Below are 71908 nucleotides of genomic sequence, written 5' to 3' on the forward strand. Positions count from 1 at the left end.
GGCAGTTTAGCAGCATACAAGTTGTGTATTGACAGTGATTTTCTCTCTGAAATGTTCTGTCCAATAGATGAACGGCATGTAGGACCGTGTGTCATTTGTTTACAATTTGTTTACCACGTGTCATTTGTTTACTATTGCAATTTCTCCTGGGTTGGGCCCTTTTTTGAGTTAGATTGACTGGACTAATGCTGCACTGTGCAGTCAGTGTGCACAGAATGTAATGTATGGATGGCAGGATAAACCAGCTGCAGATTGGAGAAGTTTAATACCGTTAATTCAATTTAAATTTCATTGGAATTTAATCTATACATTGTGTGCACTCTGTGTGAAGCCCATTTGACCCGCAAAGTTGATGTGACAGTCTCATTACAGTCAATATCATATTTGTTGTTGTTTCTGTCTTTAAAAATGTATAATAAAAATGGTTTTGCTTAAGAATCGTGAGAGACAATCGTGATCTCAATTCTAAGCAAGAAAATCAAGATTCTCATTTTATCCAGAATCGTGCAGCCCTAGTATAGTGTTGTAGACCGCTGTGTCTATTTTATGTTTATGTTATTCCCATGTAAGAAAGACATGGTACTGAGACAGTGCACCTGGCCTGTGCACCGGTGCGTTCAGCCCCACCGCCGATAGACAGCAACAGCCTGTGGCTGCCTGTGTGGTGGTGTCGCTGTGGTGCTGAACTGCACACTGTCCTCTGTGCTGAAACATTTGAATGTGACTGGCAACCTGTTTTCTTTTTTTGTTCTTCAGAACAAGCTTATCAGACAAAGTGGCTCTGGCTTCACTGTATGTTTTCTTAGACACTGGCTTGCTTGGCTCAATAAGTGACAATTTGTGTTTATGGATAGGATAGGATAGGATATATCAGCTATTTTACAGTTGTGAATTTTAAAATGAGTTTATCAGAAGGGCCCCTCGAGAATGCTCCGCCCCCTCTGTGCTGAGAGTCTAGCTCCACCCCTGGTTTAACCATTCGGTAACATGGGCCATTGTGTTGGTTAAGATGGAGGCAACGGTAACGGAAAAGGTGGTATTGTTCAGATGGAAAGTCAATTGCTCTGCAACCCATCTCTCTGCTATCTTCGATACTGCTGGTAGGATACTGATAGGCCTGTAGTTGCAGGTGGTGAGAGGATTGCCAGATTTAAAAAATGGTGTAGCCGTCTTCCAAGCACTTGGGAAGACTCCCTGGGAGAAGGACTGGTTTAATATCTTTGTGAGGGGAGAGGCTAATGATGTGCTAAGATCTTTGAGCATGGCAGTATCCATCTCATACACATTCATTATAATGAATGACATGAGAGAAAGAAGACAACTGAGCAATACAATATTTCTTCAAATATTTATTCAAGTCTTGTATTAATAGATTTGACACATCTGAATTTTCTATCATTTGTTTTCAAAACAGTTCAAGTCCAGTCAATTTGGAAGGGATAGATAGGCAAATTTTTTTACAGGATTGAGATCCAGAGTCTGACCTGGGCCCGTAGTTGCAAACATCTTAGCATTACTCCAAGGAATCTCATTAAATGTATGAGTGTGAACAAATTCACTCACTGCTCAGAGTAGGAGCTAAAAGTTAGTTATCCAATGTCTCTCCCCAACTCTGAGTAATGAGTTGGAGTTGGTCTTAAGAATTTGTCTGAGCATGTTTTTACAATATGAGAAGAACCGTGTAGTGAATGTATGTTTGTTGTTGTATGTTTTTTTTCTTTTGTGACAAGGCATTTGCAGACAAAACAAGACAACATTAAATAACAAACCAATTTTATGACTGTCAACATTGTGTAGTTTTGTTTGTTTTCCAAGTTTAGATATGTCTTGTTTTTGCTATAATGTAGACATCATAAATATAATAATAATACTGTCAGTCAACTCTGGCACTGTTTTTATTATGGTTTAATAATACTCCCAAACACATAGGCCCATGAAAGGTTGGTGTTCTGCAAGATAACTCGCCAATTACTTTGAGAGAACACTGAGAACAGTTGTGTCACTTTACCATTTTTACTTTAAATCAATCCATTTTCGGGTTCTAGCCTTTATAAACAAAACATGTTAATATAGCCGCATGCGGCAATGAATGGGGTCCAAGCACAATGTGCTAAATTGTCCAAAGATGAGAGACCATGTGGGCTTGCAGAGAATAGTGCCCTCATGTGACCAAGTGTCTCAAGACTTGGGGAGTCTCCTATCCTTGGACACCGTGACATTCATTTTATGGGAATATAAGCACCTTTTCACACTCATTAGATATGCTGTGTGCAAAATTTGTAGAAGAAGCAAAAAAAGTGTTTTGGACAAAATTCAAAATGGCAGAAAATCTAGTCAGGAAAGTAAGGAAAATTGAATTTTGTTTGTACGACGTACGGTTCAGAAGTTATACGCTAAAACGTAAAGTTGCTTTTTATAGTGCCACCATGAGGCCAATTGACTTGGTTTTTGTTGCCTGAGTAGTGGCTGAGACTTTGGACCTATCTGCCAAGTTGGTTGCTGTGGATCTTGAGGTTTCTGAGATCCAGATACTTTTAGGGCAGAAGCAGAAGAATAATAATCCGACCAAAAACAATAGGGTTCCAGCACTTCGTGCTTGGACCCCTAATTATGTGGTATGTGTTCATGGAAACAGAAAGAAACCATTTTAGTGCAAAAAGACACATTCTGCCGGTCTGATGAAAAGCGCTAAATCTGCGGATGATATGGGCAATGGCGATTTTAGGGGGTGGCCTGGGGTGGCCACAGCCACCTCTGAAATCTTATTGGCCATCCCAATGGCCACCCCAGATCTGATAGGTCGTTGGTCAAATTCATCAACTCAATAAGGCAGGACAAGCACTGGTCAATCATTGGGGCTAGTTTTCCAACTACTATAGCACTTTTGACCATGAGCCAGAAAAAAGCAGGTCTCAAAGTCTCAAAAACAAAAGTACTGGAACCTGACTGGGACACACAAGTTGCAGCTGTATCCACATGCTGGCCATCAGGACTCAGGACTCCGGTGACGACGAATCATGGCCAAAAGCTGACATCTAATCGATTGAAGGTGAAAGCAGAATAAGAGGTATGGTCATTTCATGTTTTTATGTTCATTTTTTTATGTAGACTTTCTGTCTGAATGCATGAAAACTTAGCAGCCGCTAAACTACACGGTAGTAGCTTGCTAGCCTGACTGCAAACCAACCAGCAGTTTGCATACCGTTATCTGGACACTGCCATGAAATATGAAATGTGTTTTCTTAATTGAAGGCTGAAGGTGTCTTCAAGATATTTGCAGATGTTTGTGTTCAGATAGCTAGCTAGCTATATTGCTTTATATTGAATTTGTTGATTAAAGGAAATGCATTAGGCCTACATTTCCCCCAGGGATATTAAGATATTAAGAGAATAGCCAGAATGAAAAGAAGCCGAGATATACAGAAGTTTTTCATTAAAAAGAAAAAAAAAAAGATTCAGAGCCAGCCACAGCCACTGCCAGCAGTGAGAAAGAAGCCCAGTCACTGTACTCTCACATTTAATGTTAATAAGCAGGGATAGATCACCAACCTGTTTTCACCTATTCAAAACAGCACAACAAAGCATAGCATAACACAAAGCAAAAGATTTGAGTCCAGCCTACTGATCTCTCAGTAACAGATTTTATCTGTCTTCAGATACTTCACCCAGGGATGACCAGCCACACCCAGAAAAGGAGGTTACTTGTGAGGAGCGTAATCCAGCAGTGTCTGCAGCTCCACCTGCACATCATGGTATGTCAAGTTCTGCTACTTCCAGTAGCAGACACCATAGAAAACATCTCCGGGCATATTCCACCCGGTTCCGCTACAGTAGAGTGAGTGATGGTAGAAGCGACGAATCCGCATTTGATATGAAAATTTGAATATTTGTATATCAAAAGCGGGTTGGGCACAAAATCTGATAATTTGCATATCAAATGTGGATCGGTCGAGAAAAAAAAACGCTTTTATAAGTTAAATATCTTAAAAATTGTTAGAGATATCAAAAAGTTGAATACAAGGACAGATTTCCAAAAGGAGCTGAACAATTTACAGTTTGAATGAAGTTTCTAGCTTAAAGTATGTGGAATTAGTTAAGTTCAAGTAATGCTAATGACAAGATGGCGGAGAAAACGAAACTTAACTCTGCGAATAGTCACATATCAACAGCACTAATTGGTTGAAAAAACGTATAAAGAGTATGAAAAAGTTGAATGCACACCTCTGATTTCAGTATGAACTGAACAGTTTAAAGTTTGAATGAAGTTTGTAGATGAAAGTATGAAGGAGTAGATAGGTGGCAAAGTTTCGGAGAGAATAATGATAATGCTAATTATTGGTCAGAAAAGACTATGGCTGTCCACTTAAAGTTCTGCCTGGTGGGTGCAGCAGGTCCTGGGTCACATGAGGAGAAATTGTCCCTCACCAAAGAAGACTATCAGAGCCCAAGCTTTCACAGCCTCCCCTGAAACCCCAGAACCTACTGTGCTTCACCTTAAAGCTCAAGTTCAAGAAATGCTGCCACACACAGTACCAGGTTGGTGATGCTGTGTGGTACCTAATCAAAGGCAAACAGAAAGTCAAGAACAAGGTCAGAAAGTTCCTCCCATCTTAAGAAGGACCATACTTCGTCCTGGGACATTTGGATGATCTGGTGTATCGCATCCAGAAAGGCCCAAAGACCAAGGTGAAAGTGGTTCACCATGATCAGCTGAAGCCCTATCGCTGTCGCGACCCACTGGACAACGCCTGGGCCATGGAGCAGGCTCGGAGCTGGACACCTATGGAGGTGTCACCCCCAGCCTTGGGTGTGGATCCTACAGACCCTATCCTGGGTCTATCCCAACTGTTCTCCAACACTGATGCTGAGGAAGCCTCCAGCTGCGCCTCATCAGATCCAGCAGTGGACCTTCCTGCAGCTGCTGCTTCACTCCCGTCCACCTCTCCTCATCTGGACTCTGCTGCTCCTGGAGGCTCTCAGGTTAGTGGGGGTAGTGTGGCAGAGCAACATCATCAGAGCCGCCAGTGAAGATTACCCGCCAGGTATGGTGAGTGGGTGGTTCACTGAGTTCGACAGTTATGGACAGTTTCCAGAGTTTAAAGGACCATTTTCAGGGTTAAAAATGAGGTCAACGGTTTTGTACTGTTTTGCTACTGTTCAAGCTAATTGTTAATTTTATATGTTCATCTATACAGAAAAAAAAAAAAACTTGAGTAGTGGTTTAATTACCATATGCACTGTGACCAAAAGCTGTATTTGTGATATTTTTCTGTTAAAGGTAACATTTTGAGTAATACAGGGAAGTTTAGTTTATAATGCTCCTGATCACCAATTTAGAGCTCAGAATAAGTCATAGCCTGTACAATGGGTGTTATTAATGCCTTTTTCAGGGTTTGTTATGCTCCACTCTAATATGTGCACACTGAAAAAAATGGACTGCTACATGATTGCATCTGCACTGAGAAGCTGTACCTTTTGTTATTGCCCCACTTGCAAAGGACTTGAAGTATAGTGGTTATACTTAATCCTCTCAAATGGACTGAATGCAAATGAGCACTGTATACCTGTATGCATGTAAAAAGGGAAAAGAAGACACATGTTGATGTATGTTACTTTGCTGGAGTGGAATTGTTAAAAATTGCCATCCAGAGTGGGGGTAGTGTTATAGGAGCAGCATAGCCCCTTTATGAGAATAGGGCGGTGCGGAGTGTTTTTACGTAGCGAGTGTGGTGGAGCGAGAGAGAGAGAGCGAGCGCTGTGTGACGTGAATGCATGGGAGCGGAAGGGAAAAGTGCAGCGGAGAAGTTAGCAAGTTGTAGCAGGTAGCAAATAAATGTATGGCGAAAGTTACGGTTGTCATAAAATAAATACTGCAGTGTCTCAAGGCCAAGGTGGTGACCCTGTGTGCTGTCTTTTGCAACTGCTGTGAGAGTGAAGGGGAGTTGGTCCCGAAGCAAGGTAGACTTTGGCCCTGGAGGACAAAAGAGATTCCCCTGTGCTTCCCGACTACGGTCTGGAGGCTGAACAGGAAAGACCAACAATAAGTTAGACTAAAAACAAAGCAAGTGTTGCTTACAGCAAGCCCACTAACTAATCAGCAGGAAACCATTGATGAAGGATGAAGAACAGAGTTTAATTACTGCATTTACAAATGCCTTTGTTAATCACTTAGTTAACATGAAGACATTTATTCATGCCTTAGTTAAGCATTTGTTCACCATTAATTAATGCATTAACTCATGTTAGTTAATACAACTTTTTTATAAAGTGTTACTGAATAAATAACAGACAAAAGGGAAATATTTGTGGTAACATTTATTGTATGCAATCGACAATGTCATCATATTTTATGACTTATTGTGATGCTTTAATAAGATAATTTATTCAGCTACTTCTTTTCCCTGTGAAAAATAAACATATTTTTAGTAAAACCCAAAGAACATTTTTCAGTAATTTCAACATTTCTATTCAATGAATTAACATGCACTGATGAAAAACGTGTGTTTACCTTGCCAGAGTCACGGCTCTTAGCTCTCAGCTTGTTGACCTGAGACTCGGCAATATCAGCTCGCTCTTCAGCCTCCTCCAACTCGTGCTGAATCTTCCTGCACTTTGTCAGGTGAGTGTTGGCCTGCTCCTCCTGTGAAACCATCATAAATTCTCATTGCAAATCCTAAGACTAGAGTAAAAATTGTGAAAACGTTTGCAAATAGATGAAGCATTTTTACATGATTTCAACTTACCGCTTCCTCAGCCTGCCTCTTGTAGGCCTTCACCTTCAGTTGAAGCTTGTCTACCAGAGCCTGCAGCCGGGTGCCATTCTTCTTGTCCTCTTCAGTCTAATGTAAGTATGAAGACAAACATGAATGACCATTAATAATTGACATATCTTTTAATATGGTCATTTAGTCAATAGGAACACTGTTACAAAAGTAAGCTTGGTATACCTGGTATGTGAGTTCCTTCACTCTCCTCTCATATTTACGGACACCTTTAACAGCGTCTGCTCCACGTCTCTGTTCAACGTCAACCTCTGCCTCCAGCTCACGCACCTTCAGAAATTAATTATAAACTATGAGACTTATTTTGCATATTTTGTAATGTCATTTACTGTAATCTGTGTAACAGTTATCTTACCCTGGACTCCAGTTTCTGGAGCTGTTTCTTGCCACCCTTCATGGCCAAGTTCTCAGCCTCATCCAGGCGGTGCTGCAGGTCCTTGACTGTGATCTCCAGGTTCTTCTTCATCCTCTCCAGATGAGAGCTAGTGTCCTGTTCTTTCTTCAGCTCTTCAGCCATCATAGCAGCCTAGAAAAAGGATTATTTATGTTCATTTTGCATGCCATACAAAATTCATGTTCTTCCAGATGTATGGATGAGATCTGGGTGACTATGAAATAAAATTTAAACCCACATCAGTGATGGCTTTCTTGGCCTTCTCCTCTGCATTCCTTGCTTCCTGAACACTGTCATCTACTTCACCCTGGACTTGGACCAGGTCAGCCTCCAGCTTCTTCTTTGTGTTCATAAGGCTTGTATTCTAGGAAGAGGAAGGAAAAATACAGTTTAGCAATGACTATAATGATGTGCATGTATTATTTAAAAATGTATTGATTATAGAATTAGTGTAGAAATTATTTTGTTTACTTGAGAGTGCAGCAATCCAACACGCTCACTAGCATCCACCAGCTCTTGCTCAGCCACTTTACGGCCTCTCTCTGTCTGTTCCAGACCAACCCTCAGCTCTTCAATTTCAGCCACCATGAGACCATTCCTACGCTCGACCATAGCGGCTTGCTCCTTGAGGTCTTCCTGTGCTCTGAGAGCATCATCAAGGTGCAACTGGGCATCCTAATGTGAAGATTGTGTTGTAGAAACAGAAAAAGATCAGAATGTTGCTGCACATAGAATGGCATGTACAGTTGTCATGTGATGTACCTTCAGTTGTCCCTGGACATTCCTCAGCTGCTTCTGGGCCTCAGAAGCCTGGCGGTTAGCGTGACTCAGTTGAATCTCCATCTCGTTCAGATCTCCCTCCATCTTCTTCTTGATTCTCAGGGCATCGTTCCTGCTCCTGACCTCAGAGTCAAGAGTGCTCTGCATGGAGTCAATCACCCTCTGGCTGTTCCTCTTGATCTGCTCCATTTCCTCATCTTTCTCTGCCAGCTTTCTGTCAACCTCACCTTTGATCTGGTTGAGCTCCAGCTGGACACGCAGAATCTTGGACTCCTCATGTTCCAGAGTTCCCTAAAATGTAAAAATATTAAAACATAGCCTGTGTTGTCTTCTGAATGTAATATTGGGCATGTCTCTATTGTTCAATAAGATATGTAAATTTCATGGACAAAGGATAACTTATACATTAGCAATTCTAATGTTAAGCTTTCCAGTTGAAATTTCACCTCAGCCTCCTCAAGAGCTGACTGGATCTCTGACTTCTCTGTCTCCACCTGCTTCTTGGACTTCTCCAGCTCATGGATGCTTTTTCCAGTCTCACCAATCTGTTCAGTCAGGTCTGAGATTTCCTCTGCAGAAGGTTATATATGTTTAATATTGCTAAGTCGAAGAATGAAGGCTATGTGTCTCATTCTAACTGATATATACATATTAACAATCATGAACATATTTCAATATTTCAATTACTATTTTCAATTTCAATTTCTATTGCTAACATTATCAGATGAGAACTCACGTTGCAGGTTCTTGTTCTCCCGCTTCAGGGTCTCCAGCTGATCTAGAGCTTCCTCATAAGAGTTTTTCATCTTGAACAGCTCAGTGCTGAGAGAACGAGCCTCTTTCTGAGCTCCCTCAAGCTCTGCCTGACCCTCCTCGTATTTCTGCTTCCATTCTGCCAGCACCTGCATAGTAATTTAAAATGAGCAATGTTACCCAATTTTGGAATGGTTATACTTTGACAATTCCGGTGGTTATGACAAGGTAATCAGTGTCAACACACCTTATCAAAGTTCCTCTGCTTCTTGTCAAGGTTGGCAGCCAAAGCATTGGCTCTCTCCACATCAATCATGAGGTCCTCCACCTCGCCCTGGAGCCTCTGTTTGGTTTTCTCCAGAGACGCACACTTGGAGTTCACAGCCTCAATCTGTTCCTCAGCTTCCTGAAGGCGCTGGGCAAGCTTTTTCCTGTTAAGCATTTGCCAAATGTAATCATTCATGTATAATATTCTAACAAGTATTTTGTAGAGACAGTGTAGGAAAAACAAAATCTTCATTGACTCACTTTGACTCTTCAAGCTCCTCAGTGCGCTGGATAGCATCAGTTTCATACTTGCTCCTCCATTGGGCCACTTCACTGTTTGCCTTGGACATTCCACGTTGCAGCTCTGCCTTGGCCTCCTGCTCCTCCTCAAACTGCTCCCTCAGAAGATCACAGTCATGGCGGGCTGATTGCACACCGTGGGCAAGGGCATTCTTGGCCTTTTTATAAAAGATTATAAAAATAAAAAACAGTGAATGTATGAACATACAATCCTTAAAAAATCTTGAAATCTCTGACCATTTTCCTCACCTTAACTTCCTCCTCAATTTGTCTCTTTAGCTCCTCAATCTGCTGTGTGAAGGCTTGCTTGCCTCTGGTCAGCTGGGAGACAAGGGCTTCTTTCTCCTCAAGCTGACGACCAAACTCACCTAGATGGAAATGGATTCTTTTGTTTTAGTTGAAATATATACATTTCCAACTGACCCAGCATTAAAGTAAAAGAAATGGCTTCTAATTATTGATTGAGTCTAATTATGGATTGAGTTCAAAAGTACATTGGTATTTTTTATGAACAAGTCAATGAAAGTAAGACTTGCCATTCTCTGTCATCAGTCTTGCTCTCTGACCGCTGATGTCATTTATCTGGCGAACATTCTCATCATTCTTAGCCTTAAGTTCACTGAACTGGTCCTCAAGGGTACGGCACATCTTCTCGAGATTTCCCTGTTTATCAACATTAGACAGGTTCAGTAATTCTTCCACTAATGCAAGTTTTTTCTCAAGTCTGAATATACTGTACATATGTATATAAAATAACATTATTACCTTGGATTTTGCCACAGCTTCCATGTTGCTAGACAGGTCATCAATCTCCATCTTGTATTCACTCTTCTCCTTCTCCAGCTTCTGCTTGACACGCTGCAGGTTGTCGATCTGTTCTCCCAGCTCTGCAACACTGTCAGCCTGCTTCTTGCGGAGAGCAGCAGCAGTGGCTTCATGTTGTAAGGTGGACTCCTCAAGGTCACGACGCAGCTTCTGGAACTCAGCTTCACGCTTCTTGTTCATCTCAATCTGAGCAGCAGTGGCTCCACCGGCCTCCTCAAGTCTCTCACTGATCTCTTCAAGTTCCCTGGAGAGGTCAGCTCTCTGCTTCTCAACCTTGGCGCGAGCAGCACGCTCAGCCTCGATCTCTTCCTCCAGTTCCTCAATACGAGCCTTGAAAGTTAAGAAATATTGTTAAATGAATGTATGCAACTGACACATTGCATAAAAACTCAATGATAAGTTTGACATAGATTTGAAATCAAACATTACACGCCTGGAGCTCTTTAATCTTCTTCTGTAGCTGAGCACTCAAGGATTGTTCATCTTCAATCTTACTGAGATGCTGGCTTATCTCAAAGTCCCTCCTGTTGAGTAAATGACATCATCATAAGATACTGGTGGCAATAACATATTTTGTGCATACAGTTTTCAAATTCTGTCCACATTACTTCTTGATTTTCTCGTCAGACTGCTGCTTGTCATTCTCAAGATCCATGATGGATTCCTGGGCCAGTTTCAGATCACCCTCAAGCTTCCTCTTTGCTCTCTCAAGGTCCATGCGGAGCTTCTTCTCTTGCTCCAGAGAACCTTCAAGCTGCAAAATACCATGTGTTTATAATTACAAAGGGTTAACAGCAAGCATATATTCTTATTAAATAGCAAATAGCATGTTCATGAACTCACATCATCCACTTGTTGCTCAAGCTTGGTCTTGGCCTTGGTCAGAGTGTTGCCTTTGTCTTCCTCTGCCTGCAGGTCATCAAGAGTCTGCTGATGTGCCTCTTGGAGGGCTTTCTTCTCCTTTGTCAGCTTAGCAATGCTCTCATCTTGAGAGGCCATCTCTTCAGTCAGGTTCTTCACCTGAATATGTAAAAACACATTGTCATAACTGGGTAATTATTCAAATATTGCATGATATATTAGACAGAGACCCTTGAACCTATCCATGAACCTTGTTCTCAGTGGCATGCTTCTCCTTCTCCACTTTGGCTAAGGTAAGCTCCAGGTCATCAATGTCCTTCTTGAGCTCAGAGCATTCATCCTCCAGTTTCCTCTTCTTGGCAGTTAGCTCAGCATTGGATTCCTCCTCATCCTCCAGTCTCTCAGTTGTCTCTTTGAGTTTTGCCTCCATCTGGATCTTACTCTTGATAAGTCCCTCACATCTCTCCTCAGCATCTGACAGATTCTCTCCTTCCTAGTTAGAGCAAAAGTGAAAAGGGGGAAACATTTCAACATTTGCTCTGGAAAAGATGTGAGAAATCAACAAAGCTTTTTGTTGACATTTACTCACAGATGCCACTTGCAGCTGCAGATCATTCTTCTCCTGCAGAAGAGACACCATCTTCTCCTCCAGTTCCTTCTTCTTAGCCTGGGCCGTGGCCAGGTCTGTTTTCATCTTCTCATAGTTTTCCTTCATGTTCTGCAGCTCCTTTTCAGTTTCAGCACTCTTCAGAAGGGGCTTAATCTTGTAGTACACCTTCATCCATGGCCAGTGTTTCACATTCATGAATGAGCGGATGTTGTACTGGATGCTGTAAATGGCTTCCCTATGGAAGGAAATCACTGTTATGTACAAAGTCATTTTGGCACTGCATTCAGCCTAAATATATGGTTAGAATTTCCACTTGCCTCCTTTCCATCATCTTCACAAACTCCTTCCTCATGACATAGGCACGGCAGAGAGCCTGAGTCATGGTGACCAGAATAGCAAGCTTCTCATCTCGCATCTCCTCAAGGGTACCTAGTAGACCAGCTTTGAAGAACACCTGACGAGAACATAAAAATATTATGACAATTGATTTTCATCCATGAAATGGAGTTTAGTTTTTTTTTGTTTTTTTTTACCTTGGTGTGTCCAAATTTATACTCCTCATGATTCACATCAATTGACCCAAGCAGCTTCTCAGAGGCCTTCTTGTTGTCAATGAATTGTCCCTCAGGGATGACGCTGGCATTCAGTACTTTGTACCTATTGCAAAACAGTTAATGGTCACATTCGAGACCTTCTTTTCAAAGTTAGGAAAACTCTGTGGTAAATTAGGTAATACCTCTGCTTGAAGTCAGCATAGAGGATTCTGCTGGGGAAACCTTTTCTGCAGATTCTGATACCCTCCAGCACACCGTTACACCTCAGCTGGTGGATAACCAGGAAGTTTTCCATCAGACCTGTGAAGAGGTTGTTACTTCATAATTATTATGACAAAGTAAAAGACCCACTACCGCCAAGCTGTGTTAAATGACTGCAAACTGTATGGACAATATTAAGAACATTGGTTAGCTGTCAGTGTACCTGGAGTCTTTGACTCGTTGGGAATCAGGCAACGTACAAAGTGAGGATGAGTGCTCCTCAAGTTGGTCATAAGCTTGCCCAAGTTCTCCTGTAGATACAAGATAAAACCAAATATTCTTCATGAAAAACATAAAATAAGAAAAATTTTGCATTTATTTGAGTTTAATTACAAACAGGCACTTTAGGCTGTTCTTAAATTTTACCCTGAACTGTGAGGACACAGTCTGCATGGAACCACCCTTCTTCTTGCCTCCCTTCTTGCCAGCCTCTGTTGATTTTGATTTATTAATATCATGAGTTGATAGGTTCAGTGTTGTTTACTTATTATCAAGCTGGAAAGTTATCATTCAACTGATGTTTTTGAGTAGGCATATTGTTTATCTTGAAAACAAAAACATTAATTAATTCCCATAATCCTAATTAGCGTTATAAAGTGATACTGTACCTTCAACGACAGGGGGATACAGGACAGGCAACAGTTTAACACCAGACTTCTGGTACAGCTGAACAACAGAGTCGTTCAGGGGATCCTTGTTCTTGTCCAGCCAGCCATTGATATTGTAGTCCACAGTTCCAGCATAGTGCACCAGAGAGAAATGGGCCTCAGCCTTGCCTTTGGTTGGCTTGGGCTTCTCAAATGCTTTGGTTTTACCGAGGTGCTGGTCATACAGCTTGTTCTTGAAGGTAGTGTCTGAGGCCTTTGGGAACATGCACTCCTCTTCAAGGATGGAGAAGATGCCCATGGGCTGTATAAAAAGTGCAAAGAGATACATCATGAAGAGGCACTGTTGTAGCATATCATGAATTCTAACATAAAGTCACAACATTATTGTGTACCTTTTCAATGAGCTCAATGCAGGCAGCCAAGTCCATGCCAAAGTCAATGAACTCCCAGATGATACCCTCCTTCTTGTACTCCTCTTGCTCCAGGACAAACATGTGGTGGTTGAAGAACTGTTGCAGTTTCTCATTGGTGAAGTTGATACACAACTGCTCCATGCTGTTGAACTGTTGGTGGAAATAGGATTAACCTAATATATCACAAACTTTGTTACAAAATGATCTAGTCAATACATTACCTTGAATGCATACTTACATCAAAGATTTCAAAACCAGCAATGTCCAGCACACCAATGAAGTATTGCCTTGGCTGCTTGGTGTCCAGCATTTGGTTGATGCGGATGACCATCCACAAGAACATTCTTTCATAGATAGACTTAGCCAGGGCGCTCACTGAGTTGTTGACCTGAAGAAAAGTTTCATTTGAATCAATATCATTAGAATCCACAGTGTCACAAGGACGGTCCTGATTTAATAAAGTAGAGATCCATCAATTGAAATCCATGCAGGAACAGCTAACAGAGGACATTCAGATGCAAACTACAAATGTAATTCGTGAAATTCCTCGATTACAATAGACATACTTTCTACATACTTTAGCTTCATGAGGAACTGGGAAACTTCTCTCCACTGAATTTTGGAGCAATTTGTTTAGTGAATCATGGGAGTTATATTTGTGTTTCTTCTTGTTTATGCATTGTTAAAGTACCTAAAACTGGACTCAAGTACAATTCCTGATCAAAAATATTGATCTACACTCCTCCGCTGTCTTTCGTAACTGTTCATAGAGGGACAAATAAAGGACTCCTTTGTGGTATTCACATTCATTTACCTGAAATGGAAGCTTAAACGTATTCATGCACTGGCTTGTGACTTAATAATGAGATGCGTATGAAATTAACAGAATAATCTGCTAACCTGTGGCACAGTCTGTCCCTTGGTGACATACTCATTTCCGACCTTCACTCTGGGGAAGCACAGAGCCTTCAGCATGTCAGCCGAGTTCAGGCCCAACAAGTAAGCAATCTTGTCAGCCTCTGAAAATGTCACAAAAATACATTTACTAGATATATGACTGATTTGTAAAATGTGACATAATAGAAAATGCATATTTGATTCGTTTAATGCCGGAGGTTTTTTAATTCATCCATGAAGTTAATCCTTACCCTCTGTGCCATCTGGCTCAGCCTGCTCTTCACGCTGCTTCTGCTTGAACTTCATGTTACCATGGTGGAGCACAGCACCGGTAAACTTGTAGATGCCCATCTTCTCCTCATTGACGAAGCCCAGAATGTCAATAGCAGTCTGTATTCAATAGAGATATTGACACTGAGTAAAAGTCATTATGGAAAATACATTTTACTGAGTAATTGTGATGGAATATTGAATGTATAATAGATTCAGAAAATGAAAATGAGAGTGAACATCACTGACATCAGTGGCAACCAACTCTTCTTTGTCATCAATGCTGGCCACAGTAATCTGACCCATACTGCACATGGGGAAGTCATAGGGGTTGGTGGTGATGAGCGTCATTTCTGGAGATCAAAAAAGGTTTAAAGTAATGACTGGTTATGGACCATGTGAACAACGTGGGTTGTTTTAACATTGTATCACAATGTTTAGCTCACCAATCAGCTCAGGTTTGTGGTTGGTCATCATCTGGTAGAAGATGTGGTAGCCTCTCTCATCAGGAAGCTGGAACGTCACTCTAGACTTCTCCAGCAGATCTATAAGCATTGTTCATGATTCAAAATCTACACCACTGATAATGCCAGTCATTTCATTTAATATGTGAAGTTGATACTTACATGTCTCAATATCAGCACTAGCCAGTTTACCAGTTGTGCCAAAATGGATTCTGATGAATTTACCCTGTTTGGAATAGCGTATTGTTTAACATCTCTCTGCATAGACAATATATAATTGAAGATATTTCTCACAGTGTGAAATCCCTCCATACTTACAAAACGAGAGGAGTTGTCATTCCTCACAGTCTTGGCATTACCATAGGCTTCCAGCAAGGGATTGGCTGCAATAATCTGGTCCTCAAGTGACCCCTAAAATCCATTTTTTTTTTTTTTTAATATTCATTTCATTACTACATTTCTATTTTGTGTTCATTTTTCAGAAATGTTTTCAATGTTTTTAGAAAATACTCATGATAATTTACCTGCATCTTTCCTGATGTTTGCTCCTTCTTCTTTTCTCCACCACCCACTGAGATTGTTGCAAAGTACTGGATGACACGCTTGGTGTTCACAGTCTTTCCAGCACCAGATTCTCCACTGGGGATGGATATGTAGATTCAGAGAAATTAACTCAATTCATTTGATGCCATTGGGCTTACAGAGGTGCAATAGATGTAAAACTTACGTGATCAAGACAGACTGGTTCTCCCTATCTGCAAAAGGAAAAATGAAGAAATGTATTTCTTATCTATGTAACATAAGTTATTGAGTTTATTGATAGTTTATACATTTTCTTGACAAGAACATACCAGTAGCCATGAACTGGTAGGCATTGTCAGAGACAGAGAAGATGTGGGGTGGAGCCTCCATGCGCTTTTTGCCTCTGTAAGCACCTACAACCTGAGCATCGTACACTGGGAGCCACTTGTAGGGATTCACAGTTGCACAGAACAGCCCAGAGTAGGTCTGAAGGGGATGAGAGAGATATGACCACTCACAGTATGTTGTATATGAGTCCATGTGCAATATTATACTTTACTCCATAGGCAGAAGAGCTTACGTAGATCATCCATGCTGCATAACGCTCTTTGAGGTTATACAGCACAGCGGCTTCATTGAGATGGGTCATCATGGCCATGTCCTCAATTTTGTCATACTTGGGAGGGTTCATAGGGGTGACATCATCCTCCTTAACCGTCCTCTCCTGAAATATTGAAACACAATTTCAGCTTGTGTTGAAATTCCAACGGTAAGTTTCACTGCTGTGAGTTTCATGAAACTTCAACCTACCTCTTGGGTGGTAAGGACTTTGACGGTGACTTTGCCACCCTCTTTCTTCAGGATTGTACATTTAAGGTACAGCTCCTTAACATCAGCCACATAGGCAGCGGTTTTGGCATCAAAGGGTGTGCTTTGAGCCTCAAGCCTCTCCTTCTCTGGCTTACGGAGATAAATGGCGGCCTTGCCATAAACGGCCATCTCCGCGTCAGTACTCATGTTGGCGGCTTTCTGTAGATTGACAAACAGAAATTAACTTTCCTCTTATCTGATGTGCATTGTTTGCTTTGGAGACTGAACACTGTATGATCCAAGGATTCTTTATATTCTGTAGTTTAAATAGAGAAAAGGTAACTCTCACCTTTTTCTACCACCCAATCACAGAAGAACTTTTCACAACCCCTAAATGAACAAAGAGTTTTTTGTGATGCTTATGAGTCATTCATTGAGTTTCAGGTAGTGATACAGGTAGTATAGAGATAACAGATTAGTATATTATAACCAAATGCAGATTAGTGTAATATTATAGTATATTTACGTTTGCTAAATTTTAATTATAGTCACACAACCAGATTTTTTACCCTTGACTCCTTACTTATTTGGAATATCCTTTCTTCACATTGATGACCTTATCCTATTTCACATCATCATGCCATTATCTGAATAAACATTAAACTGTTAAGTAATCACTTTTATCTAGCACTAAGCATCTCTAATACAACTTCTTTGTTATTAATGACAGCTGAAACATCAGTCGCACTTACCAGCAGTTCGTAGTCTCTGAAATCCCCTGCAGTCTGTCCATCTCATCATGAGCCTCCTTATATTGAGGCTCATTCTGCAGGCTAAGCAGAAACTAAATATGGTGATGTCTTCAAAAGGCTCTAATGGATTTTGATTTGAATTTGACTCTTCATTGGCCCACATCTTGTAGTGCAAAATAATTTGCCATCTAACTGTCTCATGTAATACAAGATGAGAAATCATTTTCTGTCCATATATTTCATGTAATATAAGTGAACTCTTAACTGACACGGTAACATATGTGAACCAGTTGAGCCTAAAATCTAACAGATTCAACATAGGAAACAATCCTACATGTATAATGTTTGCACTGATTACAATACATCAGATTTACCAACATCTCTTAACTCAATTTAAGATTTTATACTGCATAGAATTTTTGCAAGTATTGCAAATAAATATTTAAATTTGACCATACTATTTCATTGTAATTTGTTTCCATACATATTGTGGTATGAATTAATTTGATTTGACAAATAAAAAAAACAATCTATAAATAAATCAGGTCAAGCTTTAACACTTGTGCTTGCAACATTGCAACCGTAACTGGCAAGCCTTTTTTGGTATGCTTAGTGGTTATAAACTTTTAGGAGTTCATGCCAGAGGATAAGATTCAATAGAGAAGCAGCAACAGTACAGTGGGTGTTCTGTTGCATGTATTTATAATTTGTTTGGTTAATTTTCCATTAGAACATGTTTTGATTTTATCAACCTATTTTATCTTCTAATGAAAATAATATTATTTTTCTTCATCATCATTAACGAGGGTAAGTTAACTAAATTTTATAGCAAAACTCAAGCCTGGTGTGCTACAGTTTAAGCATAATGAGGTCTAATGAGGTATTTAATGTGTGAATGTTACATTTATGAAGGCAAACCTATACTGTAGTATGGTCTCAACTGATTTCTTCACTTACACACCATGATATTAAATCCTTTCTATTTTCCATCCATTTTCCATTTTTAAATTGTTGATTTACCATTTTTACTTTAAAACAATCCATTTTCGGGTTCTAGCCTTTCTAAACACGTTATTATGTGGTATGTGTTCATGGAAACAGAAAGGAAGCTGAATTGTAGGGAAGAGGAGAGACTTTTTCTTTGCAATACAAATCTGTAATTAAGGGCAAGTTTAGTCCCACTCTGACTAGTCATCATAAGAAGAACATGTGGAGAGCCATCTCTGATATGATAAACAGCACCTTTCATTTTGCAGTAAAAAACTCCTGAGTGTGAGAAATGTAAGTACACCATTCTGGCAAAATGCAGAGTGGAGATAAAAAGAAAACAGAAAAAACAGGTAAGCTTAACTTCAGTTACGCTTGCTGTAAAGAAGGTTATTTTTGTCATCTAATGGGTATTCTCTGTTGGTGGCCCGCCACGTAAACCCCTTAGTGCTATGGGAGACTGTGTGTTTAACTACCTGGAACACTCAAATGTGATCATTGCATGAATTGGGGAGGGCAAAGATGCTGCACTATTAAAGGTCACAGAGCAGCATAATAGCTAGGCTTTAACGCTTTTGGTGAATTTTGTTTTGTTTTTGACAAGAGGTTAGGAATCACACAACCGACTGGGAGGAGATCTTGGGGTAGACCCAGGAAACGCTGGAGGGATTAGATCTTCCAGCATGCCTGGGAGTGCTTCGGGATCCCTCAGGGAGAGCTGGAGGAAGCTGCTGGGTAAAAGGATGTCCGGGCTGCTCTGCTCGCCCAGTTGCCACCACGACCCTGAGCTGGATAAGTGGCTAGAAAATGGATGGATGGATGGAAATGATAATTCTTGATGGACAAATTAAAACCGAAAACAAGCCCTTGTTTCAGCACATCTCCAGACACACACACTTGAGAGGACCTCCCTCTCGTCCTGCAGGATGTCCCATCCAGCAGCAGCTCTCTGGGTGGTCTGGGTCTTACAAACCCTGAGGAGGACACGGCTCAGCTGCAAGAAGAGAAAATTTAATTGAAGATAAAGTGTTTCATTTGCAGGAGGTATATTACACTCTTAAAATAAAAAAACGTAAAAAATAAACCTCAGATTAATTTGTTGCATGAAAGCAGCTTGATTTTGAATAATCTGGAACAGATTCAGTGGAACCATTTTAGTGCAAAAAGACACATTCTGCCGCTCTGATGAAAAGTGCTAAATCTGCGGATGATATGGGCAATGGCGATTTTAGGGGGTGGCCTGGGGTGACCACAGCCACCTCGGAAATCTTATTGGCCATCCCAATGGCCACCCCAGATCTGATAGGTCATTGGTCAAATTCATCAACTCAGTAAGGCGGGACAAGCACTGGTCAATCATTGGGGCTAGTTTTCCAACTACTATAGCACTTTTGACCATGAGCCAGAAAAAAGCAGGTCTCAAAAACAATAGTATGGGCATCTTCCCTGACTTTAGTATTATTATCGTTATTAGGGGTGGTGGTGGTGGTGGCGGTAGTAATAACAGCAGTAGTATTATTTTTGTCAGGGGGTGTCAAAGGTAGTATTAGTATTAGCGTTTCTTTTCTTTTTAAAATTAATTAATTAATTAATTAATTAATCAATTTAGTTGGTTTATTAATTGATTAATTAATTGGTTGATTAATTAATTAGTTATCTATTTATTTATTTTTGTATTATTACTTATTATTAATCTATCTCCCATCCACCTTATAGACCTCTTCCTAGTCCGACAATGTGGGACACTTAAAACTTAGATGTAAACTAGTTGTGTACTCAAAGTTTACTACTCTTACACTTAAAGTGTACTTAAAAGTGTACTTTCATAAACTAAAAAGTGGGCGAGAAGTATATAACTAGTAGACTAACAGTATACCTATAAGTTCACTTGTAGTATAGTTCACAGTATAGTTGCAGTACAAAATAAAACTTAGATGTAAACTAGTGGTGTACTCGTTTTACTACTAAGTTTACTACTCTTACACTTAAAGTGTACTTAAAAGTATACTTTCTTAAACTAAAAAGTGGACTAGTATTACGTAACTAGTCAACTAGCAGTATGTATATATAAGTTTACTTGCAGTATACTTAAAAGTATACTTTCATAAACTAGAAAGTGGGCTAGAAGTATATAACTAGTACGTATAAGTTCACTTATAGTATAGTTCACAGTATAGTTGCAGTACAAAATAAAACTTAGATGTAAGCTAGTTGTGTACTCAAAGTTTACTACTCTTACACTTAAAGTGTACTTAAAAGTATACTTTTATAAACTAAAAAGTGGGCCAATTTAGTCCCAAGAAGTATTGACGTAAGTATATAACTAGTACACTATATACATACATATACACTACATATACACTATATACATATATATATATTCTGGTAATGGATTATAAATGCAGCCAGTATGAATCAATCTGTTACTCTCACACCTTGGAAGAATTGTCAATAAAATCAGCCAAATGTTTATCTGTTTCTTTGTGGGTTAATAACACTGTGTACATAAAAGATCAGGTTCAGTTCCACCCATGTACTATTTACTCTAAACTATTCCACCCCAAAGCTGACTTGTAAACTTGAACATGTAAGTTTATAAGAAAGTATGTAAAACATATGCTGGAGTACTACCTCAAAGAAGCTAATATGTGTGAAAAATGTATTTAATAGGCTACTCTATCAAAAGTGTTGGACAAGCCAAGTACACTTAAACTTTCTGTATAAGGCAAGAATACTTAATTATACTTTTCTTAAGTATATCTCAATCAAAAGATTAAGTACAAGTATAAGCCAAATATACTTAGACTTTTATGTATATTTTTTCAGTATAAGCCAAGTATACTTAGACTTTTCTGTATACTTTTCAGTATAATCCAAATATACTCAAGTATACTTTTGTTAAGTATATCTCTGATAAGTACATAAAAAGTAAACTGAAAGCATACTCTCTTATTTTTTAGTTTAAAAGAAGTATACTAATAGCACACTTGAATAAACTTCTTTTTTGTAAGGGCAGGCATATTCCACCCGGTTCTGCTACAGTAGAGTGAGTGATGGTAGAAGCGACAAATCCGTATTTGATATGAAAATCTGAATATTTGCATATCAAAAGCGGGTTGGGCACAAAATCAGATAATTTGCATATCAAATGTGGATCGGTCGGAAAAAAAACGGCTTTATAAGTTAAATATCTTAAAAATTGTAAGAGATATCAAAAAGTTGAATACAAGGACAGATTTCCAAAAGGAGCTGAACAATTTACAAGTTTCTAGCTGAAAATATGTGGAATTAGTTAAGTTCAAAAACCGTAATGCTAATGACAAGATGGCAGAGAAAACGAAACTTAACTCTGCGAATAGTCACATATCAACAGCACTAATTGGTTGAAAAAAAAGTATAAAGGGTATGAAAAAGTTGAATGCACACCTCTGATTTCAGTATGGACTGAACAGTTTAAAGTTTGAATGAAGTTTATAGATGAAAGTATGAAGGAGTAGATAGGTGGCAAAATTTTGGAGAGAATAATGATAAGTTAGACTAAGAACAACGCAAGTGTTGCTTACAGCAAGCCCACTAACTAATCAGCAGGAAACCATTGATGAAGGATGAAGAACAGAGTTTAATTACTGCATTTACAAATGCATTTGTTAGTCAGTTAACATGAAGACATTTATTCATGCCTTAGTTCACCATTTGTTCACCATTAATTAATGCATTAACTCATGTTAGTTAATACAACTTTTTTATAAAGTGTTACTGAATAATAACAGACAAAAGGGAAATATTTGTGGTAACATTTATTGTATGCAATCAACAATGTCATCATATTTTATGACTTCTTGTGATGCTTTAATAAGAGAATTTATTCAGCTGCTTCTTTTCCCTGTGAAATAAACAAATTTTTCAGTAATTTCAACATTTCTATTCAATGAATTAACATGCACTGATGAAAAACGTGTGTTTACCTTGCCAGAGTCACGGCTCTTAGCTCTCAGCTTGTTGACCTGAGACTCGGCAATATCAGCTCGCTCTTCAGCCTCCTCCAACTCGTGCTGAATCTTCCTGCACTTTGTCAGGTGAGTGTTGGCCTGCTCCTCCTGTGAAACCATCATAAATTCTCATTGCAAATCCTAAGACTAGAGTAAAAATTGTGAAAACGTTTGCAAATAGATGAAGTATTTTTACATGATTTCAACTTACCGCTTCCTCAGCCTGCCTCTTGTAGGCCTTCACCTTCAGTTGCAGCTTGTCTACCAGAGCCTGCAGCCGGGTGCCATTCTTCTTGTCCTCTTCAGTCTAATGTAAGTATGAAGACAAACATGAATGACCATTAATAATTGACATATCTTTTAATATGGTCATTTAGTCAATAGGAACACTGTTACAAAAGTAAGCTTGGTATACCTGGTATGTGAGTTCCTTCACTCTCCTCTCATATTTACGGACACCTTTAACAGCGTCTGCTCCACGTCTCTGTTCAGCTTCAACCTCTGCCTCCAGCTCACGCACCTTCAGAAATTAATTATAAACTATGAGACTTATTTTGCATATTTTGTAATGTCATTTACTGTAATCTGTGTAACAGTTATCTTACCCTGGACTCCAGTTTCTGGAGCTGTTTCTTGCCACCCTTCATGGCCAAGTTCTCAGCCTCATCCAGGCGGTGCTGCAGGTCCTTGACTGTGATCTCCAGGTTCTTCTTCATCCTCTCCAGATGACTGCTAGTGTCCTGTTCTTTCTTCAGCTCTTCAGCCATCATAGCAGCCTAGAAAAAGGATTATTTATGTTCATTTTGCATGCCATACAAAATTCATGTTCTTCCAGATGTATGGATGAGATCTGGGTGACTATGAAATAAAATGTAAACCCACATCAGTGATGGCTTTCTTGGCCTTCTCCTCTGCATTCCTTGCTTCCTGAACACTGTCATCTACTTCACCCTGGACTTGGACCAGGTCAGCCTCCAGCTTCTTCTTTGTGTTCATAAGGCTTGTATTCTAGGAAGAGGAAGGAAAAATACAGTTTAGCAATGACTATAATGATGTGCACATATTATTTAAAAATGTATTGATTATAGAATTAGTGTAGAAATTATTTTGTTTACTTGAGAGTGCAGCAATCCAACACGCTCACTAGCATCCACCAGCTCTTGCTCAGCCACTTTACGGCCTCTCTCTGTCTGTTCCAGAGCAGCCCTCAGCTCTTCAGTTTCAGCCACCATGAGACCATTCCTACGCTCGACCATAGCGGCTTGCTCCTTGAGGTCTTCCTGCGCTCTGAGAGCATCATCAAGGTGCAACTGGGCATCCTAATGTGAAGATTGTGTTGTAGAAACAGAAAAAGTTCAGAATGTTGCTGCACATAGAATGGCATGTACAGTTGTCATGTGATGTACCTTCAGTTGTCCCTGGACATTCCTCAGCTGCTTCTGGGCCTCAGCAGCCTGGCGGTTAGCGTGACTCAGCTGAATCTCCATCTCGTTCAGATCTCCCTCCATCTTCTTCTTGATTCTCAGGGCATCGTTCCTGCTCCTGACCTCAGAGTCAAGAGTGCTCTGCATGGAGTCAATCACCCTCTGGCTGTTCCTCTTGATCTGCTCCATTTCCTCATCTTTCTCTGCCAGCTTTCTGTCAACCTCACCTTTGATCTGGTTGAGCTCCAGCTGGACACGCAGAATCTTGGACTCCTCATGTTCCAGAGTTCCCTAAAATGTAACAAATATTAAAACATAGCCCGTGTTGTCTTCTGAATGTAATATTGGGCATGTCTCTATTGTTCAATAAGATATGTAAATTTCATGGACAAAGGATAACTTATACATTAGCAATTCTAATGTTAAGCTTTCCAGTTGAAATTTCACCTCAGCCTCCTCAAGAGCTGACTGGATCTCTGACTTCTCTGTCTCCACCTGCTTCTTGGACTTCTCCAGCTCATGGATGCTTTTTCCAGTCTCACCAATCTGTTCAGTCAGGTCTGAGATTTCCTCTGCAGAAGGTTATATATGTTTAATATTGCTAAATCGAAGAATGAAGGCTATGTGTCTCATTCTAACTGATATATACATATTAACAATCATGAACATATTTCAATATTTCAATTACTATTTTCAATTTCAATTACTATTGCTAACATTATCAGATAAGAACTCACGTTGCAGGTTCTTGTTCTCCCGCTTCAGGGTCTCCAGCTGATCCAGAGCTTCCTCATAAGAGTTTTTCATCTTGAACAGCTCAGTGCTGAGAGAACGAGCCTCTTTCTGAGCTCCCTCAAGCTCTGCCTGACCCTCCTCGTATTTCTGCTTCCATTCTGCCAGCACCTGCATAGTAATTTAAAATGAGCAATGTTACCCAATTTTGGAATGGTTATACTTTGACAATTCCGGTGGCTGTGACAAGGTAATCAGTGTCAACACACCTTATCAAAGTTCCTCTGCTTCTTGTCAAGGTTGGCAGCCAAAGCATTGGCTCTCTCCACATCAATCATGAGGTCCTCCACCTCGCCCTGGAGCCTCTGTTTGGTTTTCTCCAGAGACGCACACTTGGAGTTCACAGCTTCAATCTGTTCCTCAGCTTCCTGAAGGCGCTGGGCAAGCTTTTTCCTGTTAAGCATTTGCCAAATGTAATCATTCATGTATAATATTCTAACAAGTATTTTGTAGAGACAGTGAAGGAAAAACAAAATCTTCATTGACTCACTTTGACTCTTCAAGCTCCTCAGTGCGCTGGATAGCATCAGTTTCATACTTGCTCCTCCATTGGGCCACTTCACTGTTTGCCTTGGACATTCCACGTTGCAGCTCTGCCTTGGCCTCCTGCTCCTCCTCAAACTGTTCCCTCAGAAGGTCACAGTCATGGCGGGCTGATTGCACACCGTGGGCAAGGGCGTTCTTGGCCTGCAAAAGATTATTAAAATAAAAAACAGTGAATGTATGAACATACAATCCTTAAAAAATCTTGAAATCTCTGACCATTTTCCTCACCTTAACTTCCTCCTCAATTTGTCTCTTCAGCTCCTCAATCTGTTGTGTGAAGGCTTGCTTGCCTCTGGTCAGCTGGGAGACAAGGGCTTCTTTCTCCTCAAGCTGACGACCAAACTCACCTAGATGGAAATGGATTCTTTTGTTTTAGTTTAAATATATACATTTCCAACTGACCCAGCATTGAAGTAAAAAAAAAATGGCTACTAATTATAGATTGAGTCTAATTATGGATTGAGTTCAAAAGTACATTGGTATATTTTATGAACAAGTCAATGAAAGTAAGACTTGCCATTCTCTGTCATCAGTCTTGCTCTCTGACCGCTGATGTCATTTATCTGGCGAACATTCTCATCATTCTTAGCCTTAAGTTCACTGAACTGGTCCTCAAGGGTGCGGCACATCTTCTCGAGATTTCCCTGTTTATCAACATTAGACAGGTTCAATAATTCTCCCACTAATACTATGTTTTTTCTCAAGTGTGTATATAAAGTACATATGTTTATAAAATAACGTTATACCTTGGCTTTTGCCACAGCTTCCATATTGCTAGACAGGTCATCAATCTCCATCTTGTATTCACTCTTCTCCTTCTCCAGCTTCTGCTTGACACGCTGCAGGTTGTCGATCTGTTCTCCCAGCTCTGCAACACTGTCAGCCTGCTTCTTGCGGAGAGCAGCAGCAGTGGCTTCATGCTGTAAGGTGGACTCCTCAAGGTCACGACGCAGCTTCTGGAACTCAGCTTCACGCTTCTTGTTCATCTCAATCTGAGCAGCAGTGGCTCCACCGGCCTCCTCAAGTCTCTCACTGATCTCTTCAAGTTCCCTGGAGAGGTCAGTTCTCTGCTTCTCAACCTTGGCGCGAGCAGCACGCTCAGCTTCGATCTCTTCCTCCAGTTCCTCAATACGAGCCTTGAAAGTTAAGAAATATTGTTAAATGAAGGTATGCAACTGACACATTGCATAAAAACTCAATGATAAGTTTGACATAGATTTGAAATCAAACATTACACACCTGGAGCTCTTTAATCTTCTTCTGTAGCTGAGCACCCAAGGATTGTTCATCTTCAATCTTACTGAGATACTGGCTTATCTCAAAGTCCTTCCTGTTGGGTAAATGACATCATCATAAGATACTGGTGGCAATAACATATTTTGTGCATACAGTTTTCAAATTCTGTCCACATTACTTCTTGATTTTCTCATCAGACTGCTGCTTGTCATTCTCAAGATCCATGATGGATTCCTGGGTCAGTTTCAGATCGCCCTCGAGCTTCCTCTTTGCTCTCTCAAGGTCCATGCGGAGCTTCTTCTCTTGCTCCAGAGAACCTTCAAGCTGAAAAATACCATGTGTTTATAATTACAAAGGGTTAACAGCAAGCATATATTCTTATTAAATAGCAAATAGCATGTTCATGAACTCACATCATCCACTTGTTGCTCAAGCTTGGTCTTGGCCTTGGTCAGAGTGTTGACTTTGTCTTCCTCTGCCTGCAGGTCATCAAGAGTCTGCTGATGTGCCTCTTGGAGGGCTTTCTTCTCCTTTGTCAGCTTAGCAATGCTCTCATCTTGAGAAGCCATCTCTTCAGTCAGGTTCTTCACCTGAATATGTAAAAACACATTGTCATAACTGGGTAATTATTCAAATATTGGATGATATATTGGACAGAGTGAATATCCTTGAACCTTGTTCTCAGTGGCATGCTTCTCCTTCTCCACTTTGGCTAAGGTAAGCTCCAGGTCATCAATGTCCTTCTTGAGCTCAGAGCATTCATCCTCCAGTTTCCTCTTCTTGGCAGTTAGCTCAGCATTGGATTCCTCCTCATCCTCCAGTCTCTCAGTTGTCTCTTTGAGTTTTGCCTCCATCTGGATCTTACTCTTGATAAGTCCCTCACATCTCTCCTCAGCATCTGACAGATTCTCTCCTTCCTAGTTAGAGCAAAAGTGAAAAGGGGGAAACATTTCAACATTTGCTCTGGAAAAGATGTGAGAAATCAACAAAGCTTTCTGTTGACATTTACTCACAGATGCCACTTGCAGCTGCAGATCATTCTTCTCCTGCAGAAGAGACACCATCTTCTCCTCCAGTTCCTTCTTCTTAGCCTGGGCTGTGGCCAGGTCTGTTTTCATCTTCTCATAGTTTTCCTTCATGTTCTGTAGCTCCTTCTCAGTTTCAGCACTCTTCAGAAGGGGTTTAATCTTGTAGTACACCTTCATCCATGGCCAGTGTTTCACATTCATGAATGAGCGGATGTTGTACTGGATGCTGTAAATGGCTTCCCTATGGAAGGAAATCACTGTTATGTACAAAGTCATTTTGGCACTGCATTCAGCCTAAATATATGGTTAGAATTTCCACTTGCCTCCTTTCCATCATCTTCACAAACTCCTTCCTCATGACATAGGCACGGCAGAGAGCCTGAGTCATGGTGACCAGAATAGCAAGCTTCTCATCTCGCATCTCCTCAAGGGTACCTAGTAGACCAGCTTTGAAGAACACCTGACGAGAACATAAAAATATTATGACAATTGATTTTCATCCATGAAACGGAGTTTAGTTTTTTAGTTTTTTTTTACCTTGGTGTGTCCAAATTTATACTCCTCATGATTCACATCAATTGACCCAAGCAGCTTCTCAGAGGCCTTCTTGTTGTCAATGAATTGTCCCTCAGGGATGACGCTGGCATTCAGTACTTTGTACCTATTGCAAAACAGTTAATGGTCACATTCGAGACCTTCTTTTCAAAGTTAGGAAAACTCTGTGGTAAATTAGGTAATACCTCTGCTTGAAGTCACCATAGAGGATTCTGCTAGGGAAACCTTTTCTGCAGATTCTGATACCCTCCAGCACACCGTTACACCTCAGCTGGTGGATAACCAGGAAGTTTTCCATCAGACCTGTGAAGAGGTTGTTACTTCATAATTATTATGACAAAGTAAAAGACCCACTACCGCCAAGCTGTGTTAAATGACTGCAAACTGTATGGACAATATTAAGAACATTAGTTAGCTGTCAGTGTACCTGGAGTCTTTGACTCATTGGGAATCAGGCAACGTACAAAGTGAGGATGAGTGCTCCTCAAGTTGGTCATAAGCTTGCCCAAGTTCTCCTGTAGATACAAGATAAACCCAAATATTCTTCATGAAAAACATAAAATAAGAAAAATTTTGCATTTATTTGAGTTTAATTACAAACAGGCACTTTAGGCTGTTCTTAAATTTTACCCTGAACTGTGAGGACACAGTCTGCATGGAACCACCCTTCTTCTTGCCTCCCTTCTTGCCACCGCCAGTCTCTGTTGATTTTGATTTATTAATATCATGAGTTGATAGGTTCAGTGTTGTTTACTTATGATCAAGCTTGAAAGTTATCATTCAACTGACTTTTTTGAGTAGGCATATTGTTTATCTTAAAAACAAAAACATTAATTAATTCCCATAATCCTAATTAGCGTTATAAAGTGATACTGTACCTTCAACGACAGGGGGATACAGGACAGGCAACAGTTTAACACCAGACTTCTGGTACAGCTGAACAACAGAGTCGTTCAGGGGATCCTTGTTCTTGTCCAGCCAGCCACAGATATTGTAGTCCACAGTTCCAGCATAGTGCACCAGAGAGAAATGGGCCTCAGCCTTGCCTTTGGCTGGCTTGGGCTTCTCAAATGCTTTGGTTTTACCGAGGTGCTGGTCATACAGCTTGTTCTTGAAGGTAGTGTCTGAGGCCTTTGGGAACATGCACTCCTCTTCAAGGATGGAGAAGATGCCCATGGGCTGTATAAAAAGTGCAAAGAGATACATCATGAAGAGGCACTGTTGTAGCATATCATGAATTCTAACATAAAGTCACAACATTATTGTGTACCTTTTCAATGAGCTCAATGCAGGCAGCCAAGTCCATGCCAAAGTCAATGAACTCCCAGATGATACCCTCCTTCTTGTACTCCTCTTGCTCCAGGACAAACATGTGGTGGTTGAAGAACTGTTGCAGTTTCTCATTGGTGAAGTTGATACACAACTGCTCCATGCTGTTGAACTGTCGGTGGAAATAGGATTAACCTAATATATCACAAACTTTGTTACAAAATGATCTAGTCCATTACCATGAATGCATACTTACATCAAAGATTTCAAAGCCAGCAATGTCCAGCACACCAATGAAGTATTGCCTTGGCTGCTTGGTGTCCAGCATTTGGTTGATGCGGATGACCATCCACAAGAACATTCTTTCATAGATAGACTTAGCCAGGGCGCTCACTGAGTTGTTGACCTGAAGAAAAGTTTCATTTGAATCAATATCATTAGAATCCACAGTGTCACAAGGACGGTCGTGATTTAATAAAGTAGAGATCCATCAATTGAAATCCATCAACACATGCAGGAACAGCTAACAGAGGACATTCAGATGCAAACTATAAATGTAATTAGTGAAATTTCTCGATTACAATAGAAATACTTTCTACATACTTTAGCTTCATGAGGAACTGGGAAACTTCTCTCCACTGAATTTTGGAGCAATTTGTTTAGTGAATCATGGGAGTTATATTTGTGTTTCTTCTTGTTTATGCATTGTTAAAGTACCTAAAACTGGGCTCAAGTACAATTCCTGATCAAAAATATTGATCTACACTCCTCCGCTGTCTTTCGTAACTGTTCATAGAGGGACAAATAAAGGACTCCTTCGTGGTATTCACAAGCATTTACCTGAAATTGAAGCTTAAACGTATTCATGCACTGGCTTGTGACTTAATAATGAGATGCGTATGAAATTAACAGAATAATCTGCTAACCTGTGGCACAGTCTGTCCCTTGGTGACATACTCATTTCCGACCTTCACTCTGGGGAAGCACAGAGCCTTCAGCATGTCAGCCGAGTTCAGGCCCAACAAGTAAGAAATCTTGTCAGCCTCTGAAAATGTCACAAAAATACATTTACTAGATATATGACTGATTTGTAAAACTTTATGATTCAATGGTTGGCTCAATTTTATTTTATGCTGCAGGTGTGTGGGGTTTTGAGGATGCCCCTGACTGTAATGCGATCCAGAGTCGAGCCATGAGGTGCTTTCTCGGGGTGCATAAATATACTGCAAAGGGGGCTATTGAAGGGGACATGGGATGGGAGTCATGTCTTGTGAAGCAGAGATGTGAAATAGTTCGGCTATGGAATCGCCTTGTCCAGTTGCCAGTGGAAAGGCTGACCAAAAAGATCTTTAATTGGGACAGAGCATACAGTTATCCTTGGTCAAGAGAAGTTTCTGCAATATTTTCTCTTTCTGATTTACATTTAATCTTCAGGAACAATTTGCAGTGTAATATAAATATAGTCAAACAAAAACTGTTAAAGATCCATAAGGAACGATGGAAGGAGGAGATTTGGAAGAAGCCAAAGCTCAGAAACTACGTTCAGATTAAAGAAGATTACTTCACAGAACCTTATAGAACATTTAATTTAAAGAGAGGGCAGAGGTCCTTATGTGCTCAGTTAAGAACTGGTACCTTACCACTGGCAATTGAGGTAGGCAGAGATAAAGGTATTCCTGAAGAGCTGCGTTTATGTGTTTTCTGTGATCTTGGTGTTGTTGAGGATGAATTTCATTTTATGTTTCACTGTCCTATGTACAGCAATTTGAGGAATCATCTATTTGAAAAAATTCAGTTGAAGAACCCTGATTTGTTTTGGTTGTCTGAAGGTGATATGTTGAGTTGGCTCTTTAATGAGGAGATTTTTGTTTTAGCAAGATTTATAGAAAATGCATGGCAGCTAAGACAGCGAACACTGTATCCAACATAGTTAATTTCTGTCATGGAAATTGAATGTTTATGAAGTGTTCTCTTTTTGAATTTGTGGAACTGTATATTATGATGTGTCATATTGCCATCCTGACTGTTGTTGTTGTCTAGTGTCTTGTGCCCATATGGGCTGGGCACCATAAATGGTGCAGGACACTCAAATAAACATATCAATCAATCAATCAATCAATCATGTAAAATGTGACATAATAGAAAACGCATATTTGATTCGTTTAACGCCAGAGGTTTTTTAACTCATCCATGAAGTTAATCCTCACCCTCTGTGCCATCTGGCTCAGCCTGCTCTTCACGCTGCTTCTGCTTGAACTTCATGTTACCATGGTGGAGCACAGCACCGGTAAACTTGTAGATGCCCATCTTCTCCTCATTGGTGAAGCCCAGAATGTCAATAGCAGTCTGTATTCAATAGAGAGTAAAAGTCACTATGGAAAATACATTTTACTGAGTAATTGTGATGGAATATTGAATGTATAATAGATTCAGAAAATGAAAATGAGAGTGAACATCACTGACATCAGTGGCAACCAACTCTTCTTTGTCATCAATGCTGGCCACAGTAATCTGACCCTGACTGCACATGGGGAAGTCATAGGGGTTGGTGGTGATGAGCGTCATTTCTGGAGATCAAAAAAGGTTTAAAGTAATGACTGGTTATGGACCATGTGAACAACGTGGGTTGTTTTAACATTGTATCACAATGTTTAGCTCACCAATCAGCTCAGGTTTGTGGTTGGTCATCATCTGGTAGAAGATGTGGTAGCCTCTCTCATCAGGAAGCTGGAACGTCACTCTAGACTTCTCCAGCAGATCTATAAGCATTGTTCATGATTCAAAATCTACACCACTGATAATGCCAGTCATTCCATTTAATATGTGAAGTTGATACTTACATGTCTCAATATCAGCACTAGCCAGTTTACCAGTTGTGCCAAAATGGATTCTGATGAATTTACCCTGTTTGGAATAGCGTATTGTTTAACATCCCTCTGCATAGGCAGTATATAATTGAAGATATTTCTCACAGTTTGAAATCCCTCCATACTTACAAAACGAGAGGAATTGTCATTCCTCACAGTCTTGGCATTACCATAGGCTTCTAGCAAGGGATTGGCTGCAATAATCTGGTCCTCAAGTGACCCCTGAAATCCATTTTTTTTTTTTTTAATATTCATTTCATTAGTACATTTCTATTTTGTGTTCATTTTTCAGAAATGTTTTCAATGTTTTTAGAAAATACTCATGATAATTTACCTGCATCTTTCCTGATGTTTGCTCCTTCTTCTTTTCTCCACCACCCACTGAGATTGTTGCAAAGTACTGGATGACACGCTTGGTGTTCACAGTCTTTCCAGCACCAGATTCTCCACTGGGGATGGATATGTAGATTCAGAGAAATTAACTCAATTCATTTGATGCTACTGGTCTTACAGAGGTGCAATAGATGTAAAACTTACGTGATCAAGACAGACTGGTTCTCCCTATCTGCAAAAGGAAAAATGAAGAAATATATTTCTTATCTATGTAACATAAATTATTGAGTTTATTGATAGTTTATACATTTTCTTGACAAGAACATACCAGTAGCCATGAACTGGTAGGCATTGTCAGAGACAGAGAAGATGTGGGGTGGAGCCTCCATGCGCTTTTTGCCTCTGTAAGCAGCTACAACCTGAGCATCGTACACTGGGAGCCACTTGTAGGGATTCACAGTTGCGCAGAACAGCCCAGAGTAGGTCTGAAGGGGATGAGAGAGATATGACCACTCACAGTATGTTGTATATGAGTCCATGTGCAATATTATACTTTACTCCATAGGCAGAAGAGCTTACGTAGATCATCCATGCTGCATAACGCTCTTTGAGGTTATACAGCACAGCGGCTTCATTGAGATGGGTCATCATGGCCATGTCCTCAATTTTGTCATACTTGGGAGGGTTCATAGGGGTGACATCATCCTCCTTAACCGTCCTCTCCTGAAATATTGAAACACAATTTCAGCTTGTCTTGAAATTCCAACAGTAAGTTTCACTGCTGTGAGTTTCATGAAACTTCAACCTACCTCTTGGGTGGTAAGGACTTTGACGGTGACTTTGCCACCCTCTTTCTTCAGGATTGTACATTTAAGGTACAGCTCCTTAACATCAGCCACATATGCAGCGGATTTGGCATCAAAGGGTGCGCTTTGAGCCTCAATCCTCTCCTTCTCTGGCTTACGGAGATAAATGGCGGCCTTGCCATAAACGGCCATCTCCGCGTCAGTACTCATGTTGGCGGCTTTCTGTAGATTGACAAACATAAATTAACTTTCCTCTTATCTGATGTGCATTGTTTGTTTTGAAGACTGTATGATACATGGATTCTTTATATTCTGTAGTTTAAATAGAGAAAAGGTAACTCTCACCTTTTTCTACCACCCAATCACAGAGGAACTTTTCACAACCCCTAAATGAACAAAGAGTTTTTTGTGATGTTTGAGTTATTCATTGAGTTTCAAGTGATACAGTTAGTATAGAGATTACAGATTAGTATATTATAACCAAATGCAGATTAGTGTAATATTACTCATTTACATTTACTAAATTTTAATTATAGTCACACAACCATATTTTTTACCCTTGACTCCTTACTTATTTGGAATATTCTTTCTTCACTGATGACCTTATCCTATTTCACATCATCATGCCATTATCTGAATAAACATTAAACTGTTAAGTAAACAAACACTTTTATCAAGCACTAAGCATCTCTAATACAACTTCTTTGTTATTAATGACAGCTGAAACATCAGTCTCACTTACCAGCAGTTCGTCGTCTCTGAAATCCCCTGCAGCCTGTCCATCTCATCATGATCCTCCTTATATTAATGTCATTCTGCAGGCCAAGCAGAAACTAAATATGGGGATGTCTTCAAAAGGCTCTAATGCATTTTCATTTGCATTTGACGCCCCCATTGGCCCCCATCTTGTAGTGCAAAATAATTTGCCATCTAACTGTCTCATGTAATACAAGATAAGAAATCATTTTCTGTCCATATATTTCATGTAATATAAGTGAACTCTTAACTGACACGGTAACATATGTGAACCAGTTGAGCCTAAAATCTAATTCAACATAGGAAACAATCCTACATGTATAATGTTTGCACTGATTACAATACATCAGATTTACCAACATCTCTTAACTCAATTTAAGATTTTATACTGCATAGAATTTAAATGTATTGCAAATACATATTTAAATTTGACCATACTATTTCATTTGTAATTTGTTTCCATACATACTGTGGTATGAATTAATTTGATTTGACAAATAAAAAAAACAATCTATAAATAAATCAGGTCAAGCTTTAACACTTGTGCTTGCAGCATTGCAACCATTACTGGCAAGCCTTTTTTGGTATGCTTAGTGGTTATAAACTTTTAGGAGTTCATGCCAGAGGACAAGATTTAATACAGGACTAGCAACTTTACAGTGGGTGTAGTGTTGCATGTATTTATAATTTGTTTAGATTAATTTTCCATTACAACATGTTTTGGTTCTATCAACCTATTTTATCTTCTAATGAAAATAATAATATTTTTCTTCATCATCATTAACATGGGTAAGTTTAACAAAATTTATAGCAAAACTCAAGCCTGGTGTGCTACAGTTTAAGTTAAATGCTGTAAACAAAAATAGAGCATGCATAATGAGGTATGTAATATGTGAATGTGACATTTATGAAGGCAAACCTATACTGTAGTATGGTCTCAACTGATTTCTTCACTTACACACCATGATATTAAATCCTTTCTATTTTCCATCCATTTTCCATTTTTAAAGTGTTGATTTACCATTTTTACTTTAAATCAATCCATTTTCGGTTTCTAGCCTTTCTAAACACGTTATTATGTGGTATGTGTTCATGGAAACAGAAAGGAATCTGAATTGTAGGGAAGAGGAGAGACTTTTACTTTACAATACAAATCTGTAATTAAGGGCAAGTTTAGTCCCACTCTGACTAGTCATCATAAGAAGAACATGTGGAGAGCCATCTCTGATATGATAAACAGCACCTTTCATTTTGCAGTAAAAAAAAAAGTGTGAGAAATGTAAGTACACCATTCTGGCAAAATGCAGAGTGGAGATAGCCAACTTCTGCAGGGAAACAGAAAAAACAGGTAAGCTTAACTTCAGTTACGCTTTCTGTAAAGAAGGTTATTTTTGTCATCTAATGGGTATTCTGTGTTGGTGGCCCGCCACGTAAACCCCTTAGTGCTATGGGAGACTGTGTGTTTAACTACCTGGAACACTCAAATGTGATCATTGCATGAATTGGGGAGGGCAAAGATGCTGCACTATTAAAGGTCACAGAGCAGCATAATAGCTAGGCTTTAACGCTTTTGGTGAATTTTGTTTTGTTTTTGACAAGAGGTTAGGAATCACACAACCGACTGGGAGGAGATCTTGGGGTAGACCCAGGAAACGCTGGAGGGATTAGATCTTCCAGCATGCCTGGGAGTGCTTCGGGATCCCTCAGGGAGAGCTGGAGGAAGCTGCTGGGGAAAAGGATGTCCGGGCTGCTCTGCTCGCCCAGTTGCCACCACGACCCTGAGCTGGATAAGTGGCTAGAAAATGGATGGATGGATGGAAATGATAATTCTTGATGGACAAATTAAAACTGAAAACAAGCCCTTGTTTCAGCACATCTCCAGACACGCACACTTGAGAGGACCTCCCTCTCGTCCTGCAGGATGTCCCATCCAGCAGCAGCTCTCTGGGTGGTCTGGGTCTTACCAATCTCGGAGCCCATCGTCTATCCGTCTGACGACAATTAGACTCTGGAGGCGACGGCCAATGTTTCGGAGTTTCCAGTGCAGCCAGCGGACATCCGGGCCAAGACTTCCTCTTGTGTGCGCCGGTCATTGTTTACAGTCCGATTATCAACTTGAGACGCGAGAATGGAATTGGAGTTGAGAGATGACGTTTCATATGCAGATATCTGTTTATAGAGATTAGCCGAAATGTCATCTGGACCTTAAAAAACTTGTGAAACTTCTTCTCTCAACTCCAACTCCATTCTCGCGTCTCAAGTTGCTAATTGGACTGTAAACAATGACCGGTGCACAGAAGAGGAAGTCTTGGCCCGGATGTCTGCTGGCTACACCGGAAACCCCGAAATATTGGCCGTCGCCCCCAGAGTCTAGTCGTCGTCAGACGGATAGATGATGGGTTCCGAGATTGGGGTTTTACAAACCCTGAGGAGGACATGGCTCAGCTGCAAGAAGAGAAAATTAAATTGAAAATAAAAGTGTTGCATTTGCAGGAGGTATATTACACTCTTAAAATAAAAAAAACGTAAAAAATAAATATAAAAATAAACCATAGCCTAATGTGTTGCATGAAAGCAGCTTGATTTTGAATAATCTGGTGTTGAGCGGTGGTCCGGTGGAGCCATTTTAGTGCAAAAAGACACATTCTGCCGGTCTGATGAAAAGCGCTAAATCTGCGGATGATATGGGGTGCTATTAATTCCATAAAGGTTTGCCAGGTTGCTCTGCTGATAGTAGGCTGTGATGAACCCAAATCGTCACTGTTACATTGTTGCATTGTTCCGGTGGCCAAGAAGTGTAACATGGTGAGAACTTTCATCTCGGCTGAAAGAGCACAAGATCGTCCCGTAGGTGGGGACATGGCATTACGCACAAGATCTGTCACAAAAAGTATATGACCTGTTTAACCTGTGTCTTTTGATCAAATTTTCATTATCTAGTGTCTGCCAGCTTTCCTCTGCCTGAACGTGTGCACCTTACATCTTGATGTAGCCATCTTCTAGCAACTCCTAACAGGTTAGGACACCTTTCGAGCAGTCCTAAATAACCATAGGAATGTGTATAACTTGCTCCTATTAAAAGTAGGACCAAGTTTGCATTCTCAGGGGCGCCCTGGTGGCTCACTGAGTAGGGCGCGTACAGTAAGGCTCAGTCCTTCCCGCAGTGACCCGGGTTCGAATCCGGCTTGTGGTCCTTTGCTGCATGTCCTCCCCTCGCTCTCTCTCCCATACCTTCATATATCTCTCAAATAAAGTATAAAATGCCAAAAATAAATCAAAAAGAAAAGTTTGCATTCTCTGAGAATTTTTGGCCAGTTGGGACCAATTTCCTACTCTCAGATGCTTGTTAACTAGAGGCCCAGGGCAAAATAAAAGTGGTATAATATACTTTCAGAGACACGCCAAGAAATATCTGCCTTTAACGCTGTAGCTATTGCCCCAACATTTCCAGATGCCTGTTTATTTCATATAACCTCTTTGCTGCTTGTAAACCAATGAACTCTACATTGTACACTGTATGTAACCCCAAGTTTTAGGTGATGACTCCAGTCTCTCGGGCTGTGGGTAATAATCAGCTTACAGTGGTCGTTTTCTCTCAGCATTAGCTTGTCACATGTGCACAGAGAATTCTGTCTCTCCAAAACATCCCCAAGACAGTTACATAATAGTTATATATTAATAGTTATATAATAATAATCATAACAATAATTATTATTTATATAATGATCCAAATAATTAAGTTGAAATGTATTAATAATTAAATATAAAATAGACCTTACAAAATAATTGCAATACAATAACTAAGATTACATATAGGTGGGGGACCTCCACTAGCCTCTGATGCTGTCTTACTGAAACAGCAATTATTACTAAGATAAGATAAGATAAGATAGCACTTTATTAATCCCCTTGGGGAAATTCAGGTGCCACAGCAGCAACTGGCAGACAGTACCAAGGAAAACAAGTACAGTAAGCACAATAAGATAATAAAAAAGAAGAGGTACTAAGATAAAACAATAGAGGTAATGTGCATAATATAGAGACTATGGAGACAGTGCAAAAATGCAAATAATAATAGTATTCTCCAGGATGGAGTTTATCTTTCTCCTCGTCCTCCTCTCTGCCACTCCCTCCAGACTGTCCAGTTTGTGTCCAACAACAGAGCCAGCCTTCCTCACCAGCTTGTTCAGTCTGTTGGCTTCCCTGCCTTGATGCCGCCTCCCCAGCACACCACAGCAAAGAAGAGATTGGCTGCTACAGACTGGTAGAACACCTGCTGGTGAGGTAGTCCGTAATCCAGTGCACAAGGTTGTGGTCTACCTGCATCTCAGAGAGCTTCTCTGCCAGCAGGAGGGGCCGGATGGTATTGAAGGCATTGGAGAAGTCAAAGAACATGATTCTCACAGCGTCCCCTGGCCTCTCCAGGTGTGAGTAAGCCCTGTGGAGCAGGTAGATGATGGCGTCTTCCACTCCCAATGTGGGCCTGGTAAGTGAACTGTAGGGGGTCCAGAGGAAGAGATCCTTCAGCCTATACAACGTTTTAAGGTTTTAAAGGAAATTTTGTTTTGCACACATGCAGCAATTTTGCAACATTTGAATTATTTTGCAGTGATGAGACAACCTTACTTTATGACCCTTAAATTACATTACATGCAAGCAGTACGGGTGTCTGAGTGTCTGAGTGTTATTCTAGTTGTATTACATACTGTACTTATGCTGCCCTTTCCCCTCATAATACCCCTCCCTCTCTCTGTCTCAGACTGTCTGTGTGTGTTTGTTTTTGTGTGTCTATACACGTAGATGTCTGTACAGTGTATGAGTGCGAATTTGGTGCATTGGCTTGATGAGAGTGTGTTTCTCTGGCAGTACACCTGCATTCTTTTGGTCAGTCTACAACTGGCTCTCCAAAAGAATGAAGAATGAAGGCGCACCGCCAGAGAAACACAGTCTTGTCATATCAGAGTAAATGGTCTAGTAGTGCATCCAACACAGAAGCAATCCAGCCCGGATGGTGCAGCGCCAACTGGGCCACTGGCTGAGCAAGGACGCACCACACACCTTGGAAAAGAGCAATGATGCACAAGGAGAGGGAGGAGAAATGCGAGGAATAACACGCAACAGCGCTACAGCACAAGTAGATTTGGTGTTTAACCTGTCATCCAAGGTATTGACTAACACACAAACTAAAGTTATCTCCAAGGGGCTTTCTTTTAAATGCCTAGAGAGAAGCCCTTTTCTGTTAAAACCAAATTGTTGTAATTCTTTATTTATTTATTTATTTACAATAGTTTTGCAATAAGTGAGGTTGGTCATAAGAGGAAAACCTTTAAGCCTAAAAGTATAGTCATCCCACCAGCCAACAATACTTCCATTAATACCTTTTACAGATTAGTAGAGGATGCTATTGAGCAAGCATAGACATCACATGAGTCAGGTGATAGGCCTGAGCCTACAGTTCAAAACAATTTGACTAAAGCAGAGAGAATAAGTCTGGATGAACTTTGCAAAGATGCGAGTCTAACTATGAAGAAATGTGATGTGAAGGAGGTGGTACTGCTGTAATGGACACCAACAAGTACATTAATAAAATGCAATTGCTACTGGCCAATGACATATATTATGAAAAACTTCTGTATGATCCCACCTCAAATTACAAAAGCCAACTTACCTCACCTTACTTTCAGATGGGTTAAAGAGAACAAATAAAATAAAAAAAAAGCAAACAAATTTATGGTTGTCAAGAACACAGAAGCAGCATAAAAGTGTAATATCACTTCACACCGGCAGCGCGTCATTTTATGGAACTGAAACATACTGAGAAAGAATTGTGTTGATACTGATAGAATAGTCTCACACCTCTCCTGTAATGTTTCCTATGGCCTATAGTCTCTAAACTGAACTATGAACAGCCAAAAGCCTGATGTCAACAGTTTAGATATCATGGACTTTTATTATGTTGTAGTGGAATTGCATGATAGTTACCTTTATTGTGTTCTCTTCTGTTTCTCTATGAGTTTCCATTTTTTGTGCTGATCTGTGTATTTTTTTCTCTATGAATATAAGTGTTGCCTATGTGCTTTAGATATGTGGCTCTTTTTGAATGAACGAAATGGAGTACTATAGTTGGTTTTCCTTTATGTGTGTATGGGTGGTGCCCTATAGACAGTCTGATCAGGGTCACCTCAGTAACTGATGATGGCTTTCTGTTGAAACGTCTGTCACTCCATGAAAAATCTAGTGGTGTTATGCCTATGGTGTTAGGCAGGTAGCACACCCACTTCTCAGTTTCTGAGGTACCTCAGAAAGGGTAACACACTGCATGTAATTTACAACCAGAACTCATCCAGAGCCATTTTGTATAGGAGTGAGCATTGAAAGCCCCCCCCCCCCCCCAAGACCACAGATATGGGCGTAATTGTAGACGCCTGTTTAATTGTCCCTACCAGTAGCCTAGTTCTGATCAATGATCATACGTTTTCTGTGAAAACATTTTACTGGCTCCAACCCTTTTTGCTCCCGTCACATGCGCTACCTTGGGCACATTCAATTGCCCCAAAATGTAGCAAACAGAAAGTTTAAAAGGAAACGGTAATGCGTTGAACTATCGTTCAACCAGAAAACACTTTGCACCGTGCTCTCTCTGCCCACTCTGACCACTGCAGTCTGGAGGCAGTGGCAGAGAGGAGGATGAGGGGAAAGATCAATGCCATCCTGGAGCAGCTTCAGCCACAGGCTCCTCCTCCCACGCTGCAGGACAGAGCGGCTCAGACGTTCCTTTGTGCCGGCGGCCATTGGACTGTTCAACAGCATCAGCGACCCCTGTGCCAGCCAGCATTTATTATTATTATTTGAATTTACCTGCATTTTATTTGCATTTATTTGCATTTTTGAACTGTCTCTTCTCTTTATTATCGTCTGTACTTGTTTTTCCCTGGTACTGTTCTGCCAGTTGCTGCGGCAGCCTAATTATATCCCCGAAATGAGTTTTGGGTTAGCCGCCTCCGCTGCCGCGTACGCCGCCGATCCTTCGCGTGAACGCGATAACTTGAACAGTTTTTATAAGAATCTTTTCAAATTTGGTATGAACATTGGTGATCTCTAGAGGAAGAACTCTCTTGAACTCTATTGATCTATTGATATGTTTATGATTATAATAACTATGATTAATTAACTGATTAAATTAATCTCCATGCTATTTTGACCTATATCTCACCAATGGTGCATTATATTGTATTGAAATTTGTCAAGAGAATTGTTCAGACAATTATGGAGAGTTGTATTAAGTTTGCATTTTCTGTGATTATTATAAATAAATTAATCAATACACTTTTTTACTGTTACTTTTTTAAATTATTATTGTTTTTCTCTTTGGGCTCAATTTCCCGTGAGATGGTAAATGCTAGAGCCATGAAACTTTGCAGCATGGTCTAGTATGGCTTCAATTAGACCCACAAGAAATATGACCCCCATCGGCCTGATGGTGGCGTTACAATTAAAGGTAAAAAACTAAAAATCCGATTTGGGCCGACAGCAAGGGTATATCCCTGAAATTCCCCAATCCTCGAAGGCCCCATTAAAGGATAAGCCTGGTGTTTTTTAATGCATCGCTTACCATCAACAAATCCTATGAAAATAACAAAATCAGCAATGATTTTTTTTTTGTTTTGTTTTTTTGTTATTTTGCCAACAAGTCTCGTCCATGTATCCGGGTCCCAGTGCAGCCATGTCCCAGCAGCCATAGAACTCCATTGTATTAAAAAATGATTAAAAACCCGTCACAGAGCCATGCTGCTGCTCTGCAGCATATTTCATCATCACCATGCACCGGGCCGGACCACTTTTTCCTCAATCGACTTAATAAGCCGGCTGTAAACACTTTGCCATCTCAGGAAAGTAGTTCCGTAGCACAGAAAATAGTCCCCCGGCGTAATGAAGAATTTGTTCCCATTTGAATTTGATTTGGTAATAACTACAACAGCCTGACTTTTCATGGAAACAGTTAGCAATTTTTTAAATTGAAACTATGTTGTGAGCTTTATTTCAAGGTTTTTAGCTTACAATTGGAGCCAATGACGTCCGGGTTGACAGCTAAAAACGGAACATGGGAAGTCAGAAAGTAACGGGAGTAGAGCAAACGCATTGTTGATTTTGTTATTTTCATAGGATTTGTTGACGGTAAGCAATGCATTAAAAAACACCGGCCTGATCCTTTAAGTCAAATGTAATAACATGCCATTCAATAATCACACAATGAGACTCCAGGGTTAATCTTCCCAATTATATTGGTTGTATGTCCCAACTATTTTTATGTAGTCAAATAATACACATTTTTCTTCTGGGCTAATCTAAAGTTAATTATATTATTATTACTCCTACACACTCCAAAATGAATGGATATAATCCTCTGGGGTCTCCCAAATAATAAAGGGTATGTACCTTAACTATTTTTTTTTTAAAACTCATTAAATATAGCCGCTAGCCGCTAGATCTGTATGGAAATTGGTGTGCATGTTCCACATAAAGGTAGGAACATGATTGCCAAGTTTCATAGCGATTGGTGAAATTCTCTTTGAGTTATAAGCCACAATGTCATAGGCCACGCCCACTTTCACCAATGACAACCAAACAGATTTTGACTAGGACATGGTCCTAGAGCATGTGTACCGAATTTCACGCAATTTCACCAATTGGATTAGGATATACAGTTTTCTGGCCTTTGTGGCGCCCCCTATTGGTCAATATTTGAATGGTTTTGCACACATGTTCATTCATTATATGTGAACATGTTGTGCATGTTTCATGATGATTGGACCATCTATCATAAAGTTATAACAATTTAGCTTATAGGCCACGCCTCCTTCACAACTTTAAGAGTTAATATCTTCTAAACTACAGTAAATATCAACAATCTAGAAACCAAATTTAAAGAGTGTAGGACCATAGATGCTACTGACCGATTTTGGTGGTAATCGGTCAAGTGGTGTAGGAGGAGATGCTAAAAATGTGTTTTTCAAATAATTCAAAATATCTAAAAAATTTTCCTGCTGAGCCTTGAGGGTCCTGATGGCAAATTTGTAGTGCTGTTAGGTGGACATGTGTACCGATGTCATGTAAATCGGATAAACGGTGTGGTAGATACAGCCCTGTTTATTTTTGACCTTTGGTGAGATATGGGTCCAAATAGCATGGACATTAATTTAATCAGTTCATTAATAATAGTTATAATAATCATAAACACATCAATAGATCAATAGAGTTCTTCGTCTAGGGGTCATCAATGTTCACACGAAGGATCTGCGGCGGACGCGGCAGTGGGGTGAATCCATAATATCCCCGAAACTCGGGGATATAATACAGTTTCTGAGGGACCACCTTAAGACACCCGACTGATTTGTCCATACCACTTTCCAAAGTAAACCTACACCCTTGCTGTGAGTGATGCGTTATGTCCCCAGGGAAAATTTCAGCAAAAGCATCACCACAGGAAACAGGGCCATTTTTTTCCAGTATGCGACTCACACTTGGTAACAGTGCCAGAGGAGGTGAGAAAACCCCTCTGGTGCCACAACATACCAAAGTCATGCAGCACAACCCAGGCATAAGTATCTTGTGTGATCTGCAAGTATTTACAGTCTCTCAAGGAAAACGCAGACTCTCTGGAGGTTCTGGACAGAGTTTTGTCAGTGTCTCTCAAGGCAAATGCCGACCCTATCTCGAGATTAGCGGAGTTGTAGCTGGCAGGAGGTACAGACACACTGAGCTGGCATGTGTGTGTATTCGTGTCAAGCAGATAGGCAAGGCAGTCTCCACCAGTTTTGAGATGAAAAAGGTTCTCTATTTGGCTTGTAGTGATGATGCCAATGTCTCTGCAGACGAACTTTGGAACAAAGTTGTTGTTACACTTCTGTTAGCACGTGTCACGTCCATATAGTGCAGGGGTATTCAATTAAAGTTCAAAGAGGTCCAGTTACAGAAAATTTCCTCGAGCAAAGGTCCAGAACATCATAATGTCTAACTTGCGTTATGAGTCAGTGTCATGTAAATTGAAGTAGCCTAGTAGTTGTATCAACATCTGTAGGCTATGTAGTTAACTGACTGTCAAATCAAATAAATCAAGTACAATTCAATAATATTTCAGCAATATTTATTGTCAGTTTTCACATTGAACTGGAGGGATTATAAATAATAAGTACTCTAATAATTAATATATGTTCTTATGTAAATGTAAAATAAAAAATGCATAAAAAAAATTAAAAAAAACATAACAGAGAGCTTTTGAAAAATGTGTATCTTAAAATAAAGTGCTTAATTTTAGAATAATGAAATAAAATGTTTCCCTTTTACTTATTTTTTGTTAACTCCATTTCACATCTTAACAGCCTCAACCAATTTTATAATGAACAACCGCTTTTAATAATCGCCAAGGTCTCGGAACAAATGAGGCATACTGGTTTTGAACTGCCCATGTAAGAGTCTGTCCATTCATCATTAAAGGCTTTGTTTTCGCTGTCTACCTTTCTCTTTTTAGAGCACGCCATGTGAATTACTACTACTGAATGACTGTTTCTCTCTCTTTTCCTCTCGTCTCTCCGTGTGTTTGTATCTACTCACTCACTGACTGCACGGATTTGATTGGCTGAGTAGCATCATGTGAGATGATTTACAACGCATGCAATTGGTCTGTGAGTTTCGTGGACCGCTAAGTCAGTGTCGTAAAGGCTAGAAAAGATGCGCCGGTTAAAATAGAAACGCTCCGTCAAAATTTAATAATTCTCAATAATTTATCGGTTATAGGTCCGGGTCCGGATAGCACGACGTCTGGGTCCGGACCCAGACCGCGGTCCGCCGATTAGTGACCTCTGATATAGTGCATGAAGTCCACTTTGAGCAAGGTTGCATGTGTTTTTTTTTTTTTTTTTTTCTTACTTTATTCTTTGTTTCAATGTTCCATCATTGACTAAAGAAAAAGAAGACTTAAAAAGAAGGTTTTAGCTAAACTAAAGCATGTGGTTTTGTTGATTAAATAGGCGTGTGTGTGTGGGCTGGTACTGCTTAGATTTATGGTGGGAAAGAGCTCATTACATATGCATAGAAGGGTCTACACACTATAATTGACAGCTGTAACAGTAACATTAATAATCTCCAACACAATGTGATATCCAAAGGTTCCATGAATCTGTATCAAAGATTTCTTATGATTTTGGGCACATTCTGATGTTTCTCAATGTTTTCTCAACTCAGATGTTCTGGCACCTCAAGAATGGCCAGAAACAGGGATTTGTATATTGGTGTTTCATGGCTGTTTGACAAGTCTGTTCCTTAGTTCCTTAGGAGTGGAAATGGGGTGATTTACCTTCAGGTCAGTGCACTTTCTTTAAGATCCCACAGTTTTGCCCCCACAATGCTTGTCTGCTATCAGGAGTATCACAGACAGGATGCAAAGGGAATTTTCCTATAGGATGACTGGCTGCGTCCACTACACTGCAACATGATCTAACTTAGATATTTATGCATGCTATGATTCTTTCCCATATGTCTTATTGCATTACATGTTGGGGGCAGGCTGGTGAAACAGCCATAAGACCTCTTGGAAAGCCAATGCATTTCCATCACTGTAAGGTACTGGGGAAATACAATTTACTGAGCTTTGAGCATTTTAGATTATTTTCAAATTTGTGCCTGGTTTAAAATTTTTTACATGGTTTGGCCCCTCCTCCACTACGTGACTTTGTGTATACTCGCTCAGTGGATTCTATTAGATCCTCCAGAATATCCTCTGTACCAGATTGTACCAAACCATTTCCCCGCACTGCATTTGGGAAATCAGCTTTCTCTGTAAAAGCCACAAATCAGTGGAACAGCCTGCCTGACCATGTGAGGAGCTGCAGCTCTGTCAGCACTTTCAAAACCAATTTAAAAAGTCTGTTAAAAGCTGCTCAGCTCTGTACTCACTGACTTTGATATTCTATTTTATGGTCTTCATGACTTCATGACTTTTTTTTTTGACAAACATACATTGTGATGTACTTTTGTGTGTAGTTTTGTATTTCGTGTCTTGTGTGTTCTTTTTTGTATAACTTTGTATGTTGTTTTTACTCTGTACTGTTTGTTATTGTGCTGTTTCTTTGCTTTGACCTGCCAAGGGACGACAGATGGGAATTAGCTTGCAGCTATAATCTGGTACGGTGCATCAAATGGTGACATTTATGTTTGAACTGTATATTGTCCCTTTTAAATAAATAAATAAATAAACTTTTGTGTAGTAGGCCAATGGGCACAGCCTGTCTCTGTGTACCTGAGAGAGAACAGTGAGGGAAAAAACATCTTTCTCAAATGAGTACAGGTGAAATGGCTTATCATAAACCCACAAACCCAAAGCAGGGGCACTACAGAGTGCCCACTTCAGAGTGACAAAGGAAGAGACAGCCACAGGGAATAGAGGTATCTGTTAGTGGGACTTGGGTTACCAGCAAGATATGTTTCAAGGGGAGCAGCGAGGGCAGCATAATCGAGAATGCACTGCTGACAGTATCCTGCCAGACCTAAAAGCTGCTTGATGCCTCTAACAGTGTTGGGCTGTGGAGCGCTTGCAATGGCAGTGACAAGCTGAGGTGTCAAATGTCGTTCCCCATGTGAAATGATGTGTCCCAAATAGGTAACTTGTGGTAGAGCCAATTGTAGCATGGATTTAGAAACCGTGTGACCTTTGTCAGCCAGAACAGTAAGCAATGTTTGCGAATCTGTTTCACAATCAAGTGATGCCAAAATCAAATGATCAACGTACTGAACCCAAACTGAACAGTTAAGCTGCACATCAGCCAAATCATCTTTCAAAGCTTGTGAAAATAGAGAAGGAGATTCAGTATACCCCTGAGGTAGCCTGGCCCAAGTGTGCTGCTTGCCTTTGTAACCCAGGATCTTCTCGGCTATGTATATCCTATTTCTAGACCAAGCAATAAATACATTATTCCTAGGGTTTGACCGATATGGGTTTTTTTAAGACAGATACCGATTCTGATTTTTTTTAACTGAAACTGCCAATACCCTATTTTTTGTGCTGATATTCAATATCTTTAAAATGTTATATTACTCTGCAAATAAAATAAACGAGAACTATTACTAGAGTAAATTCCTTTTTTATGAAATGTTTGCATAAACAAAATGAACAAAGAGAATATTGCAAATGCAAATAAAAGTGCCCTGAGAGCTGGTCAACAAAAGCTTTTTTCTCTCTTATTTTACCTTCATTGGTATTGTAAATGTACTGTAAACAGTTTGAAGTCATATTTCTGACACAAACATATATAGACATATATAGACTGGTGTTGTCCCATTTTACATTTAGGTTAGCCAATTTCTGGTATATTATATTTTAAAGAATTTCACTGAGTACTCTTATCCAACACAAAACATTTAAAAGATGTAACAGACAACTTGTGTTCACAAAACCCAACAACTGGTTACCAACAACACTCAGATAACTACTGAACCTGTGCACTTACAAAACCAACATGGCCATACCAGGCCGGGCCCTAATCAAACAACTTCAACCTGTTACCGTACTGTAACTAATATCTTAACACTCTTCTACAACCTTACAATGAGACTCCTTCAAGTGGCCATTATAACTAGGTCTGGTTGTCATTCACCATTAAAGGGCTATACTCAAGCAACTGAATCAGGCAATGAGCAACATCTCCAAAAAGAGAAAACAAGTCTAGTCTAGTTTTTGCCACAGCTGGAGGTTTTCCTCATTACATTATTATTATGGGAAGTTGCAAGAAGAATTGGCTTCACTCCCACCTATGCGCAGAGCCTAGTTGACTTTGTCTACTGTTGTCCAGGTTATTATAGGTCAGTCAGTATCAGGAAAATACACTTAGACCTACAAAAAAAAAAAAAAAAAACATATAGGGAATAACATTGATGAGTGCTGGTTAGTCAAGATGGTTTGCAACTTTGAATGTTATCTGGCTTTCATACAATGGTACATGTATGAATGACATGTAATGGCTTAATTTTGTTCTCAAATACTTTTTTTTACCTGTACAAACAGCAAATATATCTCCAAAAGCTTACTATTGGTGGTCAGCCCAATGGTTAGTTAAAATTTTGATAAGCTACAATTTTGACGAGTGACAACAATTACAAAACATTTTTGACTACCCTTATCTTGTTTAAAAAACATCACAGTTACCTTTCCTGATGATTAAGATAAATCAGAATAACAAATACACAATTTACAATTGAGGTATTTCACCCATTTGTCCCATATCATTTTACTTTTGTTGTTACTGTTGTATTTATTTATTGTTTGTTCTGACAGATAGTGTCATGATAGACGGCCGGACAGCAGATCCATATTAGCATTAAGTCTGCCTTCCAGAATCATTAACATTACAGAAAATAAAACAGCACAAAGTAAACGTAGGGGACAGTGTTAGTGATCATATTCAGAGTGACATCAACCAGCCAAGAACAGCAGTGAGAAGACCTGTGTGTGGTTTAAATGTCACAGTACAACTCCACCCCCCCACCCCCCAACAGGGGTTGTAAGCATTGCATTCATAACAAATACAATTTTCCATATTCATCACGAGACAATAATGTAGAACACATTAGAAGCAAGATTTAAATATATTTTGCTTGTCAGCATTATCTGTTCGTTAGTGATAAGGGTAAGGATTTGATTTTCCATCATTATTTATTTGTAATCCCTCAGGCTGGCACTCATTTCACACTTAACAGCTGCAATCTAAATGGTAGTTAAATCACTATCCAAGAAAGGAAATATCTGCCACTACATGTATCAGCTGACAATATCAGTTTTATTTTTGCACACAAACTTCATACTTAAAATCTGATACTCACATAGCGTTCTTGCTGTGAGGATTTATTTATTTATTTATGACCCAGGACACTTTGCTAATGTATAAAACAAGGTTGTCGTTAGGGTTGAAACTATCATTCTTGCCTCAATATCTAATTTAATACATATCTTCATGGAGAGGGCTTTGCACATTTTGCACTCATTATCATATTTCCTATTATTCCTATTATTTGTAGTAAATAACATGCAACTATATTCATTTATACTGTTTTATTTATACTAGTTATACTATGGGGTAACACTTAACTTAGAATGTTTTTAAGTTCTTGATCAAGGTTTAAATGTATTGAATATATTTTAATGAGACCTTCTTATGTCCCTTAGTGAGTATTCAACACAGCAGCATTTTCTGAGACACTGCCACCAACAGTAACTATTTAATTCCATGTCCCAAATTAGATTTTGCACCATGCACTTAAGAAACTTTGAATCATAACTCAATGTTACCAATGAGGACTGAGAGGAAGAAGTGTTAATATATTGAATTGCTCCTCTTTAGCATAAATTGAGACAGCAGTGTAGGAATGGTTTGAATATTAAACAGTTTTCTTCCATAATTGTCACTTAAGTTTAGGAATTATAATGATTATAACAGTGCAACTAAATAATAATAATAATAATAATAATAACTTTATTTGTAAAGCACTTCAATACAGGTAACAAGGTGCTTCACAACATATAAAAAAACAAACAATTATAGGGTTAAAATGATTAACTAATAACCAAACAAATAAAATACAAAAAAATAGAACATCAACAATAAAAGTTTTTTTAGTGAAATAAAACAGGGAAGTAGGGGGGGCTCTGGTTGCTTGGGCACCTGCCCATTTTCCCTTTGAATAGAACAAAATGGCCCTTCCAATATACTGTAAATGTATTATATTTTTTAGATATTTTATTTTAGACCTGCATTTCTACCTGCTGGGAATTGCATCCCCCTCTTATCTCAGGCCAGGTGAGGGTCACCTGCATGAAATTCACTCTGTCAACCAAAAATAGCCCAAAATGTGTGCTGTAAAAATGATTTGATTCTAGGGTCACCAGAATCATGAAGACACATTCTGCCAGTGTGATAAAACCAAAGTGGAACTTTTTCATCTTTATCTTTATCTGTAGCCTTTTGTTTTTACCTTAATTTAACTGGTTTCTATATCCAATGAAAAATGTCTGATTTAATGAATTGTCTTACAGACAATTTTGTTTAAATTGGAAAAAACATTATCAAACAAATGCAGAGAATCAATATTAGGTTTATTTCATTTGCATTATTAGTGCCATTGTCATTGTTATTATTGTCATTTGCTGTTTGTTAGGATTTAAAACAATAGAAAAGGGAAAAATTCTGGGAAGTGGACTGTGCCCTTGTTCTGTGTGGTTGGCTGCCTGCTTCGTTTTGAATGGTTGTAGTGGTGCTCTAGGATATCCTGAGTGATATTATTGGAGGTTGGAGTGAATATTAATTTAGGCTGAATTAGGTCACACACACAAACACACACACACAGAGTGTGTAGTGGCAGGGACACTTTCTGAGAAGGCACTTTTTCATTTTTTCTTAGTGTTGTTAGGGCCGGCCTCATGACATATGACTTTATATGGCCTAATAAATACACAAAGACAAGTGTCATTTCTTTGGAGTTTCTCTGCACTCCGTTTGATGAACAAACCAAACCCTCCCTCCTCTCCAGGTTAACCCTAACACATCACATAAACACCAGTGAATAGGTTAAAGTAACTGGGATGACTAATCAAATCAAAAGTTGGATACCGACTCTTACTCTACAATTAATGTTTTATTTATGATTCTGAGCTCACATTTAAATAAATTGTCATCAGGAATAATAAGACGATGCTGTTGACCATTTATTTAGAAAAATTCCACGGGTTTGAATTTGGGGAAAAAACAGAAAAAATAGGGGAAAGTGGTCTAAAAAAAACGTTCCTGTATCAGACTGGATTCACAGCAAAATCCTCTTATTGACTGTGTTTTTGAAAATATGAATGACACTGTGTGGTCGATGCTGATGTCCCTCTCAGTGGACCTGGTCATTATACGAAAACGTGCCATTTCCCATTCTCAGTGTTTGACTTTCAAAGTATTATTTTAAAAGTCTTTAAGCCCCTTTTTGGATGAAGTAGATACCTTACCTCTCAGGAAAATGTGCCGTGCCATCTCAGGCTACCTTATTTTTTATTTTTTTCACTTATAATCAACATGCATGTGTGTGTTTTGTCAACCCTGTTACTGACATATCAGTTACTGTTTGAAAAGGTTTTAAATCCATATTTAGAACAAATCTGATATACTTATGAAAGATAAAATCCCCCTTGTTACACTAAGTGTGTTTGTAAAGTGAGAATATTGAGGAGTTAACTTTTTTCCATGGATGAATATGCTCATTTACAATTGACACTTTCACAGCATCTTCTGTTTCAAGAAAAAGTTATGGAAACAAAATAATAATATTTCTTTGAGTGGATTACTGGTCTCTTTTACTTAACATATAAAATGAGTTGATTTGTCTTTTCATTTTTAAAATTATATTAGAATATCATACAAGTATCAGGGCTGACACCTCAGTAACAGGGTTGACAACAGTTACCGTATAGATTATCCTGCTTGTTTAAATTTAAGTTATGGGTATAATTGTCATGGGACCGGCTGTTCCATTGCCTGCCTCACCTCCTGACCTGCCTGCCTCTCCTACTCCTTTCACTCCCCAGTCCTGCCATCCTCCTGCCAGCCTCCAGATGTCCTCGGACTTCGCCTCATCACCTGCCCCCCCCCCCCCCCCCTCCTGCTCCCACACACCTGTATTACATCACCCATTAGCCCAGTTGCCTTCACCCCATTTCATTAGTCATTTAACTGGCCCTCCTTCACTTCCCCTCAGCACTTGGTAATACGTAGCACCATACGTAATGCGAGTGGTCACTTGCACTTGCCCTTAAGCAGGCCTAATAATTAATAATAAGAATAAATAATAAAAATTACAAAGAACAATTAGTAATGAAATATTGCAGATGAGTTCATTTCATAAATATGTCTACATCCTCTAAATTTTGTTTGTTTACTTACATTTATATTCATCACCTGTTCGTGCACCGGAATTGACGGAGGATCACAATGCATCCTGGGAAATATGCGCTTGTGAGGTCTACATCGTTGTTGACTCGCTCCCTCGGCCCTTGAAGGGTCGATCTCAGAAAGTTCACTTGAGCTTGTCTTGGTTCCTTAGTCCTCGCCAGTTCGTTGTGTTTTGTTACGTGTGGAGTTACCTGTCTTGTTACCTGTGTTGTCCTGTCCTAGTCTGCCAGACACCATCCAGCCAGGTTTGGACTTTCTGTTCTTGTTGCCTTTCGACCTGTTTTCTGTTATCTACCTTTTTTGGATTGCCTGTGTTTTGTTCTGGACTCTGCCTTAGTTTTTTCATTAAAGCCTTTTTTCAGCCAAGTTCCCTTTCTGCCGGTTCTTGCAATTGGGTCCAGCCTCCTTATCCTTCATACGTGACAATAACAGAGTTATAATCGGACCTTGAATTCAACATGACTAATCAGAATATTTTGGAGACAGATTCATTGAGAGGTTTTAGCATAGCATCATATAAAATACAAATACATAAATCACTTTATTGTTAACAGTAACCTATTTCATGTATTAACTTATAATAAAAATAATAATGAATTTGATTATAAAGCACATTTCTAAAACCCAATGCGCTGATAGTGTATTAATATAGATCAATATAGGTCAGTAACCTCAACACATTGTAGCCTACCTATCAGTAGAATAAATAGAAAACCATGATATTTAGGGATGAAACCTGCAAAAACATGTATATTATGTAAATACGATTGGTAAGAAAAGTATATTTTCATGCACACACAAAAGCATATACTTTCGTCAACCCTGTTACCCTAGAATGGTAATGGCTAATGGTTATTGGCAGCCATTACTAGCCATGTGGTAAAAGTCATGACACCACATGGTGTGCATTCATGAGAGGCTTAAATGTTGTTATTATGTACATTTAAAATTTCAGACAAATAACTTTTTAACGTATGCTTTTGTGGTAACAGGGCTGACACAATGAGCTTGTCCCCCTCTGTCGGACATTACATAACTCAAAGAAAATTCATTAAAAGAAGAGGACACCATCAACTTCATAAAAGGCAGATGATTTCACTTCCTGGAAATGATGCAACTTCCGGAACAGTCCATTATCTCTGAAGGGGTGTTTTCATTAAAAGTAACAGGGTTGACGACAACCTGGGGACCCGACTAAATTGTTGTTTTTTTTCAACATTTTACACATAAAACTCATTCATGAGTAATGAAACGACACTTGAGGCTTTATATAAGTTTAAGTTTTTATTTGATAGTTTGACTTTTTTGGCCTCAATAGCTAGTAAAATATCATAAAAATCATACTGAGGGACAGGCCTTTTTTTTTTCTTTTTTTTTTTTAAGTGTTTAAAACTCTTTAAAAACAAAATAAAAAACTATTAATTTGTTTTTATGTTACGAGACATATCATGGAAACTAAATTATAAAATGTTTTATTGTTTATTCAGATTTACAGAGCAGTTTTGTTCAAGGGACACAAAATGGCACGTTTTCGTATAGCAGAGAGAGCTTGCCTTCACCACAGCTGGTACAGAGCTTGTTTTTTACCAGCTTCAGCTTTGAAAAAGAGCGTTCCACTGAAGCAATACAATACTTTATTGTCCCTCAAAGGGAAATTTGTTTTCACAGCCTTGCCTCACATAAATACATAAATACACATATAATACACATAACATTCAGCGTGGCAGTTTGTTCAGTGCCTCGATAGCAGAGGGGACAAAGCTCTTCTTAAAACGGCCCATTTCCAGGTCAGAGACCTGAACCTGGAAGATGCTTTTGTACAGTAGTGGCAGAAGGTGAGGTGTGACAGAAAGTGCTCTTAGTTTCCGTATGGCAGAAAGTCTTTGCTGGCTGCGTTTATGGATGTCAGCGGTGTGTTGATCAAAACTGAGTTTATTGTCCAGAGTGAGTCCGAGATATTTGAAGGAGTTAACCAGTTCAACAGTTTCATTATTGATGCATGTGGGGATATGGACTGTATAGTGTGGACGGGGGTTTGTGATGACCATTTCTTTTGTCTTGGTAACATTTAGCTGAAGATAGTTCTCTGTGCACCATTGTGTGAAGTGGGATATGGATATGGCTGTAACTGAGTCATTGTCATTGAGTAGTGCCAGTATGGCTGTGTCATCAGAGTATTTGAAATATGCGGTGAGGGGCTGGTGCAGTCGTTGGTGTAGAGTGTGTACAGGAAGGGGCTCAGCACACAGCCCTGTGGGGCTCCGGTGTTGGTGATGATGGTGGAAGATCTTACTGTACCCACTCTGACGGCTTGTGGTCTGTCGGTGAGGAAGCTGTGAACCCAGTGGATGAGGAGTGGAGAGACGTTGAGGTGGAGTTTCCTGATCATCTGGTGCCGCTGGATGGTGTTGAAAGCAGAACTGAAGTCGATGAATAGGATCCGGATGAAGTTGTGTGGTGCTTCCAGGTGCTGGAGGAGGGAGTGAAGGAGGCATGCCACAGCGTCCTCAGTCCCTCTCCTGGTCCGGTAGGCAAACTGGTAGGGGTTCAGATGTAGTCTGACAGCTGGAAGGATGGAGTGGAGAACCGGTTTTTCCAGGCATTTCATTATTGAAGTGAGCACAACGGGCCGAAAGTGATTGAGTTCTGAGGGGCGGGGTTTCTTGGGGACCGGTATGATGGTAGATGTTTTCCATAATGAAGGTACTGTGGCAGTCCTAAGTGATTCCCAGAAGAGGGAGTGGAGGACTTACACCGACTCAACTGGCGACATACATCCTCCACAGAGAAGGGTGCCGGTGGTGTTGTCTCTGGCAGTGGTATTCCTCATTTAAAAGTCCCTCACATTCCTGCGTCATATTTGTGGTGTCAAAACGTCCATAAAATTTATTGAGGTCTTCAGCAAAGATGGTGGGGTGGGTTATTGTGGAAAGGGTGTTTTTTGGATCACAACCGGTGAGTGTTCTGACTTTTTGAAATGCTTGTTTAGTGTTCATGCCGCTAAATTCCTGCTCCAGTTTTTCCTTATATTTCAATTTGGCCTTGATGATGTCGTTCTTAATTAATCTGCTTGTGTTTTTGATTGAAACCCAGTCCTGTTGCTGAAAGGCCTTGTGTTTTTCCCTCAGGCTGTGCCTGATTTGGGGGGTGATCCAGGGTTTGGATATTTCCTAAAAGATTTAACAGGTATGGTGCTTGTGATACAAAAAATTACAGAAACCCTCTCATTCAAAGCTGCCAGTGAAAATGTCCCAATCCGTGCATGCAAGTGACCCCTGAAGTTGTGCAATGGCGTCCTCCGACCACTGAGTGGCGCTGTAAATCTGAGGTTTGTGACATTTCAGTTCCGGTTTATAGTGCGGTAGGAGAAGAATAACATTGTGGTCCGCGAAGCGAAGCGGTAGGTGAGTTCTGGATACATATGCATCGGTAATGTTACCATAACACAAGTCCAAAACATTCTCCCCCCCTTGTTGGGACACTCACATATTGGTGAAACGATGGCAGAACGTTATTTAGTCTGCAGCTGTTAAATCGCCAACAATGAACAGTGGGGCGTCAGGGTGTTTGGCTAGCATGTTGTTAGCATCTTCAGCCGCTAGCTCACGTTGGCGTTAGCGCTGGGCGGGATGTAAACACAGCTGATGACAACAGTTGGAAATTCCCTCGGGAGGCAGAAGGGACGAAAAGAAATAGTCAGTATTTCCAGGTCAGGTGTACATACCCTGCCGTGGACCTCGATGCTATTTACACCAGCTGTTGTTGACGTAGATGCAGACCCCGCCACCACCACCTCCTCGCTTTGCCCGATCCCTTCGTCCTGTCTGCCCTGGAGATGGTGAAGCTGTCCGGGCTAACCTCGGCATCAGGAACGGTCTCGTCAAGCCAGGTAGGTTTCGGTTAGGGCGATGACGCAGGCCTCCTTGACGGTTCTCTCTCCGCCAGACATTTAGCATGAAGGATGTCAAGTTTGTTTCGAAGAGATCGCGGACATTTGAGAGGATGATAGAGGGGAGATGAGGTCTGAAGGGTCGCCTCCTTAATCTGGCGCGGACCCCTCCTCGTCGTCCTCGTTTTCTTGGTCGGATTTCACGCCAATGGAGGCCGATGGATGGTTTACCGTTACAGAGAGTGGAAGATCGTAGTTGGAGAAGTTCTGTCCGGGTGTAGTAAGCTGTAATATGACTATTTATTTTATTTGCCATAGTAACATTCGCTTCAACTCAAGCTAGATGCCTCATTTAAACTTCAAAGCTAGCTATCAGTATCTTACCAAAACCATCAATAACATAGGCTGCTAGATTGATAATAAGCTCGCTAGAGAAAATAACACACAGCTAGCTGGTAAATACTTACTTTATTATTTGTTTTCTTAATTACACAGTTGAGGCAAAGACAGCAGCAGTGTCACTGTATATAGATGCTGCCTGGATGTTGCAGGATGCAGTTTATCTATTTTTCTTGACAGCTGTGTTCATTTTAAGTCGATTTCTAGGCTATAGCCAACTTCTCTAATCTAAACCACTGTTTATTTTTGAATATGCAAAGTCATTTTTATATCATTTTATACTTGCTAAATAAAATTGAGTTAAGTAAAAGAAATCCATCATTAAAGTGTGACCTAACACCAACATAATTTCATATAAAAATTGATTGAATAGAATGACAGGCCTAGAGGAGGTCTGCTAAATGAAAGCAATTATTAAGATACTTTTAAAATGGCACGACCTCATCAACCTACACTTACTGTGAAAACCCACGTAAGCAGACAGCACATGTACACACACACACACACACACACACACACACATCCGTGCAAACACTCACAAATACACACATACAGACACACAGTCTGGTGCTGACCAACAGGTAAACAGCGAGTCAGTGCATCAACCAGCTGTTAGGGTATATATATATATGTGTGTGTGTATAAATATATATATATATGTATATATATATTTATTTAATTTTTTTATATATATATATATATATATATATATATTTATTTTTTTATTTTTTTTTAAATGTATGATTTAATTTATTTTCTGTGTTTCTACAATTGCTAAGGTTGTTATGTCTGTTTAAAAACCAAATAAAGTGTTGATCAGAAAAAAAGAAAGTCTTTTTGGATAAATCAAATGGGTGTTTGAGCAGCTCAAGTGCCCCTCTGGTGTGACATTAGGGCAAAAATGAAGCATGGAAGGGGCCGGAGCCCCAGTGACAGCGGCCTCTGCTGCATGGCATCCCCCCTCTGTCCTCTCTTCTGTCACAGGAGGTGTATTGCAGTTTGCCGATATTCTTCTGTGTCTAGTCTAGGGGAGGGTTGCCAGTTACAAGGGGTGGGTTGCCAGGTTCCCATTTAACCCTCTTTGTTTTGGTGTTTGCCCAGTTAACTGCCAGGCATAGTGGCTTTGGCCTTACTCCTTAGCCACCTGATTTTACTACTGTCTCCTTATGATAAATGGCCACATTTTATTGATTGTGTCATGACAGATATTGTAATAAGCTGAATATATTCCTGGATGTGCTCATGCTGGTGTGGTTTTGTTACATATTTCTTTTAATAAAGCACAATTTGTATTATCTGAGAGTGTATTTTGTTTATTACTAGTCATTTTGAAAAACGACGAGTTACTATTTTTAGCACCTGGTAAAAACAGAAAACTCACTAGTAAAGACCGTAATAGAAACACAAAAGAATAAGAACTAGTAGAACTGTATGTCACTATAAAAATAAAAAAATAGGCAGTACTGAGAAAATAAAATATCAGTGAGAAAAAAAATAACTAGTAACATTTATTTTGTAAGAAAATTAAAAACATTTAAAACAATGTTTTAGACACATGAAATCACTTTCAAACAATTGTGTGACATATACTGAGGTCTGTGTGTCAAAAATTTGCTCAACTCAAATTGTAGCACAACAGGCTTGAGTTTTGCTATTTCCAAAAAATAAAGCTTTCCCTCATTAATAATGTATGTATATGTAATGTAATAAAATTATTTTCATTAGAAGATCAAATAAGTTGATGAAATCAAAACATGTAGCAATGGAAAAGTACTTATAATTGTAATTTATAATTTAAAATTATAAATACATGCAACACAACACCCACTGTAAAGTTGCTGCTACTCTATTAAATCTTATCCTCTGGCATGAACTCCTAAAAGTTTATAAGCACTAAGCATACCAAAAAAGGCTTGCCAGTTATGGTTGTGATGTTGCAAGCACAAGTGTTAAAGCTTGACCTGATTTATTTATAGATATATATATTTTATTTTATTTATTTATTTGTCAAATCAAATTAATTCGTACCACAGCATGTATGGAAACAAACTAAAAAATGAAATAGTATGTTTAAATATTTATTTGCAGTACTTCAGTGCAAACATTATACACAAAGGATTGTTTCCTATCAATGTAACTGTTTAATGCTGAATCAGCATAATAACTGGTTCACATAGTTATAGTGTCAGCTAAGAGTTCACTTACATTAAATACATTAAATATATATGGGCAGAACATGATTTCTCATCTTGTATTACATGAGACAGATGGCAAATTATTTGGCACAACAAGATGGAGGCCGATGAAGAGTCAAATCCAAATTAAAATGCATTAGAGCCTTTTGAAGACATCCCCATATTTAGTTTCTGCTTGGCCTGCAGAATGACATTAATATAAGGAGGATCATGATGAGATGGACAGGCTGCAGGGGATTTCAGAGACTAACTGCCATTCAGATAATGGCATGATAATGTGAGATGGGAAAAGCTCTTCAATGTGAATAAAAAATATTGCAAATAAGTAAGCTATGAGTCAAGGGTAAACATCTGTCTGTGTGAACTAACCCTATAATTTTAATTTAGCAAATGTAAATGACTAACATTATATTAATCTGTATATGATTATAATAGAATCTGTAATCTCTATACTACCTGTATCACTTGAAACTCAAACAATAAGTCATAAACATCACAAAAACAGTTGTGAAAAGTTCCTCTGTGATTGGGTGGTAGAAAAAGGTGAAAGTTACTTTTTCTCTACTTTTTTTCTAAAGTATAAAGTATTTTACCAATGTATATTAAAAGGGTGAAGATATAAATGGACACTAGGTGGCAGTGCAACACCATGGAAACGAATGGTTTTACCACTGGGGAAAACTGAAAACCGGTTGTATCATTTTCTCAGATAAAAGTAAGTGACATTGTAACATACACATGATAATATCAATTTAACAATTCAGTCACCCTTTCATTCAAGATCACCCTTTCATTCTGTCTTTGTCCACGCAATTACACAGAATCAACCATTTTGTTCGTCCAGAATAAATAATCCTAAATAGATTTTTTTGTCTTGCACTGGTTTAATTTCACCAGGCTACACTTAAAATCCACTTATATGCTCCAAACTGGTTGCTCGTTTTGTAACAGTGTTGGACAGTAACACCTTGACACTTTTAGTCATCGGGTTAGATGTGCAAATCTGACGGATCGGGTCAGATATAAGGTGAACACAGTGCCATCCATCCATCCATTGCCTTTACTCAGCAGTTGGATTGGACTCTACCTATAATTAGCAAAGATGATTAATTAGGCTAATAGATAACCTGACAGGCCATGGTATATTGGAATTACATCACATTAAAGTTGTGTTGTCTGCCTGACAGATAATAGTGAGAGAGGGTGCAGATAGACAGTGCAGATAGTTCACTTTTTGTTTTGTTGTTACTTTCTATGTTCCAGTTTAGTTGTGCAATTAGCTTAGAGGGTTTCAACTGCCTGTATATTCATCTACCTGTTGCAGGTGGGTTTTGCAGGTTATTTCCCCCTGTGTCCAGACACACAGGCATGGATCATGCCCATGTATCAACATGGTCATCTTGTCAACATGAAAAGCCACTGGGAAAATTAGGACAATTGAATTGTTGGACATTTGTGAATATCCCCTTTCCCTCTTTGTGTGTAAATATTGTCATCAGTAATGGGAGCAAAATCTGTAAGACGGCACTGTATTGAGTTCCACTATGTTCTGAATAAAGAACTCTCTGTTTCGTTCTTTAGGTTTGCGTCTGTCATTTTCCCACATTACATATTCATATAACAATTCACACACCCCTAGAACAGAACGCACATGTTCATATGATCTTGAACACTTTAGTCAAGTCTTCCCTAAAGAAGAAGAAAACAAGATAAAGACTGTCATACCATCAAAACAAGTAGCTTCATTCCAGATACTAGCTAATATCCTGGTTAAGTTCTTAGATGGGATATGGTGTTTATATGCCTCTTCATATCCAGATTGCCAATATCCCCGTATACATAGTATACATGACTAAACAGAATATTGCAAGTATTACCATGGAAACTGAGCAGACAACAAAACCCATTAGTTAACAGGATTAGTTAACTGTTCATCAGCCATAGTGTGGTTCTCTCATGAACTGTAAAGGACTGCGTAAGCCTTACAAAACTAAAGTTAGGTAACATTCAGTCCCTTACTAAAGTCGGGGGTTTGCAGGAAGCACTTGGGAGTAATAAGAAATGCATAATGGATACGTTTCTTACCTAAACCTAAATCTTATTAACAACTGCTGCTAATTAATTAAAAGAAAATCAGGGATGCAGCCTTTGTCAGTTCTGCCCCAAAGCTCTGTAACACTCTGCCTATAGATATCAGGGAAGCCAGCTCGCTAAATATTTTTAATAGAAAGCTAAAAACTTACCTCTTCACTTTAGCCTTTAACTAGCTCTGACTTTCCTGATACAGGCCTGAAGCTCTTTTTTGCACTTTGCTTCGCACTCATGCACTGCTGCACTTCTTTTAAAATGTTGTATTTTACTTGATTTTATGCATTCCATGTACTCTATTTTTTAACTTTATTTTCATTATTATTATTCAGTGGGTTTTATCCTCCATCTTATTTTACATTAATTATGGCATTCTATCCCTGTTTTTATGCTCATTCTATGTCTATTTTCATGTGAAGATGCATTCTATGTATTCTATTCTCATCTTTCTTATTTTTACTATTATTATCAAGTTTTATGTGAAGCACTTGGTGCATGTAATTTTTTTGTTGTAAAGCACTTTGAGCTGCATTTCTTGTATGAAAGGTGCTATACAAATAAAGTTTATTATCATTATTATTATTATTATTATTATTAATTCTCACACTCGCCTAATGCATCAAATGAAGAGGGTTATGACCTATATTTTACACGTCAAGCCATGTCAGCCAGGTTTGATGAAGTAATATAGCTAATAATGATACATAGGCAACACTGTAAGGGTATATTTGCCAACTATGACACAGTTCATTTTGCATGATACTTCAACACACAGATGATAAACATAGGCACTTGCACTGTGCTTGAATGCAGAACATTTGAATGTAGTCAACTCTATGCTTCAATAGCCCACAGGAAGGAGTCAGTGAAGTGGAACAGTGGAGTCTATCTAAGTTCTCTATAGAGAAAACTAAAGCAGTGTTTTGAAACTGTAACTTTGAAACTGAAATTGCATGCGAGTAATGTAAAAAAAAAAAGAGTTGGGAGCTTTTGGTTTCTGGGAGTGTGACCAATACACTTTTATTTTATTTATTTATTTAATCATTTATTTATGTCCTTTTTCTTTTCTTTTTATGAACATAATCTTAATCTCTCAATATCTTGAAACCCCACATATTTGATATTTTTCTCTTTGAATGTTATTGTGTACTGCATATAAAATGTGTGTAACCCTTGTTACCAACAAACATTAATTCCTTCACATAGTTTACTGATCCTCAGTCTGTGATGGAGGCTCTGGGTTCAGGAGCTGAACACACAGCAACCCAGTTCCTCTGTCCAGGCACTGACTCACACACACACACACACACACACCTAGACTGATATTCATCTTGATGCTTTGGCAACATTGTCTGTGAACTTTCATGCCAATAAAGCACATTGAATTGAATTGAATTGAATTGAATTGAATTGAGTGTATTTTGATTCCAGATTGACTTGGGCGAAACACAGAAAGAAAACAGTTGAAAAATACAAAAGGTTCTAAATGTAACGAGATGCTTGACAGGACCGGCATGGGAGACAGACTATCCATCCTTGAACTATGGGAGTCTGATATATAGCTCAGCTTCAAAAACTTTCCTGAACGAATTGGATAAAGTGCAGGCTCAAGCTGTAGTGTGTCAGAGCTGTGACGACTTCACCAGTTTGTTTGTTTATTTGTAAGGGACAAGTACAGAGAAACAGTGACAGTTGCAGAAGCAGTGTCCGCTGTGCTGTACACGTGTGTACTGTATAGCCGAAGCTAATTTCCAACACCAGTCCCTTGATGGGCATTGATGGGTCAAGCAATCATTAAAATTACATGTTACAGTTTAAAATCAGTGCATATATTAATAAAGCAAGATAGCATTGATAGTTCAAGCAATCGAGTCCATATAGTAATAAAACAAGAGCAGCAACCATCCATGACAACACTCATACATACAAACAAGGCAAATAAAACAAAACAAAACAAACCGCAAAACAAAGAAAACAAAACCAAACAAAACATTTATTTTTTACCAAATAAAACAAAACAAGACAAATAAAACAAAACAAAACAAATCACAAAACATTTTTAGCATGAACTCAAATACACAAATAATGACTATAGTTGGTGTCATGATTACAGTTCTGGCCAAGTTTGAACCAGGACGCTATACAGGCAGAGACAGGAGAGATGCCATTCGCAGGAAACAGTTGGCGGCTAATTATTGGGAAAGCGTACAGGGACATGATAACCACCTAAAAAACATCTTATAGAGATGTTGGGAACGGGAAGGAAACAAGACAAGCTTAGGCTGGGTGGGAAACGCCATAGCAGGAGAGATGGGAGTGCATGGTAAAGATTTTAGTCCTACAGTCTTGTGCCCTGCAGTGCCAACCCATTTTTAGGCCTTTCCACCAGTAGTTCTGTCGTTGTTAGATGTTAAATCTAGAGATAGAGATGGTATATGGTAATAAGTTCATGGTAAATAAATTGTATAGCTGGGAAATCAGTATATATGGGACATTTCTTTCGTGACCTTGGTATTATAAGGTTCTATCTGACCTTTTTGTCAAAACTGAGTTAGTCGCATGAACCTACTCTATGAGTGCCTGTTGACATATGTGTGGTGTTATTTTTTGAAAATAATGATTTTTGAGTCTGTAATTTCTTAAACAATCTCCATTCTCCCATCTCCATTTAATTCAATGGATGCTGAAAACTTTCAAAGTCAACTCAAAGTCAAAGTGTTTTATTTATCAAATGCACAGTATAACACAAGGTCATTCTGAACAATGAAATTCTTAGGACAAGCAACAACTATGTAGTAGGCATGAGAAAAATAAAGAAACATATCAAATATTAAATGTTAAAAAGAGTCACAAATAAGGGCAAAAATAACAACAACAAAAAAGAAATGTTAGCAAAAAAATAGCCAGAAATATAGCCAAAAAAATGTCACAAATAAGGGCAAAAATAGCAAAAGAAAAAATAAATAAATATATATATATCTATATCTATATATAGATATAGATATAGATATTAGAACATTAACAGCAGTTACAGAGCCAGTAAAGATGGGCAATATGGACAGTAAGAATAAGAGTATTAAATATTATAAAAGAGTATTAAATATTATAAATATAAAGTGTAGGAGTGCTATTCTGTGGGTGAGTATGGGGAGGAGGAGTAAGAGGAAATCCCTGACCTGGGCCTTTCACTCCTGCTTTTTCCTACCCACTGAGGTGATCATGTGATCAATGTGATCACTGCTGGTTGAGAAGCCTGATGGCCTGGGGGTAAAAACCTTTGTGTTTGTGAGTCTGGTAGTCCCTGCCTGGATGCTTCGGTAACATCTACCAGACGGCAGCAGTTTATAGCTTGGGTGGCTGAAGTCTTTTGTGATTTTCCGTGCTTTCCTGAGGCATCGTGTAAGGTATATGCCGTATGCCGTACCAGGTAGTAATGCAGCCAGTGAGAATGCTCTCAATAGTGCACCTGTAGAAGTTCGTCAACTTTGAAGCTCAATATTTCAGAACTATACTGAAGGCAGATAGAACCTTATGATTCTAAGCTCACGATTTGCTGATACACAAATGGGCCCAAAGAACCAGCTTCCGGTGTAACTGGATCAGCTTTTAAGCTCCAAGTCTTGAAGTGGAAGTGTGTAAGCGTACAACAGGTGATTTGAATGTGTCCACAGTGGAGTTACATGCTGTTCTGATGGCACCACAGCAGACTGAAGATGTCAAACCAAGTAAAGTTTTAATTCAACCTCAGCCGTACTGAGTCTCAAGTCATTTTGTATGTCGTTTTTGACAAGATTTTGCATATGACATAATACTTACATACACAAGAACAAGAGTCAGCAGGCATGGAACTAGTGTTGGTTTTACTTTGGTCCCTGCCAGTCGCACAGCTTGCCTTTATTAGTGCATATGGGTGTGAGCTATAGCTGTGATCTCTGCCTATTATGCTACATGCAGCGCTAATTCCTAGTGAGCTGTCAAAACAACAATATTAGCGTTTAGCAGGAATTTGGCTTATTTATTTACAAATTCACATTAAGTCATGTAAGGGCCTAAATTTCACAGCAACAGCGACATTTTTTTTCCCAAAATCTGCCATATTGCACCAATCCTACAAATTAATTTTTCTCGATTTCATCTTTGCAATTTGTCAATGACTATTGAATTGAATTAAAGTGAATTAGTGACAGAAAATAATCGATGATTGCTCATAATATGCTTATTTACCTTATGAGTATTGTTTTTTTGTTTTTTTGGGGTTTTTTTTACCAATATTACTACATTCCAAGGGATTCTCCACATTGTTGGCCATGGGTGCCAGGCACCCACAGCACCCATTCAAATTCTGCTTATGGTCCCTGCACATGTTGGAAATGCAGGGAGATTAATAGGTGATTTCTGGCTAAGCGGGCATTAAAGAAAGAGTAAGTTGATGTTCCTATCAAACTCAGCAAAACATAAGGAAAGGAATCATTTGGAGAGCAGCAATGCAGAAATGACAGCAATACCGAGATGGGGAGACTAAGGGAGGATGAATATTCAGTACAAAATAGAGTTGTTAGCCTACTGTAAGAAACAGGGGGAGGAGAAGGTCATTATCTCCAGATTAAGGATAGGACACAGTCGCTTTGTCAGGAGTCAGTCGAAAATGTTTAATGACATGTTTAGGTTATCAGATAGAGAGAGAGGGAGAGAAGGAGAGGGAGAGAGAGAGAGAGAGAGGGAGAGAGAGAGAGAGAGAGAGAGCAGAAATGGTTGAAAACTCACGAGTGGCTGGAGAAAAGGAATTCACATTAAAAGAACTGTTGGATTTTGCAAGTAGTGGTTTGGACTGCAGGCTTTTTAAATTTTTAAACAGAAGATGGCGGTAATGCTCCCTTAAGCTATGCCAACTACTTGCAAAAACACCAAAGAAGAAGAAGAAGTCGACGATAGTCCTGTAGGTGGCGACAAAGTATCACAGTCATGCAAATTAACTGTAAAAGCCAAGTAGCTAACGTTAGCAAGCAGAGTTTTACTGTAATAACGTTAGCCACACTAGCCGCTAGATCTAGCGGCTCCTGGATGCTTTTCAGCCGTTTATGAGTTCGGATACCGGGGATTGACGTTCATGAGCCTCTCCGATTACTGAGACACAGCCACACTGACACCGAGAAGTCAGTCCGCTGTCCAGCTGGCGTTACAGGCAGACGGTAAGTTGTTATTTTGACAGCTTGCTGTCTCTAATGGGAGAGACTGCGTAACGTCAAACCATAATGTTAGCTAGTTAGCTAACATTAGCCAGCTACGCTAACTTAACGGCAAATAGTGTCGAGCGAACATTTTCCATCAGTACTCTAGTCAGCAAACACAAGGTAAAAGAGAGAGTGAGTTTTGATGCGGGTCGACACAAAATGGTCTTAAAGTTTAGTTAGTGAGTTGGTCGAAGCTGGGTCTAGCAGGAGCTAGGTTAGCCAAAAGGAGTACGCTAGCTAACTAGCTGTCAGGCTAAGGTCAAGAAGCTGGCCAGTCAGACAGCTAATATGGTACCCAAGTGTCTAAAAATGTGTTATGTGGCAGCTAGCCATAATGCTACAAGCTAGCCTTAACGTTGGCTATGTTTAGGTTAACGTGAAGTAATATGGGGAGCAGGACTTGTGCTGTTTTGAAGGTTCAGAAGTCTTTAAAGTTTAATTAGCTTGCAGCTAGGTTTGATAAAGCCGTTATGGTGTTATTATTAGGGCTCTTGTAGTTTGACATTAGATGGACTACCTTGCTCATTTTCATGAAGTCCCGTAGCTTGTCAGGTAAAAACTGTCAAATTAATAACGGAACCGCTATCAGTGATTGTCAGCAGAGGTTTGTTGGCTTTGAGATTGGGATAGCTGGACAGAAAGGTTAAGTTACCTGGTTAGCTCTCTGGCTGTACTGGGTGTGATGGTGACCATGCTGCCTGTCGGCTAACTGTTTATTTTCTGTCACACTCTTGATGTGGCTTCGCCTTGTGCTGTTCTACAAGCTACACGAATGAGCAGGATAACACGGTCAAAAACCATAGTCAGTCAGTAGCTGCCTCTTGGCTTCCATAGCCGTTACTCCAGTCTGTTGTTGTGGGATTGACTGGAGCTTTGGCGGTAGGCTGTAATGATACTATGGCGGCTGTATGGCAATGCTCTATATTATCTGGGTGAGAAGAACCTGTCTTCCACTGTCCTGTCATCCGCACCAGTCAGCTGGGTTTACCTATGGTGGTTATATAACAGCACAGTCACAGTGGAGGGAAAGAGGTTACTTCTCCCTGTCCGCCTGGTTTCTCTCATCCTGGATGTCAAGGACAGATCTGAGCCTCCACACTGATGATTTTAATTATTGTAATCATAAGAAAATATGATATCCTCAATAACAATAAAGAAGAAATCACATTGGTGGCTACATATAATGTTGGGTGTATAGCATTAGTAGACAGCATTAGCTGGTGTTGTTTGTTATGAGGTGTGTGTGTGTGTGTGTGTGTGTGGTGGTTGGGGGTGTCAAAGGCATTTAGCTCCAGGCTGGGAAACGAGCAGCAGCCTGTCTACTCTCCAGGTAACCAATCATCATTTCGGGTACTGTTCTGCTCTAAACATCTACACTAGTTGGCTGCTAAAATATTGAAAGTGGCTTGTAATTTAGTTTACTCCAATAGCCGCTGTGGCTCACATCTAATCAGGCTCATTTCTATTCTAAAAAAGCACTTTGGTCCCCAGAACAGTCAGAGTGTCTGGTCTAATTTGGAATCCCCCAGGTGCTGGCCAGTGGATAAAAGAGTTTATTTGCTGTCATTTTAAGATACATTTCCTGTCCCAGGCCAAATCGGGATTACTGTGGGATGAACATTAATTTGATTATTTAACATGTGAGCCATATTGTGATTTACATCGGGCTCCACAAGCCCCAGTGGCTACTAAATTAGATAACAATTTTATTATATTACCATAGAATAGAATAGTTGAGAATAGACTCCAAATGATGGTTGGTTAGTTACCAACGTGGCTGCTGGAGTAGACTAATTTACCAGACAAAGACAAATATTTGCCAGATGGTGGCTGGTGGTCCAGCTTGTTAACCAAATAACCACAGTTCCTGAAATTAACTTTTTGGGGGTTCAGGACTATTGCATGCATAGATTCAGCTTGCATTCCTCGTTTTCTCAGGAAGCATTTTAATGGGCTGTAATGAGGGAGAATTGACCTCAGGGTTTTCCACACAATATCGGCATGTCCCGCAAACAAAATCAAAAGTTGGCCGGTATATAGAAATTGATCTAAAGTGATACGGCTACACCGGTTGCGTTTTCTGTTTTGTTCTTTTGTATCTGAAGGGTCGGATCAGACACGCTGCAGCTGCTGCACGCTGCCGCAACTCTGGAGAGACGCATGGCTTCTATTTTTGACAGACTATGCATCCGGCTGCTCCATATTTTAGCCATATAAATGTATATAAATGTCAAGATTTTGCTTACTACAGTAATTTGTTATCATGTTAGTAAACAAAATAAAGGATAGCCTACATGAAACGATGTAGATGAGGTTATCTGTGGAGCCGCTGAGAAGCTTCTGTTTGGCTACTACTCTCAAAAGATATGGTACATTAATGTTCCTCACAGTACAACTTGAGTTGTTTATGGAACAATAAGCAAAACTAGATAACTGTGTTTACTTATGTAAAATGTAGATCGCTGTACAGGCTCAAAACAAGGGTCAGACTGGCGGACGGAACAAGAACAGACCTAGCTTTGCACTCCCGTTATGAAAATGAAACTGAAACTTAAAATTCTACAGTACTCCAAACTCTTATGTGTTACAAATGGTTTTTGTAAACAGTAACTTGACAGTTTTTAATCAGATAGGCCTACGCCACAGGTAGGCCTACATTGTCAACGTGTGGGAAATACTGGACCTCCTCAAAGACTAACAACTGGACTTGAACAAGATGCAGACAGACAGGCAGGACTTGCGGCCTGACTTAACTTTTAAGGCTTTGTTTGATAAAGGGTTCAACTTAAAGTAATAATCCTTGATTGTTTCCTCTAACTCTGTCTGTCCTGCTCCTCTCTCTCTCTCTAACTCAACAGTGATCCAACCTATATCCAGTTCATGAAGTTTTTCCACTGTCTGTCCTAAACAGCTGGTCTCTGGTCGCTCTTTCCTGGGAAAAATCCTCTGCCGCACAGGAAGTGATGCGTTTTACGTTTCCGGTTTGTTTGGAATCAACAGAAGAAGAAGACGCACTGGGTAGTTGGCATGAGCAGCGATAGCCACCATGAGGCTGAGCAACACTGATGGAGACTGAATAAAAACAAAACAAAATGAGGATCTCAAGGATTAGGCTACCACTTTAAAGTTTTGGCGAGTTTTCATCGAAGGCTTGATTTGAGGTCATGTACCTGAGCAACATAAATGCTTATTGACTGACATGTGGGTAGTTTTTGGTTGTCATGGTGATTCCTGGGTCGGCAGTGAGGAAAGAAGCCCAGATGGCAGACATCTGTATTTGGTAGTGTGATGTTTTGGTTGATCTGGGCTGTTGTCTCACCCAATGGATTGTTGATAGGACAGATTGTTCTCATGCCACTTGGCTGTGTGTGTGTGTGTGTGTTGTGTGTGTGTGTGTGTGTGGCTGGCCAAGTGTCGCTGAACAGCTGTTGAATTATGTCAGGGGATATAGGCAGCAGCTGTGTGTGTGTGTGTGTGTGTGTGTGTCTTTATATTTTTCCCAGTTGTAGTTTATGATTGTTGAGACTTGTTAAGACTGACAGCTGTGTTTGGGGCTTCTCTCCTGTAGGGCTGCATGATATTGAAAGACTTGTGTTGTGATTCATTTGTGCAGTTTAAATTCCGTTACATGTGAACACAACCTTCTCTGTAAACTGGAGTGTAATGCTAGATTATTAGCTTTAGCTCAGTTTGAAACTACTGTTTCCTTGTGTGTTTGAAAATGCAACAACACGGGTTTGTACAGAAACTGGGTCAAGGAAAAGTCATGCACTGACATTTTGAAAGTTGTAATATTTCAATTCCCAAATTCAAAACAGCCATCAATGAACTGCAGCTTGGCCTTTCTACTGTTAAATATTTTGTACAACATCTAGCATTTCTAGGATTTCCACAACAACAGAACACCATGTTAAAAGCATAGACTGTAAAAAGAAAATAAGACATGGATGTAGTGAGTGTGATGTCACACATTGTCTTCTGAAGGGCCGCCCCGTTTTGAAGCCTGCAGATTGTGTTTATGGTCGCCGCCATGTCGACATTTTTGGAGACGGAGCAGCCAAAGGGAGGCAAAGGATGGAGCCGAGGTGGAGGGGGCGGAGTTTGGGTTGTCTGTAGAGTCACAACGCTGCCTACTATTGGCCCATAATCGGCGATGCATGGTCAGCCTGTCGAACACTGGACAGGTGACCTGTCAGTCATGTGGAAAACAACCCAAAACAACCCCTCTATCCATTATATCCCGTTTAGGAGACAATTATTTTGAATATAGACGTTAGAAGAAGTTAAATTAGCTACTGAGGCCATAACCTCTTGTGGAAAAAATGTATTGACTTTATATTTTTAGCAGAAGTTGGGTTGTGGTCCCAATGACTTCATGGAGTTGGGTGGTTTGGAGTCTTTTTGGAGCCGTTCTCTATTGAATTCAGTCTGTTGCAGCTGGCCACGCCCTCAGCAGATGGTTACGTCTCAAAACGTCCCAACGTCATTGAAAAGCCAATTTCAGGCAAACAGGAGATTTAGGCCGGAGCACACAGATTGATGATGTAGAATAGATCCTGTTCATTTATTTATTGTTGCTTTAAGGTCAAAATAGTTGCATATTGCAGTTTTAAGAAGCTCTCTGAATCTCTTTCCCCTCTGAGAGAAAACTACAGCTTCTTGGGATTCGGAAAATGCAGCAGTTGCAATTTCAACAAATTTGTGAAGGGTTTTAGAAAACCTGTTTTCTTGTGGGTGTGTGTGTGTGTGTATCCCAGGCTAACAGTGTGTGTGTCAGCAGTAGCAGACTCCAGCCCTTATTTAGCATCATTTAGCTTGGCTATGCTACACTTCACCACAACACACACTCAGCGATAACACACACAAGGTGCTTCTGAGGAAAGCAGCTATACAGTACATCATGATGAGGATGAGGATGATGATTTGGCTCTTGCCCCTGGCTGTGTGTTGCATTGTGGGATTGACCTGGAAGACTACATTTTTCAGTCCAGGATAGTGACAAAGTTTTGACCAGGGCCGGTGTTGTTGTGTTTGTCATGGATGTTTTTTAATAGGGCTGCAACTACGATTATTTTCATTGTCGATTAATCTGTCGATTATTTTCTCGATAAATCGATTCGTTGTTTGGTCTATAAAATGTCAGAAAATGGTGAAAAATGTGGATCAGTCTTTCCCAAAGCCCAAGATGACAACCTCAAATGTCTTGTTTTGTCCACAACCCAAAGATATTCAGTTTACTGTCATAGAGGAGGAAAGAAACCAGAAAATATTCACATTTAAGAAGCTGGAATCAGAGAATTTTGACTTATTTTTCTTAAAAAATTACTCAAATCGATTAATCGTTGCAGCTCTGTTTTTTAACTAAATATTTATACTTAAATAGGATAAACTTTGATTGAATTTTTTTTAGGGCTGGTCCCAACTATTCGACAATTCAGATATTTGTTCCTCAGGTTGATATTCGAACCTAAATTTAGGATACAAATGTTTGTTTTTTTGTTTGTTTTTTATTTTTTTATTTTGAGAGAGGCCTGTTATTGGGAATTTGAGTGTTTGTTCAGAAATCGCAACGAGTATTCGAAGCCTCTAACATGGCTTTCAGACCAGCCCTAATTTTTATGCTTGGTAAAAATGTTGAAATACATAATAGAGGTTTTATTTTGAAGGTTGTGACCAGAAATTCCTATTCTAGCTGGCTTGGCACTTGTTCATTCCTAGCAGTAGTTGTAGTTGAGCATTTTGTGGATTTAAAGCACATTTGGTCGACTGTCTGATGAAGTAAGCACTTCAGTATGGCAGCCATGTTGACTTTTCTTTGTGTTTCTTCAATAGATAGCTATTGTCACTATTCAGACATAGCTTTGTCTGGTTAGATTTGCATGACTGTAAACTAATGGCATGTGACATATTTCTACTCAAACCCTATTCAGTCTCAATAAAAGGTATTGCCAAAAGATTAGAGGTGTCTGTATCCATGACTGTTACAGGAAACACAGTTTTGACATTAAATACCAAGATGCTCACAGCTGACAAGCATCTAACTTAGCTTCACTTGTTTTATCATATAGTTTTAACATATTCCTGAATTTCCCCATGGGGATTAATAAAGTGATATCTGGGGGGAACAACCAGCTAAAGGGGGGTTTCGTCTTATCGAGGTCTGATGGGGGAGCTGCTCATCAACAACTAGGAAAAGGTTTAGAAAAATCCCAGTCTGTAAATTATTCATAACCTACAGGGTTTGGAATTATTTCAGATATTGCCTGGTGATGATTTAGGTTGCATTCCCACCCAGCATGTTCGGAGCGGTTTATCTGAACTCTACTGCGTTTCCTCCTTTAGTTGGTTGGTTTGTCCAAGTGAGAACAATGCCATTCAGATTCGTGGCACCAAATAACGGCCTGAAAATGGGCTTCTCAG

General features: G+C 39.5%; 2 protein-coding genes across 2 annotated transcripts; both read right to left on the reverse strand.

The window, feature by feature from the left end:
• Nucleotides 1-6305: 6305 nt before the first annotated feature.
• Nucleotides 6306-16578, reverse strand: LOC139647064 (myosin heavy chain, fast skeletal muscle-like). The gene is made up of 39 exons (XM_071522889.1): nt 16372-16578; nt 16142-16285; nt 15891-16047; nt 15767-15794; nt 15564-15678; nt 15358-15450; nt 15202-15265; nt 15022-15120; nt 14825-14928; nt 14557-14695; nt 14309-14427; nt 13647-13796; nt 13388-13558; nt 12996-13296; nt 12754-12818; nt 12551-12638; nt 12309-12426; nt 12106-12229; nt 11890-12026; nt 11552-11807; nt 11213-11455; nt 10945-11121; nt 10710-10855; nt 10535-10625; nt 10042-10431; nt 9813-9939; nt 9526-9644; nt 9238-9434; nt 8957-9140; nt 8693-8858; nt 8403-8527; nt 7939-8247; nt 7648-7851; nt 7415-7540; nt 7138-7308; nt 6948-7052; nt 6744-6839; nt 6509-6640; nt 6306-6401 (listed from the first exon to the last, which is right to left on the reverse strand). Exons 1-39 carry the CDS (start codon nt 16576-16578, stop codon nt 6381-6383), a joined length of 5808 nt encoding a protein of 1935 aa, XP_071378990.1. The 3' UTR covers nt 6306-6380.
• Nucleotides 16579-21893: 5315 nt separating this feature from the next.
• Nucleotides 21894-33165, reverse strand: LOC139647060 (myosin heavy chain, fast skeletal muscle-like). Its single transcript, XM_071522886.1, has 39 exons — nt 32959-33165; nt 32729-32872; nt 32478-32634; nt 32354-32381; nt 32151-32265; nt 31946-32038; nt 31790-31853; nt 31610-31708; nt 31413-31516; nt 31157-31295; nt 29876-29994; nt 29206-29355; nt 28951-29121; nt 28559-28859; nt 28311-28381; nt 28108-28195; nt 27866-27983; nt 27663-27786; nt 27449-27585; nt 27111-27366; nt 26772-27014; nt 26511-26687; nt 26276-26421; nt 26101-26191; nt 25608-25997; nt 25379-25505; nt 25090-25208; nt 24806-25002; nt 24525-24708; nt 24261-24426; nt 23971-24095; nt 23506-23814; nt 23215-23418; nt 22982-23107; nt 22705-22875; nt 22515-22619; nt 22311-22406; nt 22076-22207; nt 21894-21993 (listed from the first exon to the last, which is right to left on the reverse strand). The coding sequence occupies exons 1-39, from the start codon at nt 33163-33165 to the stop codon at nt 21973-21975; spliced, it is 5814 nt and encodes a 1937-aa protein (XP_071378987.1). The 3' UTR covers nt 21894-21972.
• Between the last annotated feature and the right edge of the window lie 38743 nt (nt 33166-71908).

This window comes from Centroberyx affinis, unplaced genomic scaffold, assembly GCF_046629955.1.
Source record: "Centroberyx affinis isolate AG114_WGS23_722 - 3 ecotype Tasmania unplaced genomic scaffold, CSIRO-AGI_Caff_v1 ptg001041l_1, whole genome shotgun sequence".
Classification (NCBI taxonomy): Eukaryota; Metazoa; Chordata; class Actinopteri; order Beryciformes; family Berycidae; genus Centroberyx; species Centroberyx affinis.

What these genes read in the sequence shown, in the direction of transcription:
- LOC139647064 (XM_071522889.1), bottom strand. Translation starts at nt 16,578, where the DNA reads ATGAGTACTGACGCGGAGATGGCCGTTTATGGCAAGGCCGCCATTTAT. An exon ending in AAACATCAGGAAAGATGCAG is followed by an intron (nt 15,451 to 15,563) that starts GTAAATTATCAT and finishes AATGGATTTTAG; the next exon opens with GGGTCACTTGAGGACCAGAT. An exon ending in AGGGACAGACTGTGCCACAG is followed by an intron (nt 13,797 to 14,308) that starts GTTAGCAGATTA and finishes ACTTTTCTTCAG; the next exon opens with GTCAACAACTCAGTGAGCGC.
- LOC139647060 (XM_071522886.1), bottom strand. Translation starts at nt 33,165, where the DNA reads ATGAGTACTGACGCGGAGATGGCCGTTTATGGCAAGGCCGCCATTTAT. An exon ending in CCACAAACCTGAGCTGATTG is followed by an intron (nt 31,517 to 31,609) that starts GTGAGCTAAACA and finishes TTTGATCTCCAG; the next exon opens with AAATGACGCTCATCACCACC. An exon ending in AGAAGATTAAAGAGCTCCAG is followed by an intron (nt 25,998 to 26,100) that starts GTGTGTAATGTT and finishes TTAACTTTCAAG; the next exon opens with GCTCGTATTGAGGAACTGGA.